The following is a 72,089-nucleotide window of genomic DNA, read 5'->3' as shown; positions in this document are numbered from 1 at the left end:
AAGGATCACATAATTCCTAACACAGTTTTGACACAGATTCCCAATTCGGGCATTCAGAACATATAGCACGTTGCTGTAAGCAAGCAGATTCTCATTCAAAGATGCAAGTTACTATGTAGGAACAAGTTTGTATAGGTATTTCAAAGAGGCCCAGAACTGAGCTAAACTTGGTATGTGTCCAACTCCTAGAAATAACTTCATGCCCCATCTCCCTTACTTCCAGCTAGTAAGGATCACATAATTCCTAACAAAGTTTTGACACAGATTGCCAATTCGGGCATTCAGAACATATAGCACGTTGCTGTAAGCAAGCACATTCTCATTCAAAGTTGCAAGTTACTATGTAGGAACAAGTTTGTATAGGTATTTCAAAGATGCCCAGAACTGAGCTAAACTTGGTATGTGTCCAACTCCTAGAAATAACTTCATGCCCCATATCCCTTACTTCCAGCTAGTAAGGATCACATAATTCCTAACAAAGTTTTGACACAGATTCCCAATTCGGGCATTCAGAACATATAGCACGTTGCTGTAAGCAAGCAGATTCTCATTCAAAGTTGCAAGTTACTATGTAGGAACAAGTTTGTACAGGTATTTCAAAGATGCCCAGAACTGAGCTAAACTTGGTATGTGTCCAACTCCTAGAAATAACTTCATGCCCCATCTCCCTTACTTCCAGCTAGTAAGGATGACATAATTCCTAACAAAGTTTTGACACAGATTCCCAATTCGGGCATTCAGAACATATAGCACGTTGCTGTAAGCAAGCAGATTCTCATTCAAAGATGCAAGTTACTATGTAGGAACAAGTTTGTACAGGTTTTTCAAAGATGCCCAGAACTGAGCTAAACTTGGTATGTGTCCAACTCCTAGAAATAACTTCATGCCCCATCTCCCTTACTTCCAGCTAGTAAGGATCACATAATTCCTAACAAAGTTTTGACACAGATTCCCAATTCGGGCATTCAGAACATATAGCACGTTGCTGTAAGCAAGCACATTCTCATTCAAAGTTGCAAGTTACTATGCAGGAACAAGTTTGTATAGGTATTTCAAAGATGCCCAGAACTGAGCTAAACTTGGTATGTGTCCAACTCCTAGAAATAACTTCATGCCCCATCTCCCTTACTTCCAGCTAGTAAGGATCACATAATTCCTAACAAAGTTTTGACACAGATTCCCAATTCGGGCATTCAGAACATATAGCACGTTGCTGCAAGCAAGCACATTCTCATTCAAAGTTGCAAGTTACTAGGTAGGAACAAGTTTGTATAGGTATTTCAAAGATGCCCAGAACTGAGCTAAACTTGGTATGTGTCCAACTCCTATGAATAACTTCATGCCCCATCTCCCTTACTTCCAGCTAGTAAGGATCACATAATTCCTAACAAAGTTTTGACACAGATTCCCAATTCGGGCATTCAGAACATATAGCACGTTGCTGTAAGCAAGCACATTCTCATTCAAAGATGCAAGTTACTATGTAGGAACAAGTTTGTATAGGTATTTCAAAGATGCCCAGAACTGAGCTAACTTGGTATGTGTCCAACTCCTAGAAATAACTTCATGCCCCATCTCCCTTACTTCCAGCTAGTAAGGATCACATAATTCCTAACAAAGTTTTGACACAGATTCCCAATTCGGGCATTCAGAACATATAGCACGTTGCTGTAAGCAAGCACATTCTCATTCAAAGATGCAAGTTACTATGTAGGAACAAGTTTGTATAGGTATTTCAAAGATGCCCAGAACTGAGCTAAACTTGGTATGTGTCCAACTCCTAGAAATAACTTCATGCCCCATCTCCCTTACTTCCAGCTAGTAAGGATCACATAATTCCTAACAAAGTTTTGACACAGATTCCCAAATCGGGCATTCAGAACATATAGCACGTTGCTGTAAGCAAGCACATTCTCATTCAAAGTTGCAAGTTACTATGTAGGAACAAGTTTGTATAGGTATTTCAAAGATGCCCAGAACTGAGCTAAACTTGGTATGTGTCCAACTCCTAGAAATAACTTCATGCCCCATCTCCCTTACTTCCAGCTAGTAAGGATCACATAATTCCTAACAAAGTTTTGACACAGATTCCCAAATCGGGCATTCAGAACATATAGCACGTTGCTGTAAGCAAGCAGATTCTCATTAAAGATGCAAGTTACTATGTAGGAACAAGTTTGTATAGGTATTTCAAAGATGCCCAGAACTGAGCTAAACTTGGTATGTGTCCAACTCCTAGAAATAACTTCATGCCCCATCTCCCTTACTTCCAGCTAGTAAGGATCACATAATTCCTAACAAAGTTTTGACACAGATTGCCAATTCGGGCATTCAGAACATATAGCACGTTGCTGTAAGCAAGCACATTCTCATTCAAAGTTGCAAGTTACTATGTAGGAACAAGTTTGTATAGGTATTTCAAAGATGCCCAGAACTGAGCTAAACTTGGTATGTGTCCAACTCCTAGAAATAACTTCATGCCCCATCTCCCTTACTTCCAGCTAGTAAGGATCACATAATTCCTAACAAAGTTTTGACACAGATTCCCAATTCGGGCATTCAGAACATATAGCACGTTGCTGCAAGCAAGCACATTCTCATTCAAAGTTGCAAGTTACTATGTAGGAACAAGTTTGTATAGGTATTTCAAAGATGCCCAGAACTGAGCTAAACTTGGTATGTGTCCAACTCCTAGAAATAACTTCATGCCCCATCTCCCTTACTTCCAGCTAGTAAGGATCACATAATTCCTAACAAAGTTTTGACACAGATTGCCAATTCGGGCATTCAGAACATATAGCACGTTGCTGTAAGCAAGCACATTCTCATTCAAAGTTGCAAGTTACTATGTAGGAACAAGTTTGTATAGGTATTTCAAAGATGCCCAGAACTGAGCTAAACTTGGTATGTGTCCAACTCCTAGAAATAACTTCATGCCCCATCTCCCTTACTTCCAGCTAGTAAGGATCACATAATTCCTAACAAAGTTTTGACACAGATTCCCAATTCGGGCATTCAGGACATATAGCACGTTGATGTAAGCAAGCACATTCTCATTCAAAGATGCAAGTTACTAGGTAGGAACAAGTTTGTATAGGTATTTCAAAGATGCCCAGAACTGAGCTAAACTTGGAATGTGTCCAACTCCTAGAAATAACTTCATGCCCCATCTCCCTTACTTCCAGCTTGTAAGGATCACATAATTCCTAACAAAGTTTTGACACAGATTCCCTATTCGGGCATTCAGAACATATAGCACGTTGCTGTAAGCAAGCACATTCTCATTCAAAGATGCAAGTTACTAGGTAGGAACATGTTTGTATAGGTATTTCAAAGATGCCCAGAACTGAGCTAAACTTGGTATGTGTCCAACTCCTAGAAATAACTTCATGCCCCATCTCCCTTACTTCCAGCTAGTAAGGATCACATAATTCCTAACAAAGTTTTGACACAGATTCCCTATTCGGGCATTCAGAACATATAGCACGTTGCTGCAAGCAAGCACATTCTCATTCAAAGTTGCAAGTTACTATGTAGGAACAAGTTTGTATAGGTAATTCAAAGATGCCCAGAACTGAGCTAAACTTGGTATGTGTCCAACTCCTATGAATAACTTCATGCCCCATCTCCCTTACTTCCAGCTAGTAAGGATCACATAATTCCTAACAAAGTTTTGACACAGATTCCCAATTCGGGCATTCAGAACATATAGCACGTTGCTGTAAGCAAGCACATTCTCATTCAAAGATGCAAGTTACTATGTAGGAACAAGTTTGTATAGGTATTTCAAAGATGCCCAGAACTGAGCTAAACTTGGTATGTGTCCAACTCCTAGAAATAACTTCATGCCCCATCTCCCTTACTTTCAGCTATTAAGGATCACATAATTCCTAACAAAGTTTTGACACAGATTGCCAATTCGGGCATTCAGAACATATAGCACGTTGCTGTAAGCAAGCACATTCTCATTCAAAGATGCAAGTTACTATGTAGGAACAAGTTTGTATAGGTATTTCAAAGATGTCCAGAACTGAGCTAAACTTGGTATGTGTCCAACGCCTAGAAATAACTTCATGCCCCATCTCCCTTACTTCCAGCTATTAAGGATCACATAATTCCTAACAAAGTTTTGACACAGATTCCCAATTCGGGCATTCAGAACATATAGCACGTTGCTGTAAGCAAGCAGATTCTCATTCAAAGTTGCAAGTTACTATGTAGGAACAAGTTTGTATAGGTATTTCAAAGATGCACAGAACTGAGCTAAACTTGGTATGTGTCCAACTCCTAGAAATAACTTTATGCCCCATCTCCCTTACTTCCAGCTAGTAAGGATCACATAATTCCTAACAAAGTTTTGACATAGATTCCCAATTCGGGCATTCAGAACATATAGCACGTTGCTGTAAGCAAGCACATTCTCATTCAAAGATGCAAGTTACTATGTAGGAACAAGTTTGTATAGGTATTTCAAAGATGCCCAGAACTGAGCTAAACTTGGTATGTGTCCAACTCCTAGAAATAACTTCATGCCCCATCTCCCTTACTTCCAGCTAGTAAGGATCACATAATTCCTAACAAAGTTTTGACACAGATTCCCAATTCGGGCATTCAGAACATATAGCACGTTGCTGTAAGCAAGCAGATTCTCATTCAAAGTTGCAAGTTACTATGTAGGAACAAGTTTGTATAGGTATTTCAAAGATGCCCAGAACTGAGCTAAACTTGGTATGTGTCCAACTCCTAGAAATAACTTCATGCCCCATCTCCCTTACTTCCAGCTAGTAAGGATGACATAATGCCTAACAAAGTTTTGACACAGATTCCCAATTCGGGCATTCAGAACATATAGCACGTTGCTGTAAGCAAGCACATTTTCATTCAAAGTTGCATGTTACTATGTAGGAACAAGTTTGTATAGGTATTTCAAAGATGCCCAGAACTGAGCTAAACTAGGTATGTGTCCAACTCCTAGAAATAACTTCATGCCCCATCTCCCTTACTTCCAGCTAGTAAGGATCACATAATTCCTAACAAAGTTTTGACACAGATTCCCAATTCGGGCATTCAGAACATATAGCACGTTGCTGTAAGCAAGCACATTCTCATTCAAAGATGCAAGTTACTATGTAGGAACAAGTTTGTATAGGTATTTCAAAGATGCCCAGAACTGAGCTAAACTTGGTATGTGTCCAACTCCTAGAAATAACTTCATGCCCCATCTGCCTTACTTCCAGCTAGTAAGGATCACATAATTCCTAACAAAGTTTTGACACAGATTCCCAATTCGGGCATTCAGAACATATAGCACGTTGCTGTAAGCAAGCAGATTCTCATTCAAAGATGCAAGTTACTATGTAGGAACAAGTTTGTATAGGTATTTCAAAGATGCCCAGAACTGAGCTAAACTTGGTATGTGTCCAACTCCTAGAAATAACTTCATGCCCCATCTCCCTTACTTCCAGCTAGTAAGGATCACATAATTCCTAACAAAGTTTTGACACAGATTGCCAATTCGGGCATTCAGAACATATAGCACGTTGCTGTAAGCAAGCACATTCTCATTCAAAGATGCAAGTTACTATGTAGGAACAAGTTTGTATATGTATTTCAAAGATGCCCAGAACTGAGCTAAACTTGGTATGTCTCCAACTCCAAGAAATAACTTCATGCCCCATCTCCCTTACTTCCAGCTAGTACGGATCACATAATTCCTAACAAAGTTTTGACACAGATTCCCAATTCGGGCATTCAGAACATATAGCACGTTGCTGTAAGCAAGCACATTCTCATTCAAAGTTGCAAGTTACTATGTAGGAACAAGTTTGTATAGGTATTTCAAAGATGCCCAGAACTGAGCTAAACTTGGTATGTGTCCAACTCCTATTAATAACTTCATGCCCCATCTCCCTTACTTCCAGCTAGTAAGGATCACATAATTCCTAACAAAGTTTTGACACGGATTCCCAATTCGGGCATTCAGAACATATAGCACGTTGCTGTAAGCAAGCACATTCTCATTCAAAGTTGCAAGTTACTATGTAGGAACAAGTTTGTATAGGTATTTCAAAGATGCCCAGAACTGAGCTAAACTTGGTATGTGTCCAACTCCTATAAATAACTTCATGCCCCATCTGCCTTACTTCCTGCTAGTACGGATCACATATTTCCTAACAAAGTTTTGACACAGATTCCCAATTCGGGCATTCAGAACATATAGCACGTTGCTGTAAGCAAGCACATTCTCATTCAAAGATGCAAGTTACTATGTAGGAACAAGTTTGTATAGGTATTTCAAAGATGCCCAGAACTGAGCTAAACTTGGTATGTGTCCAACTCCTAGAAATAACTTCATGCCCCATCTCCCTTACTTCCACCTAGTAAGGATCACATAATTCATAACAATGTTTTGACACAGATTGTCAATTCGGGCATTCAGAACTTATAGCACGTTGCTGTAAGCAAGCACATTCTCATTCAAAGTTGCAAGTTACTATGTAGGAACAAGTTTGTATAGGTATTTCAAAGATACCCAGAACTGAGCTAAACTTGGTATGTGTCCAACTCCTAGAAATAACTTTATGCCCCATCTCCCTTACTTCCAGCTAGTAAGGATCACATAATTCCTAACAAAGATTTGACACAGATTCCCAATTCGGGCATTCAGAACATATAGCCCGTTGCTGTAAGCAAGCACATTCTTATTCAAAGTTGCAAGTTACTATGTAGGAACAAGTTTGTATAGGTATTTCAAAGATGCCCAGATCTGAGCTAAACTTGGTATGTGTCCAACTCCTAGAAATAACTTCATGCCCCATCTCCCTTACTTCCAGCTAGTAAGGATCACATAATTCCTAACAAAATTTTGACACAGATTCCCAATTCGGGCATTCAGAACATATAGCACGTTGCTGTAAGCAAGCAGATTCTCATTCAAAGATGCAAGTTACTAGGTAGGAACAAGTTTGTATAGGTATTTCAAAGATGCCCAGAACTGAGCTAAACTTGGTATGTGTCCAACTCCTAGAAATAACTTCATGCCCCATCTCCCTTACTTCCAGCTTGTAAGGATCACATAATTCCTAACAAAGTTTTGACTCAGATTCCCTATTCGGGCATTCAGAACATATAGCACGTTGCTGTAAGCAAGCACATTCTCATTCAAAGATGCAAGTTACTAGGTAGGAACAAGTTTGTATAGGTATTTCAAAGATGCCCAGAACTGAGCTAAACTTGGTATGTGTCCAACTCCTAGAAATAACTTCATGCCCCATCTCCCTTACTTCCAGCTAGTAAGGATCACATAATTCCTAACAAAGTTTTGACACAGATTCCCTATTCGGGCATTCAGAACATACAGCAAGTTGCTGCAAGCAAGCACATTCTCATTCAAAGTTGCAAGTTACTATGTAGGAACAAGTTTGTATAGGTATTTCAAAGATGCCCAGAACTGAGCTAAACTTGGTATGTGTCCAACTCCTATGAATAACTTCATGCCCCATCTCCCTAACTTCCAGCTAGTAAGGATCACATAATTCCTAACAAAGTTTTGACACAGATTGCCAATTCGGGCATTCAGAACATATAGCACGTTGCTGTAAGCAAGCACATTCTCATTCAAAGATGCAAGTTACTATGTAGGAACAAGTTTGTATAGGTATTTCAAAGATGCCCAGAACTGAGCTAAACTTGGTATGTGTCCAACTCCTAGAAATAACTTCATGCCCCATCTCCCTTACTTCCAGCTAGTAAGGATCACATAATTCCTAACAAAGTTTTGACACAGATTCCCAATTCGGGCATTCAGAACATATAGCACGTTGCTGTAAGCAAGCAGATTCTCATTCAAAGTTGCAAGTTACTATGTAGGAACAAGTTTGTATAGGTATTTCAAAGATGCACAGAACTGAGCTAAACTTGGTATGTGTCCAACTCCTAGAAATAACTTCATGCCCCATCTCCCTTACTTCCAGCTAGTAAGGATCACATAATTCCTAACAAAGTTTTGACACAGATTCCCAATTCGGGCATTCAGAACATGTAGCACGTTGCTGTAAGCAAGCACATTCTCATTCAAAGATGCAAGTTACTATGTAGGAACAAGTTTGTATAGGTATTTCAAAGATGCCCAGAACTGAGCTAAACTTGGTATGTGTCCAACTCCTAGAAATAACTTCATGCCCCATCTCCCTTACTTCCAGCTAGTAAGGATCACATAATTCCTAACAAAGTTTTGACAAAGATTCCCAATTCGGGCATTCAGAACATATAGCACGTTGCTGTAAGCAAGCAGATTCTCATTCAAAGATGCAAGTTACTATGTAGGAACAAGTTTGTATAGGTATTTCAAAGATGCCCAGAACTGAGCTAAACTTGGTATGTGTCCAACTCCTAGAAATAACTTCATGCCCCATCTCCCTTACTTCCAGCTTGTAAGGATCACATAATTCCTAACAAAGTTTTGACACAGATTCCCAATTCGGGCATTCAGAACATATAGCACGTTGCTGTAAGCAAGCACATTCTCATTCAAAGATGCAAGTTACTATGTAGGAACAAGTTTGTATAGGTATTTCAAAGATGCCCAGAACTGAGCTAAACTTGGTATGTGTCCAACTCCTAGAAATAACTTCATGCCCCATCTGCCTTACTTCCAGCTAGTAAGGATAACATAATTCCTAACAAAGTTTTGACACAGATTCCCTATTCGGGCATTCAGAACATACAGGACGTTGCTGCAAGCAAGCACATTCTCATTCAAAGTTGCAAGTTACTATGTAGGAACAAGTTTGTATAGGTATTTCAAAGATGCCCAGAACTGAGCTAAACTTGGTATGTGTCCAACTCCTATGAATAACTTCATGCCCCATCTCCCTTACTTCCAGCTAGTAAGGATCACATAATTCCTAACAAAGTTTTGACACAGATTGCCAATTCGGGCATTCAGAACATATAGCACGTTGCTGTAAGCAAGCACATTCTCATTCAAAGATGCAAGTTACTATGTAGGCACAAGTTTGTATAGGTATTTCAAAGATGCCCAGAACTGAGCTAAACTTGGTATGTGTCCAACTCCTAGAAATAACTTCATGCCCCATCTCCCTTACTTCCAGCTAGTAAGGATCACATAATTCCTAACAAAGTTTTGACACAGATTCCCAATTCGGGCATTCAGAACATATAGCACGTTGCTGTAAGAAAGCAGATTCTCATTCAAAGTTGCAAGTTACTATGTAGGAACAAGTTTGTATAGGTATTTCAAAGATGCACAGAACTGAGCTAAACTTGGTATGTGTCCAACTCCTAGAAATAACTTCATGCCCCATCTCCCTTACTTCCAGCTAGTAAGGATCACATAATTCCTAACAAAGTTTTGACACAGATTCCCAATTCGGGCATTCAGAACATATAGCACGTTGCTGTAAGCAAGCACATTCTCATTCAAAGATGCAAGTTACTATGTAGGAACAAGTTTGTATAGGTATTTCAAAGATGCCCAGAACTGAGCTAAACTTGGTATGTGTCCAACTCCTAGAAATAACTTCAAGCCCCATCTCCCTTACTTCCAGCTAGTAAGGATCACATAATTCCTAACAAAGTTTTGACACAGATTCCCAATTCGGGCATTCAGAACATATAGCACGTTGCTGTAAGCAAGCAGATTCTCATTCAAAGTTGCAAGTTACTATGTAGGAACAAGTTTGTATAGGTATTTCAAAGATGCCCAGAACTGAGCTAAACTTGGTATGTGTCCAACTCCTAGAAATAACTTCATGCCCCATCTCCCTTACTTCCACCTAGTAAGGATCACATAATTCATAACAATGTTTTGACACAGATTGCCAATTCGGGCATTCAGAACTTATAGCACGTTGCTGTAAGCAAGCACATTCTCATTCAAAGTTGCAAGTTACTATGTAGGAACAAGTTTGTATAGGTATTTCAAAGATGCCCAGAACTGAGCTAAACTTGGAATGTGTCCAACTCCTAGAAATAACTTTATGCCCCATCTCCCTTACTTCCAGCTAGTAAGGATCACATAATTCCTAACAAAGATTTGACACAGATTCCCAATTCGGGCATTCAGAACATATAGCCCGTTGCTGTAAGCAAGCACATTCTCATTCAAAGTTGCAAGTTACTATGTAGGAACAAGTTTGTATAGGTATTTCAAAGATGCCCAGATCTGAGCTAAACTTGGTATGTGTCCAACTCCTAGAAATAACTTCATGCCCCATCTCCCTTACTTCCAGCTAGTAAGGATCACATAATTCCTAACAAAATTTTGACACAGATTCCCAATTCGGGCATTCAGAACATATAGCACGTTGCTGTAAGCAAGCAGATTCTCATTCAAAGATGCAAGTTACTAGGTAGGAACAAGTTTGTATAGGTATTTCAAAGATGCCCAGAACTGAGCTAAACTTGGTATGTGTCCAACTCCTAGAAATAACTTCATGCCCCATCTCCCTTACTTCCAGCTTGTAAGGATCACATAATTCCTAACAAAGTTTTGACACAGATTCCCTATTCGGGCATTCAGAACATATAGCACGTTGCTGTAAGCAAGCACATTCTCATTCAAAGATGCAAGTTACTAGGTAGGAACAAGTTTGTATAGGTATTTCAAAGATGCCCAGAACTGAGCTAAACTTGGTATGTGTCCAACTCCTAGAAATAACTTCATGCTCCATCTCCCTTACTTCCAGCTAGTAAGGATCACATAATTCCTAACAAAGTTTTGACACAGATTCCCTATTCGGGCATTCAGAACATACAGCACGTTGCTGCAAGCAAGCACATTCTCATTCAAAGTTGCAAGATACTATGTAGGAACAAGTTTGTATAGGTATTTCAAAGATGCCCAGAACTGAGCTAAACTTGGTATGTGTCCAACTCCTATGAATAACTTCATGCCCCATCTCCCTTACTTCCAGCTAGTAAGGATCACATAATTCCTAACAAAGTTTTGACACAGATTGCCAATTCGGGCATTCAGAACATATAGCACGTTGCTGTAAGCAAGCACATTCTCATTCAAAGATGCAAGTTACTATGTAGGAACAAGTTTGTATAGGTATTTCAAAGATGCCCAGAACTGAGCTAAACTTGGTATGTGTCCAACTCCTAGAAATAACTTCATGCCCCATCTCCCTTACTTCCAGCTAGTAAGGATCACATAATTCCTAACAAAGTTTTGACACAGATTCCCAATTCGGGCATTCAGAACATATAGCACGTTGCTGTAAGCAAGCAGATTCTCATTCAAAGTTGCAAGTTACTATGTAGGAACAAGTTTGTATAGGTATTTCAAAGATGCACAGAACTGAGCTAAACTTGGTATGTGTCCAACTCCTAGAAATAACTTCATGCCCCATCTCCCTTACTTCCAGCTAGTAAGGATCACATAATTCCTAACAAAGTTTTGACACAGATTCCCAATTCGGGCATTCAGAACATATAGCACGTTGCTGTAAGCAAGCAGATTCTCATTCAAAGATGCAAGTTACTATGCAGGAACAAGTTTGTATAGGTATTTCAAAGATGCCCAGAACTGAGCTAAACTTGGTATGTGTCCAACTCCTAGAAATAACTTCATGCCCCATCTCCCTTACTTCCAGCTAGTAAGGATCACATAATTCCTAACAAAGTTTTGACAAAGATTCCCAATTCGGGCATTCAGAACATATAGCACGTTGCTGTAAGCAAGCAGATTCTCATTCAAAGATGCAAGTTACTATGTAGGAACAAGTTTGTATAGGTATTTCAAAGATGCCCAGAACTGAGCTAAACTTGGTATGTGTCCAACTCCTAGAAATAACTTCATGCCCCATCTGCCTTACTTTCAGCTAGTAAGGATCACATAATTCCTAACAAAGTTTTGACACAGATTCCCAATTCGGGCATTCAGAACATATAGCACGTTGCTGTAAGCAAGCAGATTCTCATTCAAAGATTCAAGTTACTAGGTAGGAACAAGTTTGTATGGGTATTTCAAAGATGCCCAGAACTGAGCTAAACTTGGTATGTGTCCAACTCCTAGAAATAACTTCATGCCTCATCTCCCTTACTTCCAGCTAGTAAGGATCACATAATTCCTAACAAAGTTTTGACACAGATTGCCAATTCGGGCATTCAGAACATATAGCACGTTGCTGTAAGCAAGCACATTCTCATTCAAAGATGCAAGTTACTATGTAGGAACAAGTTTGTATAGGTATTGCAAAGATGCCCAGAACTGAGCTAAACTTCGTATGTCTCCAACTCCAAGAAATAACTTCATGCCCCATCTCCCTTACTTTCAGCTAGTACGGATCACATAATTCCTAACAAAGTTTTGACATAGATTCCCAATTCGGGCATTCAGAACATATAGCACGTTGCTGTAAGCAAGCACATTCTCATTCAAAGTTGCAAGTTACTAGGTAGGAACAAGTTTGTATAGGTATTTCAAAGATGCCCAGAACTGAGCTAAACTTGGTATGTGTCCAACTCCTAGAAATAACTTCATCCCCCATCTCCCTTACTTCCAGCTAGTAAGGATCACATAATTCCTAACAAAGTTTTGACACAGATTCCCAATTCGGGCATTCAGAACATATAGCACGTTGCTGTAAGCAAGCAGATTCTCATTCAAAGATGCAAGTTACTATGTAGGAACAAGTTTGTATAGGTATTTCAAAGATGCCCAGAACTGAGCTAAACTTGGTATGTGTCCAACTCCTAGAAATAACTTCATGCCCCATCTCCCTTACTTCCAGCTTGTAAGGATCACATAATTCCTAACAAAGTTTTGACACAGATTCCCTATTCGGGCATTCAGAACATATAGCACGTTGCTGTAAGCAAGCACATTCTCATTCAAAGATGCAAGTTACTAGGTAGGAACAAGTTTGTATAGGTATTTCAAAGATGCCCAGAACTGAGCTAAACTTGGTATGTGTCCAACTCCTAGAAATAACTTCATGCCCCATCTCCCTTACTTCCAGCTAGTAAGGATCACATAATTCCTAACAAAGTTTTGACACAGATTCCCTATTCGGGCATTCAGAACATACAGCACGTTGCTGCAAGCAAGCACATTCTCATTCAAAGTTGCAAGTTACTATGTAGGAACAAGTTTGTATAGGTATTTCAAAGATGCCCAGAACTGAGCTAAACTTGGTATGTGTCCAACTCCTATGAATAACTTCATGCCCCATCTCCCTTACTTCCAGCTAGTAAGGATCACATAATTCCTAACAAAGTTTTGACACAGATTCCCAATTCGGGCATTCAGAACATATAGCACGTTGCTGTAAGCAAGCAGATTCTCATTCAAAGTTGCAAGTTACTATGTAGGAACAAGTTTGTATAGGTATTTCAAAGATGCACAGAACTGAGCTAAACTTGGTATGTGTCCAACTCCTAGAAATAACTTCATGCCCCATCTCCCTTACTTCCAGCTAGTAAGGATCACATAATTCCTAACAAAGTTTTGACACAGATTCCCAATTCGGGCATTCAGAACATATAGCACGTTGCTGTAAGCAAGCAGATTCTCATTCAAAGATGCAAGTTACTATGTAGGAACAAGTTTGTATAGGTATTTCAAAGATGCCCAGAACTGAGCTAAACTTGGTATGTGTCCAACTCCTAGAAATAACTTCATGCCCCATCTCCCTTACTTCCAGCTAGTAAGGATCACATAATTCCTAACAAAGTTTTGACAAAGATTCCCAATTCGGGCATTCAGAACATATAGCACGTTGCTGTAAGCAAGCAGATTCTCATTCAAAGATGCAAGTTACTATGTAGGAACAAGTTTGTATAGGTATTTCAAAGATGCCCAGAACTGAGCTAAACTTGGTATGTGTCCAACTCCTAGAAATAACTTCATGCCCCATCTGCCTTACTTTCAGCTAGTAAGGATCACATAATTCCTAACAAAGTTTTGACACAGATTCCCAATTCGGGCATTCAGAACATATAGCACGTTGCTGTAAGCAAGCAGATTCTCATTCAAAGATTCAAGTTACTAGGTAGGAACAAGTTTGTATGGGTATTTCAAAGATGCCCAGAACTGAGCTAAACTTGGTATGTGTCCAACTCCTAGAAATAACTTCATGCCTCATCTCCCTTTCTTCCAGCTAGTAAGGATCACATAATTCCTAACAAAGTTTTGACACAGATTGCCAATTTGGGCATTCAGAACATATAGCACGTTGCTGTAAGCAAGCACATTCTCATTCAAAGATGCAAGTTACTATGTAGGAACAAGTTTGTATAGGTATTGCAAAGATGCCCAGAACTGAGCTAAACTTCGTATGTCTCCAACTCCAAGAAATAACTTCATGCCCCATCTCCCTTACTTTCAGCTAGTACGGATCACATAATTCCTAACAAAGTTTTGACATAGATTCCCAATTCGGGCATTCAGAACATATAGCACGTTGCTGTAAGCAAGCACATTCTCATTCAAAGTTGCAAGTTACTAGGTAGGAACAAGTTTGTATAGGTATTTCAAAGATGCCCAGAACTGAGCTAAACTTGGTATGTGTCCAACTCCTAGAAATAACTTCATCCCCCATCTCCCTTACTTCCAGCCACTAAGGATCACATAATTCCTAACAAAGTTTTGACACAGATTCCCAATTCGGGCATTCAGAACATATAGCACGTTGCTGTAAGCAAGCAGATTCTCATTCAAAGATGCAAGTTACTATGTAGGAACAAGTTTGTATAGGTATTTCAAAGATGCCCAGAACTGAGCTAAACTTGGTATGTGTCCAACTCCTAGAAATAACTTCATGCCCCATCTCCCTTACTTCCAGCTTGTAAGGATCACATAATTCCTAACAAAGTTTTGACACAGTTTCCCTATTCGGGCATTCAGAACATATAGCACGTTGCTGTAAGCAAGCACATTCTCATTCAAAGATGCAAGTTACTATGTAGGAACAAGTTTGTATAGGTATTTTAAAGATGCCCAGAACTGAGCTAAACTTGGTATGTGTCCAACTTCTAGAAATAACTTCATGCCCCATCTCCCTTACTTCCAGCTAGTAAGGATCACATAATTCCTAACAAAGTTTTGACACAGATTCCCTATTCGGGCATTCAGAACATACAGCACGTTGCTGCAAGCAAGCACATTCTCATTCAAAGTTGCAAGTTACTATGTAGGAACAAGTTTGTATAGGTATTTCAAAGATGCCCAGAACTGAGCTAAACTTGGTATGTGTCCAATTCCTATGAATAACTTCATGCCCCATCTCCCTTACTTCCAGCTAGTAAGGATCACATAATTCCTAACAAAGTTTTGACACAGATTGCCAATTCGGGCATTCAGAACATATAGCACGTTGCTGTAAGCAAGCACATTCTCATTCAAAGATGCAAGTTACTATGTAGGCACAAGTTTGTATAGGTATTTCAAAGATGCCCAGAACAGAGCTAAACTTGGTATGTGTCCAACTCCTAGAAATAACTTCATGCCCCATCTCCCTTACTTCCAGCTAGTAAGGATAACATAATTCCTAACAAAGTTTTGACACAGATTCCCAATTCGGGCATTCAGAACATATAGCACGTTGCTGTAAGCAAGCACATTCTCATTCAAAGTTGCAAGTTACTATGTAGGAACAAGTTTGTATAGGTATTTCAAAGATGCACAGAACTGAGCTAAACTTGGTATGTGTCCAACTCCTAGAAATAACTTCATGCCCCATCTCCCTTACTTCCAGCTAGTAAGGATCACATAATTCCTAACAAAGTTTTGACACAGATTCCCAATTCGGGCATTCAGAACATATAGCACGTTGCTGTAAGCAAGCAGATTCTCATTCAAAGTTGCAAGTTACTATGTAGGAACAAGTTTGTATAGGTATTTCAAAGATGCCCAGAACTGAGCTAAACTTGGTATGTGTCCAACTCCTAGAAATAACTTCATGCCCCATCTCCCTTACTTCCAGCTTGTAAGGATCACATAATTCCTAACAAAGTTTTGACACAGATTCCCAATTCGGGCATTCAGAACATATAGCACGTTGCAGTAAGCAAGCACATTTTCATTCAAAGTTGCAAGTTACTATGTAGGAACAAGTTTGTATAGGTATTTCAAAGATGCCCAGAACTGAGCTAAACTAGGTATGTGTCCAACTCCTAGAAATAACTTCATGCCCCATCTCCCTTACTTCCAGCTAGTAAGGATCACATAATTCCTAACAAAGTTTTGACACAGATTCCCAATTCGGGCATTCAGAACATATAGCACGTTGCTGTAAGCAAGCAGATTCTCATTCAAAGATGCAAGTTACTATGTAGGAACAAGTTTGTATAGGTATTTCAAAGATGCCCAGAACTGAGCTAAACTTGGTATGTGTTCAACTCCTAGAAATAACTTCATGCCCCATCTCCCTTACTTCCAGCTAGTAAGGATCACATAATTCCTAACAAAGTTTTGACACAGATTGCCAATTCGGGCATTCAGAACATATAGCACGTTGCTGTAAGCAAGCACATTCTCATTCAAAGATGCAAGTTACTATGTAGGAACAAGTTTGTATAGGTATTTCAAAGATGCCCAGAACTGAGCTAAACTTAGTATGTCTCCAACTCCAAGAAATAACTTCATGCCCCATCTCCCTTACTTCCAGCTAGTACGGATCACATAATTCCTAACAAAGTTTTGACACAGATTCCCAATTCGGGCATTCAGAACATATAGCACGTTGCAGTAAGCAAGCACATTCTCATTCAAAGTTGCAAGTTACTATGTAGGAACAAGTTTGTATAGGTATTTCAAAGATGCCCAGAACTGAGCTAAACTTGGTATGTGTCCAACTCCTAGAAATAACTTCATGCCCCATCTCCCTTACTTCCAGCTAGTAAGGATCACATAATTCCTAACAAAGTTTTGACACAGATTCCCAATTCGGGCATTCAGAACATATAGCACGTTGCTGTAAGCAAGCACATTCTCATTCAAAGTTGCAAGTTACTATGTAGGAACAAGTTTGTATAGGTATTTCAAAGATGCCCAGAACTGGGCTAAACTTGGTATGTGTCCAACTCCTATAAGTACCTTCATGCCCCATCTCCCTTACTTCCAGCTAGTAAGGATCACATAATTCCTAACAAAGTTTTGACACAGATTCCCAATTCGGGCATTCAGAACATATAGCACGTTGCTGTAAGCAAGCACATTCTCATTCAAAGATGCAAGTTACTAGGTAGGAACAAGTTTGTATAGGTATTTCAAAGATGCCCAGAACTGAACTAAACTTGGTATGTGTCCAACTCCTAGAAATAACTTCATGCCCCATCTCCCTTACTTCCAGCTAGTAAGGATCACATAATTCCTAACAAAGTTTTGACACAGATTCCCTATTCGGGCATTCAGAACATATAGCACGTTGCTTTAAGCAAGCACATTCTCATTCAAAGATGCAAGTTACTAGGTAGGAACAAGTTTGTATAGGTATTTCAAAGATGCTCAGAACTGAGCTAAACTTGGTATGTGTCCAACTCCTAGAAATAACTTCATGCCCCATCTCCCTTACTTCCAGCTAGTAAGGATCACATAATTCCTAACAAAGTTTTGACACAGATTCCCTATTCGGGCATTCAGAACATACAGCACGTTGCTGCAAGCAAGCACATTCTCATTCAAAGTTGCAAGTTACTATGTAGGAACAAGTTTGTATAGGTATTTCAAAGATGCCCAGAACTGAGCTAAACTTGGTATGTGTCCAACTCCTAGAAATATCTTCATGCCCCATCTCCCTTACTTCCAGCTAGTAAGGATCACATAATTCCTAACAAAGTTTTGACACAGATTGCCAATTCGGGCATTCAGAACATATAGCACGTTGCTGTAAGCAAGCACATTCTCCTTCAAAGTTGCAAGTTACTATGTAGGAACAAGTTTGTATAGGTATTTCAAAGATGCCCAGAACTGAGCTAAACTTGGTATGTGTCCAACTCCTAGAAATAACTTCATGCCCCATCTCCCTTACTTCCAGCTAGTAAGGATCACATAATTCCTAACAAAGTTTTGACACAGATTCCCAATTCGGGCATTCAGAACATATAGCACGTTGCTGTAAGCAAGCAGATTCTCATTCAAAGTTGCAAGTTACTATGTAGGAACAAGTTTGTATAGGTATTTCAAAGATGCACAGAACTGAGCTAAACTTGGTATGTGTCCAACTCCTAGAAATAACTTCATGCCCCATCTCCCTTACTTCCAGCTAGTAAGGATCACATAATTCCTAACAAAGTTTTGACACAGATTCCCAATTCGGGCATTCAGAACATATAGCACGTTGCTGTAAGCAAGCAGATTCTCATTCAAAGATGCAAGTTACTATGTAGGAACAAGTTTGTATAGGTATTTCAAAGATGCCCAGAACTGAGCTAAACTTGGTATGTGTCCAACTCCTAGAAATAACTTCATGCCCCATCTCCCTTACTTCCAGCTAGTAAGGATCACATAATTCCTAACAAAGTTTTGACACAGATTCCCAATTCGGGCATTCAGAACATATAGCACGTTGCTGTAAGCAAGCAGATTCTCATTCAAAGATGCAAGTTACTATGTAGGAACAAGTTTGTATAGGTATTTCAAAGATGCCCAGAACTGAGCTAAACTTGGTATGTGTCCAACTCCTAGAAATAACTTCATGCCCCATCTCCCTTACTTCCAGCTAGTAAGGATCACATAATTCCTAACAAAGATTTGACACAGATTCCCAATTCGGGCATTCAGAACATATAGCACGTTGCTGTAAGCAAGCACATTTTCATTCAAAGTTGCAAGTTACTATGTAGGAACAAGTTTGTCTAGGTATTTCAAAGATGCCCAGAACTGAGCTAAACTAGGTATGTGTCCAACTCCTAGAAATAACTTCATGCCCCATCTCCCTTACTTCCAGCTAGTAAGGATCACATAATTCCTAACAAAGTTTTGACACAGATTCCCAATTCGGGCATTCAGAACATATAGCACGTTGCTGTAAGCAAGCACATTCTCATTCAAAGATGCAAGTTACTATGTAGGAACAAGTTTGTATAGGTATTTCAAAGATGCCCAGAACTGAGCTAAACTTGGTATGTGTCCAACTCCTAGAAATAACTTCATGCCCCATCTCCCTTACTTCCAGCTAGTAAGGATCACATAATTCCTAACAAAGTTTTGACACAGATTCCCAATTCGGGCATTCAGAACATATAGCACGTTGCTGTAAGCAAGCAGATTCTCATTCAAAGTTGCAAGTTACTATGTAGGAACAAGTTTGTATAGGTATTTCAAAGATGCCCAGAACTGAGCTAAACTTGGTATGTGTCCAACTCCTAGAAATAACTTCATGCCCCATCTCCCTTACTTCCAGCTTGTAAGGATCACATAATTCCTAACAAAGTTTTGACACAGATTCCCAATTCGGGCATTCAGAACATATAGCACGTTGCTGTAAGCAAGCACATTTTCATTCAAAGTTGCAAGTTACTATGTAGGAACAAGTTTGTATAGGTATTTCAAAGATGCCCAGAACTGAGCTAACTAGGTATGTGTCCAACTCCTAGAAATAACTTCATGCCCCATCTCCCTTACTTCCAGCTAGGAAGGATCACATAATTCCTAACAAAGTTTTGACACAGATTCCCAATTCGGGCATTCAGAACATATAGCACGTTGCTGTAAGCAAGCAGATTCTCATTCAAAGATGCAAGTTACTATGTAGGAACAAGTTTGTATAGGTATTTCAAAGATGCCCAGAACTGAGCTAAACTTGGTATGTGTTCAACTCCTAGAAATAACTTCATGCCCCATCTCCCTTACTTCCAGCTAGTAAGGATCACATAATTCCTAACAAAGTTTTGACACAGATTGCCAATTCGTGCATTCAGAACATATAGCACGTTGCTGTAAGCAAGCACATTCTCATTCAAAGTTGCAAGTTACTATGTAGGAACAAGTTTGTATAGGTATTTCAAAGATGCCCAGAACTGAGCTAAACTTCGTATGTCTCCAACTCCAAGAAATAACTTCATGCCCCATCTCCCTTACTTCCAGCTAGTACGGATCACATAATTCCTAACAAAGTTTTGACACAGATTCCCAATTCGGGCATTCAGAACATATAGCACGTTGCAGTAAGCAAGCACATTCTCATTCAAAGTTGCAAGTTACTATGTAGGAACAAGTTTGTATAGGTATTTCAAAGATGCCCAGAACTGAGCTAAACTTGGTATGTGTCCAACTCCTAGAAATAACTTCATGCCCCATCTCCCTTACTTCCAGCTAGTAAGGATCACATAATTCCTAACAAAGTTTTGACACAGATTCCCAATTCGGGCATTCAGAACATATAGCACGTTGCTGTAAGCAAGCACATTCTCATTCAAAGTTGCAAGTTACTATGTAGGAACAAGTTTGTATAGGTATTTCAAAGATGCCCAGAACTGGGCTAAACTTGGTATGTGTCCAACTCCTATAAATACCTTCATGCCCCATCTCCCTTACTTCCAGCTAGTAAGGATCACATAATTCCTAACAAAGTTTTGACACAGATTCCCAATTCGGGCATTCAGAACATATAGCACGTTGCTGTAAGCAAGCACATTCTCATTCAAAGATGCAAGTTACTAGGTAGGAACAAGTTTGTATAGGTATTTCAAAGATGCCCAGAACTGAGCTAAACTTGGTATGTGTCCAACTCCTAGAAATAACTTCATGCCCCATCTCCCTTACTTCCAGCTTGTAAGGATCACATAATTCCTAACAAAGTTTTGACACAGATTCCCTATTCGGGCATTCAGAACATATAGCACGTTGCTTTAAGCAAGCACATTCTCATTCAAAGATGCAAGTTACTAGGTAGGAACAAGTTTGTATAGGTATTTCAAAGATGCTCAGAACTGAGCTAAACTTGGTATGTGTCCAACTCCTAGAAATAACTTCATGCCCCATCTCCCTTACTTCCAGCTAGTAAGGATCACATAATTCCTAACAAAGTTTTGACACAGATTCCCTATTCGGGCATTCAGAACATACAGCACGTTGCTGCAAGCAAGCACATTCTCATTCAAAGTTGCAAGTTACTATGTAGGAACAAGTTTGTATAGGTATTTCAAAGATGCCCAGAACTGAGCTAAACTTGGTATGTGTCCAACTCCTATGAATAACTTCATGCCCCATCTCCCTTACTTCCAGCTAGTAAGGATCACATAATTCCTAACAAAGTTTTGACACAGATTGCCAATTCGGGCATTCAGAACATATAGCACGTTGCTGTAAGCAAGCACATTCTCATTCAAAGTTGCAAGTTACTATGTAGGAACAAGTTTGTATAGGTATTTCAAAGATGCCCAGAACTGAGCTAAACTTGGTATGTGTCCAACTCCTAGAAATAACTTCATGCCCCATCTCCCTTACTTCCAGCTAGTAAGGATCACATAATTCCTAACAAAGTTTTGACACAGATTCCCAATTCGGGCATTCAGAACATATAGCACGTTGCTGTAAGCAAGCAGATTCTCATTCAAAGTTGCAAGTTACTATGTAGGAACAAGTTTGTATAGGTATTTCAAAGATGCACAGAACTGAGCTAAACATGGTATGTGTCCAACTCCTAGAAATAACTTCATGCCCCATCTCCCTTACTTCCAGCTAGTAATGATCACATAATTCCTAACAAAGTTTTGACACAGATTCCCAATTCGGGCATTCAGAACTTATAGCACGTTGCTGTAAGCAAGCACATTCTCATTCAAAGATGCAAGTTACTAGGTAGGAACAAGTTTGTATAGGTATTTCAAAGATGCCCAGAACTGAGCTAAACTTGGTATGTGTCCAACTCCTAGAAATAACTTCATGCCCCATCTCCCTTACTTCCAGCTAGTAAGGATCACATAATTCCTAACAAAGTTTTGACACAGATTCCCTATTCGGGCATTCAGAATATATAGCACGTTGCTTTAAGCAAGCACATTCTCATTCAAAGATGCAAGTTACTAGGTAGGAACAAGTTTGTATAGGTATTTCAAAGATGCTCAGAACTGAGCTAAACTTGGTATGTGTCCAACTCCTAGAAATAACTTCATGCCCCATCTCCCTTACTTCCAGCTAGTAAGGATCACATAATTCCTAACAAAGTTTTGACACAGATTCCCTATTCGGGCATTCAGAACATACAGCACGTTGCTGCAAGCAAGCACATTCTCATTCAAAGTTGCAAGTTACTATGTAGGAACAAGTTTGTATAGGTATTTCAAAGATGCCCAGAACTGAGCTAAACTTGGTATGTGTCCAACTCCTAGAAATAACTTCATGCCCCATCTCCCTTACTTCCAGCTAGTAAGGATCACATAATTCCTAACAAAGTTTTGACACAGATTGCCAATTCGGGCATTCAGAACATATAGCACGTTGCTGTAAGCAAGCACATTCTCATTCAAAGTTGCAAGTTACTATGTAGGAACAAGTTTGTATAGGTATTTCAAAGATGCCCAGAACTGAGCTAAACTTGGTATGTGTCCAACTCCTAGAAATAACTTCATGCCCCATCTCCCTTACTTCCAGCTAGTAAGGATCACATAATTCCTAACAAAGTTTTGACACAGATTCCCAATTCGGGCATTCAGAACATATAGCACGTTGCTGTAAGCAAGCAGATTCTCATTCAAAGTTGCAAGTTACTATGTAGGAACAAGTTTGTATAGGTATTTCAAAGATGCACAGAACTGAGCTAAACTTGGTATGTGTCCAACTCCTAGAAATAACTTCATGCCCCATCTCCCTTACTTCCAGCTAGTAAGGATCACATAATTCCTAACAAAGTTTTGACACAGATTCCCAATTCGGGCATTCAGAACATATAGCACGTTGCTGTAAGCAAGCACATTCTCATTCAAAGATGCAAGTTACTATGTAGGAACAAGTTTGTATAGGTATTTCAAAGATGCCCAGAACTGAGCTAAACTTGGTATGTGTCCAACTCCTAGAAATAACTTCATGCCCCATCTCCCTTACTTCCAGCTAGTAAGGATCACATAATTCCTAACAAAGTTTTGACACAGATTCCCAATTCGGGCATTCAGAACATATAGCACGTTGCTGTAAGCAAGCAGATTCTCATTCAAAGATGCAAGTTACTATGTAGGAACAAGTTTGTATAGGTATTTCAAAGATGCCCAGAACTGAGCTAAACTTGGTATGTGTCCAACTCCTAGAAATAACTTCATGCCCCATCTCCCTTACTTCCAGCTAGTAAGGATCACATAATTCCTAACAAAGATTTGACACAGATTCCCAATTCGGGAATTCAGAACATATAGCACGTTGCTGTAAGCAAGCACATTTTCATTCAAAGTTGCAAGTTACTATGTAGGAACAAGTTTGTCTAGGTATTTCAAAGATGCCCAGAACTGAGCTAAACTAGGTATGTGTCCAACTCCTAGAAATAACTTCATGCCCCATCTCCCTTACTTCCAGCTAGTAAGGATCACATAATTCCTAACAAAGTTTTGACACAGATTCCCAATTCGGGCATTCAGAACATATAGCACGTTGCTGTAAGCAAGCACATTCTCATTCAAAGTTGCAAGTTACTATGTAGGAACAAGTTTGTATAGGTATTTCAAAGATGCCCAGAACTGAGCTAAACTTGGTATGTGTCCAACTCCTAGAAATAACTTCATGCCCCATCTCCCTTACTTCCAGCTTGTAAGGATCACATAATTCCTAACAAAGTTTTGACACAGATTGCCAATTCGGGCATTCAGAACATATAGCACGTTGCTGTAAGCAAGCACATTCTCATTCAAAGTTGCAAGTTACTATGTAGGAACAAGTTTGTATAGGTATTTCAAAGATGCCCAGAACTGAGCTAAACTTCGTATGTCTCCAACTCCAAGAAATAACTTCATGCCCCATCTCCCTTACTTCCAGCTAGTACGGATCACATAATTCCTAACAAAGTTTTGACACAGATTCCCAATTCGGGCATTCAGAACATATAGCACGTTGCAGTAAGCAAGCACATTCTCATTCAAAGTTGCAAGTTACTATGTAGGAACAAGTTTGTATAGGTATTTCAAAGATGCCCAGAACTGAGCTAAACTTGGTATGTGTCCAACTCCTAGAAATAACTTCATGCCCCATCTCCCTTACTTCCAGCTAGTAAGGATCACATAATTCCTAACAAAGTTTTGACACAGATTCCCAATTCGGGCATTCAGAACATATAGCACGTTGCTGTAAGCAAGCACATTCTCATTCAAAGTTGCAAGTTACTATGTAGGAACAAGTTTGTATAGGTATTTCAAAGATGCCCAGAACTGGGCTAAACTTGGTATGTGTCCAACTCCTATAAATACCTTCATGCCCCATCTCCCTTACTTCCAGCTAGTAAGGATCACATAATTCCTAACAAAGTTTTGACACAGATTCCCAATTCGGGCATTCAGAACATATAGCACGTTGCTGTAAGCAAGCACATTCTCATTCAAAGATGCAAGTTACTAGGTAGGAACAAGTTTGTATAGGTATTTCAAAGATGCCCAGAACTGAGCTAAAGTTGGTATGTGTCCAACTCCTAGAAATAACTTCATGCCCCATCTCCCTTACTTCCAGCTTGTAAGGATCACATAATTCCTAACAAAGTTTTGACACAGATTCCCTATTCGGGCATTCAGAACATATAGCACGTTGCTTTAAGCAAGCACATTCTCATTCAAAGATGCAAGTTACTAGGTAGGAACAAGTTTGTATAGGTATTTCAAAGATGCTCAGAACTGAGCTAAACTTGGTATGTGTCCAACTCCTAGAAATAACTTCATGCCCCATCTCCCTTACTTCCAGCTAGTAAGGATCACATAATTCCTAACAAAGTTTTGACACAGATTCCCTATTCGGGCATTCAGAACATACAGCACGTTGCTGCAAGCAAGCACATTCTCATTCAAAGTTGCAAGTTACTATGTAGGAACAAGTTTGTATAGGTATTTCAAAGATGCCCAGAACTGAGCTAAACTTGGTATGTGTCCAACTCCTATGAATAACTTCATGCCCCATCTCCCTTACTTCCAGCTAGTAAGGATCACATAATTCCTAACAAAGTTTTGACACAGATTGCCAATTCGGGCATTCAGAACATATAGCACGTTGGTGTAAGCAAGCACATTCTCATTCAAAGTTGCAAGTTACTATGTAGGAACAAGTTTGTATAGGTATTTCAAAGATGCCCAGAACTGAGCTAAACTTGGTATGTGTCCAACTCCTAGAAATAACTTCACGCCCCATCTCCCTTACTTCCAGCTAGTAAGGATCACATAATTCCTAACAAAGTTTTGACACAGATTCCCAATTCGGGCATTCAGAACATATAGCACGTTGCTGTAAGCAAGCAGATTCTCATTCAAAGTTGCAAGTTACTATGTAGGAACAAGTTTGTATAGGTATTTCAAAGATGCACAGAACTGAGCTAAACTTGGTATGTGTCCAACTCCTAGAAATAACTTCATGCCCCATCTCCCTTACTTCCAGCTAGTAATGATCACATAATTCCTAACAAAGTTTTGACACAGATTCCCAATTCGGGCATTCAGAACATATAGCACGTTGCTGTAAGCAAGCACATTCTCATTCAAAGATGCAAGTTACTATGTAGGAACAAGTTTGTATAGGTATTTCAAAGATGCCCAGAACTGAGCTAAACTTGGTATGTGTCCAACTCCTAGAAATAACTTCATGCCCCATCTCCCTTACTTCCAGCTAGTAAGGATCACATAATTCCTAACAAAGTTTTGACACAGATTCCCAATTCGGGCATTCAGAACATATAGCACGTTGCTGTAAGCAAGCAGATTCTCATTCAAAGATGCAAGTTACTATGTAGGAACAAGTTTGTATAGGTATTTCAAAGATGCCCAGAACTGAGCTAAACTTGGTATGTGTCCAACTCCTAGAAATAACTTCATGCCCCATCTCCCTTACTTCCAGCTAGTAAGGATCACATAATTCCTAACAAAGATTTGACACAGATTCCCAATTCGGGCATTCAGAACATATAGCACGTTGCTGTAAGCAAGCACATTTTCATTCAAAGTTGCAAGTTACTATGTAGGAACAAGTTTGTCTAGGTATTTCAAAGATGCCCAGAACTGAGCTAAACTAGGTATGTGTCCAACTCCTAGAAATAACTTCATGCCCCATCTCCCCTACTTCCAGCTAGTAAGGATCACATAATTCCTAACAAAGTTTTGACACAGTTTCCCAATTCGGGCATTCAGAACATATAGCACGTTGCTGTAAGCAAGCAGATTCTCATTCAAAGATGCAAGTTACTATGTAGGAACAAGTTTGTATAGGTATTTCAAAGATGCCCAGAACTGAGCTAAACTTGGTATGTGTCCAACTCCTAGAAATAACTTCATGCCCCATCTGCCTTACTTCCAGCTAGTAAGGATCACATAATTCCTAACAAAGTTTTGACACAGATTCCCAATTCGGGCATTCAGAACATATAGCACGTTGCTGTAAGCAAGCAGATTCTCATTCAAAGATGCAAGTTACTATGTAGGAACAAGTTTGTATAGGTATTTCAAAGATGCCCAGAACTGAGCTAAACTTCGTATGTCTCCAACTCCAAGAAATAACTTCATGCCCCATCTCCCTTACTTCCAGCTAGTACGGATCACATAATTCCTAACAAAGTTTTGACACAGATTCCCAATTCGGGCATTCAGAACATATAGCACGTTGCTGTAAGCAAGCACATTCTCATTCAAAGTTGCAAGTTACTATGTAGGAACAAGTTTGTATAGGTATTTCAAAGATGCCCAGAACTGAGCTAAATTTGGTATGTGTCCAACTCCTAGAAATAACTTCATGCCCCATCTCCCTTACTTCCAGCTAGTAAGGATCACATAATTCCTAACAAAGTTTTGACACAGATTCCCAATTCGGGCATTCAGAACATATAGCACGTTGCTGTAAGCAAGCACATTCTCATTCAAAGTTGCAAGATACTATGTAGGAACAAGTTTGTATAGGTATTTCAAAGATGCCCAGAACTGAGCTAAACTTGTGATGTGTCCAACTCCTAGAAATAACTTCATGCCCCATCTGCCTTACTTCCTGCTAGTACGGATCACATAATTCCTAACAAAGTTTTGACACAGATTCCCAATTCGGGCATTCAGAACATATAGCACGTTGCTGTAAGCAAGCACATTCTCATTCAAAGTTGCAAGTTACTATGTAGGAACAAGTTTGTATAGGTATTTCAAAGATGCCCAGAACTGAGCTAAACTTGGTATGTGTCCAACTCCTAGAAATAACTTCATGCCCCATCTCCCTTACTTCCAGCTAGTAAGGATCACATAATTCCTAACAAAGTTTTGACACAGATTCCCAATTCGGGCATTCAGAACATATAGCACGTTGCTGTAAGCAAGCACATTCTCATTCAAAGTTGCAAGTTACTATGTAGGAACAAGTTTGTATAGGTATTTCAAAGATGCCCAGAACTGGGCTAAACTTGGTATGTGTCCAACTCCTATAAATACCTTCATGCCCCATCTCCCTTACTTCCAGCTAGTAAGGATCACATAATTCCTAACAAAGTTTTGACACAGATTCCCAATTCGGGCATTCAGAACATATAGCACGTTGCTGTAAGCAAGGACATTCTCATTCAAAGATGCAAGTTACTAGGTAGGAACAAGTTTGTATAGGTATTTCAAAGATGCCCAGAACTGAGCTAAAGTTGGTATGTGTCCAACTCCTAGAAATAACTTCATGCCCCATCTCCCTTACTTCCAGCTTGTAAGGATCACATAATTCCTAACAAAGTTTTGACACAGATTCCCTATTCGGGCATTCAGAACATATAGCACGTTGCTTTAAGCAAGCACATTCTCATTCAAAGATGCAAGTTACTAGGTAGGAACAAGTTTGTATAGGTATTTCAAAGATGCTCAGAACTGAGCTAAACTTGGTATGTGTCCAACTCCTAGAAATAACTTCATGCCCCATCTCCCTTACTTCCAGCTAGTAAGGATCACATAATTCCTAACAAAGTTTTGACACAGATTCCCTATTCGGGCATTCAGAACATACAGCACGTTGCTGCAAGCAAGCACATTCTCATTCAAAGTTGCAAGTTACTATGTAGGAACAAGTTTGTATAGGTATTTCAAAGATGCCCAGAACTGAGCTAAACTTGGTATGTGTCCAACTCCTATGAATAACTTCATGCCCCATCTCCCTTACTTCCAGCTAGTAAGGATCACATAATTCCTAACAAAGTTTTGACACAGATTGCCAATTCGGGCATTCAGAACATATAGCACGTTGGTGTAAGCAAGCACATTCTCATTCAAAGTTGCAAGTTACTATGTAGGAACAAGTTTGTATAGGTATTTCAAAGATGCCCAGAACTGAGCTAAACTTGGTATGTGTCCAACTCCTAGAAATAACTTCACGCCCCATCTCCCTTACTTCCAGCTAGTAAGGATCACATAATTCCTAACAAAGTTTTGACACAGATTCCCAATTCGGGCATTCAGAACATATAGCACGTTGCTGTAAGCAAGCAGATTCTCATTCAAAGTTGCAAGTTACTATGTAGGAACAAGTTTGTATAGGTATTTCAAAGATGCACAGAACTGAGCTAAACTTGGTATGTGTCCAACTCCTAGAAATAACTTCATGCCCCATCTCCCTTACTTCCAGCTAGTAATGATCACATAATTCCTAACAAAGTTTTGACACAGATTCCCAATTCGGGCATTCAGAACATATAGCACGTTGCTGTAAGCAAGCACATTCTCATTCAAAGATGCAAGTTACTATGTAGGAACAAGTTTGTATAGGTATTTCAAAGATGCCCAGAACTGAGCTAAACTTGGTATGTGTCCAACTCCTAGAAATAACTTCATGCCCCATCTCCCTTACTTCCAGCTAGTAAGGATCACATAATTCCTAACAAAGTTTTGACACAGATTCCCAATTCGGGCATTCAGAACATATAGCACGTTGCTGTAAGCAAGCAGATTCTCATTCAAAGATGCAAGTTACTATGTAGGAACAAGTTTGTATAGGTATTTCAAAGATGCCCAGAACTGAGCTAAACTTGGTATGTGTCCAACTCCTAGAAATAACTTCATGCCCCATCTCCCTTACTTCCAGCTAGTAAGGATCACATAATTCCTAACAAAGATTTGACACAGATTCCCAATTCGGGCATTCAGAACATATAGCACGTTGCTGTAAGCAAGCACATTTTCATTCAAAGTTGCAAGTTACTATGTAGGAACAAGTTTGTCTAGGTATTTCAAAGATGCCCAGAACTGAGCTAAACTAGGTATGTGTCCAACTCCTAGAAATAACTTCATGCCCCATCTCCCTTACTTCCAGCTAGTAAGGATCACATAATTCCTAACAAAGTTTTGACACAGTTTCCCAATTCGGGCATTCAGAACATATAGCACGTTGCTGTAAGCAAGCAGATTCTCATTCAAAGATGCAAGTTACTATGTAGGAACAAGTTTGTATAGGTATTTCAAAGATGCCCAGAACTGAGCTAAACTTGGTATGTCTCCAACTCCAAGAAATAACTTCATGCCCCATCTCCCTTACTTCCAGCTAGTACGGATCACATAATTCCTAACAAAGTTTTGACACAGATTCCCAATTCGGGCATTCAGAACATATAGCACGTTGCTGTAAGCAAGCACATTCTCATTCAAAGTTGCAAGTTACTATGTAGGAACAAGTTTGTATAGGTATTTCAAAGATGCCCAGAACTGAGCTAAATTTGGTATGTGTCCAACTCCTAGAAATAACTTCATGCCCCATCTCCCTTACTTCCAGCTAGTAAGGATCACATAATTCCTAACAAAGTTTTGACACAGATTCCCAATTCGGGCATTCAGAACATATAGCACGTTGCTGTAAGCAAGCACATTCTCATTCAAAGTTGCAAGATACTATGTAGGAACAAGTTTGTATAGGTATTTCAAAGATGCCCAGAACTGAGCTAAACTTGTTATGTGTCCAACTCCTAGAAATAACTTCATGCCCCATCTGCCTTACTTCCTGCTAGTACGGATCACATAATTCCTAACAAAGTTTTGACACAGATTCCCAATTCGGGCATTCAGAACATATAGCACGTTGCTGTAAGCAAGCACATTCTCATTCAAAGTTGCAAGTTACTATGTAGGAACAAGTTTGTATAGGTATTTCAAAGATGCCCAGAACTGAGCTAAACTTGGTATGTGTCCAACTCCTAGAAATAACTTCATGCCCCATCTCCCTTACTTCCAGCTAGTAAGGATCACATAATTCCTAACAAAGTTTTGACACAGATTCCCAATTCGGGCATTCAGAACATATAGCACGTTGCTGTAAGCAAGCACATTCTCATTCAAAGTTGCAAGTTACTATGTAGGAACAAGTTTGTATAGGTATTTCAAAGATGCCCAGAACTGAGCTAAACTTGGTATGTGTCCAACTCCTAGAAATAACTTCATGCCCCATCTCCCTTACTTCCAGCTAGTAAGGATCACATAATTCCTAACAAAGTTTTGACACAGATTCCCAATTCGGGCATTCAGAACATATAGCACGTTGCTGTAAGCAAGCACATTCTCATTCAAAGTTGCAAGTTACTATGTAGGAACAAGTTTGTATAGGTATTTCAAAGATGCCCAGAACTGAGCTAAACTTGGTATGTGTCCAACTCCTAGAAATAACTTCATGCCCCATCTCCCTTACTTCCAGCTAGTAAGGATCACATAATTCCTAACAAAGTTTTGACACAGATTCCCAATTCGGGCATTCAGAACATATAGCACGTTGCTGTAAGCAAGCAGATTCTCATTCAAAGATTCAAGTTACTATGTAGGAACAAGTTTGTATAGGTATTTCAAAGATGCCCAGAACTGAGCTAAACTTGGTATGTGTCCAACTCCAAGAAATAACTTCATGCCCCATCTCCCTTACTTCCAGCTAGTAAGGATCACATAATTCCTAACAAAGTTTTGACACAGATTCCCAATTCGGGCATTCAGAACATATAGCACGTTGCTGTAAGCAAGCACATTCTCATTCAAAGTTGCAAGTTACTATGTAGGAACAAGTTTGTATAGGTATTTCAAAGATGCCCAGAACTGAGCTAAACTTGGTATGTGTCCAACTCCTAGAAATAACTTCATGCCCCATCTCCCTTACTTCCAGCTAGTAAGGATCACATAATTCCTAACAAAGTTTTGACACAGATTCCCAATTCGGGCATTCAGAACATATAGCACGTTGCTGTAAGCAAGCACATTCTCATTCAAAGTTGCAAGTTACTATGTAGGAACAAGTTTGTATAGGTATTTCAAAGATGCCCAGAACTGAGCTAAACTTGGTATGTGTCCAACTCCTAGAAATAACTTCATGCCCCATCTCCCTTACTTCCAGCTAGTAAGGATCACATAATTCCTAACAAAGTTTTGACACAGATTCCCTATTCGGGCATTCAGAACATATAGCACGTTGCTGTAAGCAAGCACATTCTCATTCAAAGATGCAAGTTACTATGTAGGAACAAGTTCGTATAGGTATTTCAAAGATGCCCAGAACTGAGCTAAACTTGGTATGTGTCCAACTCCTAGAAATAACTTCATGCCCCATCTGCCTTACTTCCAGCTAGTAAGGATCACATAATTCCTAACAAAGTTTTGACACAGATTCCCAAATCGGGCATTCAGAACATATAGCACGTTGCTGCAAGCAAGCACATTCTCATTCAAAGTTGCAAGTTACTATGTAGGAACAAGTTTGTATAGGTATTTCAAAGATGCCCAGAACTGAGCTAAACTTGGTATGTGTCCAACTCCTAGAAATAACTTCATGCCCCATCTCCCTTACTTCCAGCTAGTAAGGATCACATAATTCCTAACAAAGTTTTGACACAGATTCCCAAATCGGGCATTCAGAACATATAGCACGTTGCTGTAAGCAAGCAGATTCTCATTCAAAGATGCAAGTTACTATGTAGGAACAAGTTTGTATAGGTATTTCAAAGATGCCCAGAACTGAGCTACACTTTGTATGTGTCCAACTCCTAGAAATAACTTCATGTCCCATCTCCCTTACTTCCAGCTAGTAAGGATCACATAATTCCTAACAAAGTTCTGACACAGATTCCCAAATCGGGCATTCAGAACATATAGCACGTTGCTGCAAGCAAGCACATTCTCATTCAAAGTTGCAAGTTACTACGCAGGAACAAGTTTGTATAGGTATTTCAAAGATGCCCAGAACTGAGCTAAACTTGGTATGTCTCCAACTCCAAGAAATAACTTCATGCCCCATCTCCCTTACTTCCAGCTAGTAAGGATCACATAATTCCTAACAAAGTTTAGACACAGATTCCCAATTCGGGCATTCAGAACATATAGCACGTTGCTGTAAGCAAGCACATTCTCATTCAAAGTTGCAAGTTACTATGTAGGAACAAGTTTGTATAGGTATTTCAAAGATGCCCAGAACTGAGCTAAACTTGGTATGTGTCCAACTCCTAGAAATAACTTCATGCCCCATCTCCCTTACTTCCAGCTAGTAAGGATCACATAATTCCTAACAAAGTTTTGACACAGATTCCCAATTCGGGCATTCAGAACATATAGCACGTTGCTGTAAGCAAGCACATTCTCATTCAAAGTTGCAAGTTACTATGTAGGAACAAGTTTGTATAGGTATTTCAAAGATGCCCAGAACTGAGCTAAACTTGGTATGTGTCCAACTCCTAGAAATAACTTCATGCCCCATCTCCCTTACTTCCAGCTAGTAAGGATCACATAATTCCTAACAAAGTTTTGACACAGATTCCCAATTCGGGCATTCAGAACATATAGCACGTTGCTGTAAGCAAGCAGATTCTCATTCAAAGATGCAAGTTACTATGTAGGAACAAGTTTGTATAGGTATTTCAAAGATGCCCAGAACTGAGCTAAACTTGGTATGTGTCCAACTCCTAGAAATAACTTCATGCCCCATCTCCCTTACTTCCAGCTAGTAAGGATCACATAATTCCTAACAAAGTTTTGACACAGATTGCCAATTCGGGCATTCAGAACATATAGCACGTTGCTGTAAGCAAGCACATTCTCATTCAAAGTTGCAAGTTACTATGTAGGAACAAGTTTGTATAGGTATTTCAAAGATGCCCAGAACTGAGCTAAACTTGGTATGTGTCCAACTCCTAGAAATAACTTCATGCCCCATCTCCCTTACTTCCAGCTAGTAAGGATCACATAATTCCTAACAAAGTTTTGACACAGATTCCCAATTCGGGCATTCAGAACATATAGCACGTTGCTGTAAGCAAGCAGATTCTCATTCAAAGATGCAAGTTACTATGTAGGAACAAGTTTGTATAGGTATTTCAAAGATGCCCAGAACTGAGCTAAACTTGGTATGTGTCCAACTCCTAGAAATAACTTCATGCCCCATCTCCCTTACTTCCAGCTAGTAAGGATCACATAATTCCTAACAAAGTTTTGACACAGATTCCCAATTCGGGCATTCAGAACATATAGCACGTTGCTGTAAGCAAGCACATTCTCATTCAAAGTTGCAAGTTACTATGTAGGAACAAGTTTGTATAGGTATTTCAAAGATGCCCAGAACTGAGCTAAACTTGGTATGTGTCCAACTCCTAGAAATAACTTCATGCCCCATCTCCCTTACTTCCAGCTAGTAAGGATCACATAATTCCTAACAAAGTTTTGACACAGATTCCCAATTCGGGCATTCAGAACATATAGCACGTTGCTGTAAGCAAGCACATTCTCATTAAAGATGCAAGTTACTCTGTAGGAACAAGTTTGTATAGGTATTTCAAAGATGCCCAGAACTGAGCTAAACTTTGTATGTGTCCAACTCCTAGAAATAACTTCATGCCCCATCTCCCTTACTTCCAGCTAGTAAGGATCACATAATTCCTAACAAAGTTTTGACACAGATTCCCAATTCGGGCATTCAGAACATATAGCACGTTGCTGTAAGCAAGCACATTCTCATTCAAAGATGCAAGTTACTATGTAGGAACAAGTTTGTATAGGTATTTCAAAGATGCCCAGAACTGAGCTAAACTTGGTATGTGTCCAACTCCTAGAAATAACTTCATGCCCCATCTCCCTTACTTCCAGCTAGTAAGGATCACATAATTCCTAACAAAGTTTTGACACAGATTCCCAATTCGGGCATTCAGAAAATATAGCACGTTGCTGTAAGCAAGCAGATTCTCATTCAAAGTTGCAAGTTACTATGTAGGAACAAGTTTGTATAGGTATTTCAAAGATGCCCAGAACTGAGCTAAACTTGGTATGTGTCCAACTCCTAGAAATAACTTCATGCCCCATCTCCCTTACTTCCAGCTAGTAAGGATCACATAATTCCTAACAAAGTTTTGACACAGATTCCCAATTCGGGCATTCAGAACATATAGCACGTTGCTGTAAGCAAGCAGATGCTCATTCAAAGATGCAAGTTACTAGGTAGGAACAAGTTTATATAGGTATTTCAAAGATGCCCAGAACTGAGCTAAACTTGGTATGTGTCCAACTCCTAGAAATAACTTCATGCCCCATCTCCCTTACTTCCAGCTAGTAAGGATCACATAATTCCTAACAAAGTTTTGACACAGATTCCCAATTCGGGCAATCAGAACATATAGCACGTTGCTGTAAGCAAGCACATTCTCATTCAAAGATGCAAGTTACTATGTAGGAACAAGTTTGTATATGTATTTCAAAGATGCCCAGAACTGAGCTAAACTTGGTATGTGTCCAACTCCTAGAAATAACTTCATGCCCCATCTCCCTTACTTCCAGCTAGTAAGGATCACATAATTCCTAACAAAGTTTTGACACAGATTCCCAATTCGGGCATTCAGAACATATAGCACGTTGCTGTAAGCAAGCACATTCTCATTCAAAGATGCAAGTTACTATGTAGGAACAAGTTTGTATAGGTATTTCAAAGATGCCCAGAACTGAGCTAAACTTGGTATGTGTCCAACTCCTAGAAATAACTTCATGCCCCATCTCCCTTACTTCCAGCTAGTAAGGATCACATAATTCCTAACAAAGTTTTGACACAGATTCCCAATTCGGGCATTCAGAACATATAGCACGTTGCTGTAAGCAAGCACATTCTCATTCAAAGATGCAAGTTACTATGTAGGAACAAGTTTGTATAGGTATTTCAAAGATGCCCAGAACTGAGCTAAACTTGGTATGTGTCCAACTCCTAGAAATAACTTCATGCCCCATCTCCCTTACTTCCAGCTAGTAAGGATCACATAATTCCTAACAAAGTTTTGACACAGATTCCCAATTCGGGCATTCAGAACATATAGCACGTTGCTGTAAGCAAGCAGATTCTCATTCAAAGTTGCAAGTTACTATGTAGGAACAAGTTTGTATAGGTATTTCAAAGATGCCCAGAACTGAGCTAAACTTGGTATGTGTCCAACTCCTAGAAATAACTTCATGCCCCATCTCCCTTACTTCCAGCTAGTAAGGATCACATAATTCCTAACAAAGTTTTGACACAGATTCCCAATTCGGGCATTCAGAACATATAGCACGTTGCTGTAAGCAAGCAGATGCTCATTCAAAGATGCAAGTTACTAGGTAGGAACAAGTTTATATAGGTATTTCAAAGATGCCCAGAACTGAGCTAAACTTGGTATGTGTCCAACTCCTAGAAATAACTTCATGCCCCATCTCCCTTACTTCCAGCTAGTAAGGATCACATAATTCCTAACAAAGTTTTGACACAGATTCCCAATTCGGGCATTCAGAACATATAGCACGTTGCTGTAAGCAAGCACATTCTCATTCAAAGATGCAAGTTACTAGGTAGGAACAAGTTTGTATAGGTATTTCAAAGATGCCCAGAACTGAGCTAAACTTGGTATGTGTCCAACTCCTAGAAATAACTTCATGCTCCATCTCCCTTACTTCCAGCTAGTAAGGATCAAATAATTCCTAACAAAGTTTTGACACAGATTCCCTATTCGGGCATTCAGAACATATAGCACGTTGCTGCAAGCAAGCACATTCTCATTCAAAGATGCAAGTTACTAGATAGGAACAAGTTTGTATAGGTATTTCAAAGATGCCCAGAACTGAGCTAAACTTGGTATGTCTCCAACTCCAAGAAATAACTTCATGCCCCATCTCCCTTACTTCCAGCTAGTAAGGATCACATAATTCCTAACAAAGTTTTGACACAGATTCCCAATTCGGGCATTCAGAACATATAGCACGTTGCTGTAAGCAAGCACATTCTCATTCAAAGATGCAAGTTACTATGTAGGAACAAGTTTGTATAGGTATTTCAAAGATGCCCAGAACTGAGCTAAACTTGGTATGTGTCCAAGTCCTAGAAATAACTTCATGCCCCATCTCCCTTACTTCCAGCTAGTAAGGATCACATAATTCCTAACAAAGTTTTGACACAGATTCCCAATTCGGGCATTCAGAACATATAGCACGTTGCTGTAAGCAAGCACATTCTCATTCAAAGATGCAAGTTACTATGTAGGAACAAGTTTGTATAGGTATTTCAAAGAGGCCCAGAAGTGAGCTAAACTTGGTATGTGTCCAACTCCTAGAAATAACTTCATGCCCCATCTCCCTTACTTCCAGCTAGTAAGGATCACATAATTCCTAACAAAGTTTTGACACAGATTCCCAATTCGGGCATTCAGAACATATAGCACGTTGCTGTAAGCAAGCAGATTCTCATTCAAAGTTGCAAAATACTATGTAGGAACAAGTTTGTATAGGTATTTCAAAGATGCCCAGAACTGAGCTAAACTTGGTATGTGTCCAACTCCTAGAAATAACTTCATGCTCCATCTCTCTTACTTCCAGCTAGTAATGATCACATAAATCCTAACAAAGTTTTGACACAGATTCTCAATTCGGGCATTCAGAACATATAGCACGTTGCTGTAAGCAAGCAGATTCTCATTCAAAAATGCAAGTTACTATGTAGGAACAAGTTTGTATAGGTATTTCAAAGATGCCCAGAACTGAGCTAAACTTGGTATGTGTCCAACTCCTAGAAATAACTTCATGCCCCATCTCCCTTACTTCCAGCTAGTAAGGATCACATAATTCCTAACAAAGTTTTGACACAGATTGCCAATTCGGGCATTCAGAACATATAGCGCGTTGCTGTAAGCAAGCACATTCTCATTCAAAGATGCAAGTTACAATGTAGGAACAAGTTTGTCTAGGTATTTCAAAGATGCCCAGAACTGAGCTAAACTTGGTATGTGTCCAACTCCTAGAAATAACTTCATGCCCCATCTGCCTTACTTCCAGCTAGTAAGGATCACATAATTCCTAACAAAGTTTTGACACAGATTCCCAATTCGGGCATTCAGAACATATAGCACGTTGCTGTAAGCAAGCAGATTCTCATTCAAAGTTGCAAGTTACTATGTAGGAACAAGTTTGTATAGGTATTTCAAAGATGCCCAGAACTGAGCTAAACTTTGTATGTGTCCAACTCCTAGAAATAACTTCATGCCCCATCTCCCTTACTTCCAGCTAGTAAGGATCACATAATTCCTAACAAAGTTTTGACACAGATTCCCTATTCGGGCATTCAGAACATATAGCACGTTGCTTTAAGCAAGCACATTCTCATTCAAAGATGCAAGTTACTAGGTAGGAACAAGTTTGTATAGGTATTTCAAAGATGCTCAGAACTGAGCTAAACTTGGTATGTGTCCAACTCCTAGAAATAACTTCATGCCCCATCTCCCTTACTTCCAGCTAGTAAGGATCACATAATTCCTAACAAAGTTTTGACACAGATTCCCTATTCGGGCATTCAGAACATACAGCACGTTGCTGTAAGCAAGCACATTCTCATTCAAAGTTGCAAGTTACTATGTAGGAACAAGTTTGTATAGGTATTTCAAAGATGCCCAGAACTGAGCTAAACTTGGTATGTGTCCAACTCCTAGAAATAACTTCATGCCCCATCTCCCTTACTTCCAGCTAGTAAGGATCACATAATTCCTAACAAAGTTTTGACACAGATTGCCAATTCGGGCATTCAGAACATATAGCACGTTGCTGTAAGCAAGCACATTCTCATTCAAAGTTGCAAGTTACTATGTAGGAACAAGTTTGTATAGGTATTTCAAAGATGCCCAGAACTGAGCTAAACTTGGTATGTGTCCAACTCCTAGAAATAACTTCATGCCCCATCTCCCTTACTTCCAGCTAGTAAGGATCACATAATTCCTAACAAAGTTTTGACACAGATTCCCAATTCGGGCATTCAGAACATATAGCACGTTGCTGTAAGCAAGCAGATTCTCATTCAAAGTTGCAAGTTACTATGTAGGAACAAGTTTGTATAGGTATTTCAAAGATGCACAGAACTGAGCTAAACTTGGTATGTGTCCAACTCCTAGAAATAACTTCATGCCCCATCTCCCTTACTTCCAGCTAGTAAGGATCACATAATTCCTAACAAAGTTTTGACACAGATTCCCAATTCGGGCATTCAGAACATATAGCACGTTGCTGTAAGCAAGCACATTCTCATTCAAAGATGCAAGTTACTATGTAGGAACAAGTTTGTATAGGTATTTCAAAGATGCCCAGAACTGAGCTAAACTTGGTATGTGTCCAACTCCTAGAAATAACTTCATGCCCCATCTCCCTTACTTCCAGCTAGTAAGGATCACATAATTCCTAACAAAGTTTTGACACAGATTCCCAATTCGGGCATTCAGAACATATAGCACGTTGCTGTAAGCAAGCAGATTCTCATTCAAAGATGCAAGTTACTATGTAGGAACAAGTTTGTATAGGTATTTCAAAGATGCCCAGAACTGAGCTAAACTTGGTATGTGTCCAACTCCTAGAAATAACTTCATGCCCCATCTCCCTTACTTCCAGCTAGTAAGGATCACATAATTCCTAACAAAGATTTGACACAGATTCCCAATTTGGGCATTCAGAACATATAGCACGTTGCTGTAAGCAAGCACATTTTCATTCAAAGTTGCAAGTTACTATGTAGGAACAAGTTTGTCTAGGTATTTCAAAGATGCCCAGAACTGAGCTAAACTAGGGATGTGTCCAACTTCTAGAAATAACTTCATGCCCCATCTCCCTTACTTCCAGCTAGTAAGGATCACATAATTCCTAACAAAGTTTTGACACAGATTCCCAATTCGGGCATTCAGAACATATAGCACGTTGCTGTAAGCAAGCACATTCTCATTCAAAGATGCAAGTTACTATGTAGGAACAAGTTTGTATAGGTATTTCAAAGATGCCCAGAACTGAGCTAAACTTGGTATGTGTCCAACTCCTAGAAATAACTTCATGCCCCATCTCCCTTACTTCCAGCTAGTAAGGATCACATAATTCCTAACAAAGTTTTGACACAGATTCCCAATTCGGGCATTCAGAACATATAGCACGTTGCTGTAAGCAAGCAGATTCTCATTCAAAGTTGCAAGTTACTATGTAGGAACAAGTTTGTATAGGTATTTCAAAGATGCCCAGAACTGAGCTAAACTTGGTATGTGTCCAACTCCTAGAAATAACTTCATGCCCCATCTCCCTTACTTCCAGCTTGTAAGGATCACATAATTCCTAACAAAGTTTTGACACAGATTCCCAATTCGGGCATTCAGAACATATAGCACGTTGCTGTAAGCAAGCACATTTTCATTCAAAGTTGCAAGTTACTATGTAGGAACAAGTTTGTATAGGTATTTCAAAGATGCCCAGAACTGAGCTAACTAGGTATGTGTCCAACTCCTAGAAATAACTTCATGCCCCATCTCCCTTACTTCCAGCTAGGAAGGATCACATAATTCCTAACAAAGTTTTGACACAGATTCCCAATTCGGGCATTCAGAACATATAGCACGTTGCTGTAAGCAAGCACATTCTCATTCAAAGATGCAAGTTACTATGTAGGAACAAGTTTGTATAGGTATTTCAAAGATGCCCAGAACTGAGCTAAACTTGGTATGTGTTCAACTCCTAGAAATAACTTCATGCCCCATCTCCCTTACTTCCAGCTAGTAAGGATCACATAATTCCTAACAAAGTTTTGACACAGATTGCCAATTCGTGCATTCAGAACATATAGCACGTTGCTGTAAGCAAGCACATTCTCATTCAAAGTTGCAAGTTACTATGTAGGAACAAGTTTGTATAGGTATTTCAAAGATGCCCAGAACTGAGCTAAACTTCGTATGTCTCCAACTCCAAGAAATAACTTCATGCCCCATCTCCCTTACTTCCAGCTAGTACGGATCACATAATTCCTAACAAAGTTTTGACACAGATTCCCAATTCGGGCATTCAGAACATATAGCACGTTGCAGTAAGCAAGCACATTCTCATTCAAAGTTGCAAGTTACTATGTAGGAACAAGTTTGTATAGGTATTTCAAAGATGCCCAGAACTGAGCTAAACTTGGTATGTGTCCAACTCCTAGAAATAACTTCATGCCCCATCTCCCTTACTTCCAGCTAGTAAGGATCACATAATTCCTAACAAAGTTTTGACACAGATTCCCAATTCGGGCATTCAGAACATATAGCACGTTGCTGTAAGCAAGCACATTCTCATTCAAAGTTGCAAGTTACTATGTAGGAACAAGTTTGTATAGGTATTTCAAAGATGCCCAGAACTGGGCTAAACTTGGTATGTGTCCAACTCCTATAAATACCTTCATGCCCCATCTCCCTTACTTCCAGCTAGTAAGGATCACATAATTCCTAACAAAGTTTTGACACAGATTCCCAATTCGGGCATTCAGAACATATAGCACGTTGCTGTAAGCAAGCACATTCTCATTCAAAGATGCAAGTTACTAGGTAGGAACAAGTTTGTATAGGTATTTCAAAGATGCCCAGAACTGAGCTAAACTTGGTATGTGTCCAACTCCTAGAAATAACTTCATGCCCCATCTCCCTTACTTCCAGCTTGTAAGGATCACATAATTCCTAACAAAGTTTTGACACAGATTCCCTATTCGGGCATTCAGAACATATAGCACGTTGCTTTAAGCAAGCACATTCTCATTCAAAGATGCAAGTTACTAGGTAGGAACAAGTTTGTATAGGTATTTCAAAGATGCTCAGAACTGAGCTAAACTTGGTATGTGTCCAACTCCTAGAAATAACTTCATGCCCCATCTCCCTTACTTCCAGCTAGTAAGGATCACATAATTCCTAACAAAGTTTTGACACAGATTCCCTATTCGGGCATTCAGAACATACAGCACGTTGCTGCAAGCAAGCACATTCTCATTCAAAGTTGCAAGTTACTATGTAGGAACAAGTTTGTATAGGTATTTCAAAGATGCCCAGAACTGAGCTAAACTTGGTATGTGTCCAACTCCTATGAATAACTTCATGCCCCATCTCCCTTACTTCCAGCTAGTAAGGATCACATAATTCCTAACAAAGTTTTGACACAGATTGCCAATTCGGGCATTCAGAACATATAGCACGTTGCTGTAAGCAAGCACATTCTCATTCAAAGTTGCAAGTTACTATGTAGGAACAAGTTTGTATAGGTATTTCAAAGATGCCCAGAACTGAGCTAAACTTGGTATGTGTCCAACTCCTAGAAATAACTTCATGCCCCATCTCCCTTACTTCCAGCTAGTAAGGATCACATAATTCCTAACAAAGTTTTGACACAGATTCCCAATTCGGGCATTCAGAACATATAGCACGTTGCTGTAAGCAAGCAGATTCTCATTCAAAGTTGCAAGTTACTATGTAGGAACAAGTTTGTATAGGTATTTCAAAGATGCACAGAACTGAGCTAAACTTGGTATGTGTCCAACTCCTAGAAATAACTTCATGCCCCATCTCCCTTACTTCCAGCTAGTAATGATCACATAATTCCTAACAAAGTTTTGACACAGATTCCCAATTCGGGCATTCAGAACTTATAGCACGTTGCTCTAAGCAAGCACATTCTCATTCAAAGATGCAAGTTACTAGGTAGGAACAAGTTTGTATAGGTATTTCAAAGATGCCCAGAACTGAGCTAAACTTGGTATGTGTCCAACTCCTAGAAATAACTTCATGCCCCATCTCCCTTACTTCCAGCTAGTAAGGATCACATAATTCCTAACAAAGTTTTGACACAGATTCCCTATTCGGGCATTCAGAATATATAGCACGTTGCTTTAAGCAAGCACATTCTCATTCAAAGATGCAAGTTACTAGGTAGGAACAAGTTTGTATAGGTATTTCAAAGATTCTCAGAACTGAGCTAAACTTGGTATGTGTCCAACTCCTAGAAATAACTTCATGCCCCATCTCCCTTACTTCCAGCTAGTAAGGATCACATAATTCCTAACAAAGTTTTGACACAGATTCCCTATTCGGGCATTCAGAACATACAGCACGTTGCTGCAAGCAAGCACATTCTCATTCAAAGTTGCAAGTTACTATGTAGGAACAAGTTTGTATAGGTATTTCAAAGATGCCCAGAACTGAGCTAAACTTGGTATGTGTCCAACTCCTAGAAATAACTTCATGCCCCATCTCCCTTACTTCCAGCTAGTAAGGATCACATAATTCCTAACAAAGTTTTGACACAGATTGCCAATTCGGGCATTCAGAACATATAGCACGTTGCTGTAAGCAAGCACATTCTCATTCAAAGTTGCAAGTTACTATGTAGGAACAAGTTTGTATAGGTATTTCAAAGATGCCCAGAACTGCGCTAAACTTGGTATGTGTCCAACTCCTAGAAATAACTTCATGCCCCATCTCCCTTACTTCCAGCTAGTAAGGATCACATAATTCCTAACAAAGTTTTGACACAGATTCCCAATTCGGGCATTCAGAACATATAGCACGTTGCTGTAAGCAAGCAGATTCTCATTCAAAGTTGCAAGTTACTATGTAGGAACAAGTTTGTATAGGTATTTCAAAGATGCACAGAACTGAGCTAAACTTGGTATGTGTCCAACTCCTAGAAATAACTTCATGCCCCATCTCCCTTACTTCCAGCTAGTAAGGATCACATAATTCCTAACAAAGTTTTGACACAGATTCCCAATTCGGGCATTCAGAACATATAGCACGTTGCTGTAAGCAAGCACATTCTCATTCAAAGATGCAAGTTACTATGTAGGAACAAGTTTGTATAGGTATTTCAAAGATGCCCAGAACTGAGCTAAACTTGGTATGTGTCCAACTCCTAGAAATAACTTCATGCCCCATCTCCCTTACTTCCAGCTAGTAAGGATCACATAATTCCTAACAAAGTTTTGACACAGATTCCCAATTCGGGCATTCAGAACATATAGCACGTTGCTGTAAGCAAGCAGATTCTCATTCAAAGATGCAAGTTACTATGTAGGAACAAGTTTGTATAGGTATTTCAAAGATGCCCAGAACTGAGCTAAACTTGGTATGTGTCCAACTCCTAGAAATAACTTCATGCCCCATCTCCCTTACTTCCAGCTAGTAAGGATCACATAATTCCTAACAAAGATTTGACACAGATTCCCAATTCGGGAATTCAGAACATATAGCACGTTGCTGTAAGCAAGCACATTTTCATTCAAAGTTGCAAGTTACTATGTAGGAACAAGTTTGTCTAGGTATTTCAAAGATGCCCAGAACTGAGCTAAACTAGGTATGTGTCCAACTCCTAGAAATAACTTCATGCCCCATCTCCCTTACTTCCAGCTAGTAAGGATCACATAATTCCTAACAAAGTTTTGACACAGATTCCCAATTCGGGCATTCAGAACATATAGCACGTTGCTGTAAGCAAGCACATTCTCATTCAAAGTTGCAAGTTACTATGTAGGAACAAGTTTGTATAGGTATTTCAAAGATGCCCAGAACTGAGCTAAACTTGGTATGTGTCCAACTCCTAGAAATAACTTCATGCCCCATCTCCCTTACTTCCAGCTTGTAAGGATCACATAATTCCTAACAAAGTTTTGACACAGATTGCCAATTCGGGCATTCAGAACATATAGCACGTTGCTGTAAGCAAGCACATTCTCATTCAAAGTTGCAAGTTACTATGTAGGAACAAGTTTGTATAGGTATTTCAAAGATGCCCAGAACTGAGCTAAACTTCGTATGTCTCCAACTCCAAGAAATAACTTCATGCCCCATCTCCCTTACTTCCAGCTAGTACGGATCACATAATTCCTAACAAAGTTTTGACACAGATTCCCAATTCGGGCATTCAGAACATATAGCACGTTGCAGTAAGCAAGCACATTCTCATTCAAAGTTGCAAGTTACTATGTAGGAACAAGTTTGTATAGGTATTTCAAAGATGCCCAGAACTGAGCTAAACTTGGTATGTGTCCAACTCCTAGAAATAACTTCATGCCCCATCTCCCTTACTTCCAGCTAGTAAGGATCACATAATTCCTAACAAAGTTTTGACACAGATTCCCAATTCGGGCATTCAGAACATATAGCACGTTGCTGTAAGCAAGCACATTCTCATTCAAAGTTGCAAGTTACTATGTAGGAACAAGTTTGTATAGGTATTTCAAAGATGCCCAGAACTGGGCTAAACTTGGTATGTGTCCAACTCCTATAAATACCTTCATGCCCCATCTCCCTTACTTCCAGCTAGTAAGGATCACATAATTCCTAACAAAGTTTTGACACAGATTCCCAATTCGGGCATTCAGAACATATAGCACGTTGCTGTAAGCAAGCACATTCTCATTCAAAGATGCAAGTTACTAGGTAGGAACAAGTTTGTATAGGTATTTCAAAGATGCCCAGAACTGAGCTAAAGTTGGTATGTGTCCAACTCCTAGAAATAACTTCATGCCCCATCTCCCTTACTTCCAGCTTGTAAGGATCACATAATTCCTAACAAAGATTTGACACAGATTCCCTATTCGGGCATTCAGAACATATAGCACGTTGCTTTAAGCAAGCACATTCTCATTCAAAGATGCAAGTTACTAGGTAGGAACAAGTTTGTATAGGTATTTCAAAGATGCTCAGAACTGAGCTAAACTTGGTATGTGTCCAACTCCTAGAAATAACTTCATGCCCCATCTCCCTTACTTCCAGCTAGTAAGGATCACATAATTCCTAACAAAGTTTTGACACAGATTCCCTATTCGGGCATTCAGAACATACAGCACGTTGCTGCAAGCAAGCACATTCTCATTCAAAGTTGCAAGTTACTATGTAGGAACAAGTTTGTATAGGTATTTCAAAGATGCCCAGAACTGAGCTAAACTTGGTATGTGTCCAACTCCTATGAATAACTTCATGCCCCATCTCCCTTACTTCCAGCTAGTAAGGATCACATAATTCCTAACAAAGTTTTGACACAGATTGCCAATTCGGGCATTCAGAACATATAGCACGTTGGTGTAAGCAAGCACATTCTCATTCAAAGTTGCAAGTTACTATGTAGGAACAAGTTTGTATAGGTATTTCAAAGATGCCCAGAACTGAGCTAAACTTGGTATGTGTCCAACTCCTAGAAATAACTTCACGCCCCATCTCCCTTACTTCCAGCTAGTAAGGATCACATAATTCCTAACAAAGTTTTGACACAGATTCCCAATTCGGGCATTCAGAACATATAGCACGTTGCTGTAAGCAAGCAGATTCTCATTCAAAGTTGCAAGTTACTATGTAGGAACAAGTTTGTATAGGTATTTCAAAGATGCACAGAACTGAGCTAAACTTGGTATGTGTCCAACTCCTAGAAATAACTTCATGCCCCATCTCCCTTACTTCCAGCTAGTAATGATCACATAATTCCTAACAAAGTTTTGACACAGATTCCCAATTCGGGCATTCAGAACATATAGCACGTTGCTGTAAGCAAGCACATTCTCATTCAAAGATGCAAGTTACTATGTAGGAACAAGTTTGTATAGGTATTTCAAAGATGCCCAGAACTGAGCTAAACTTGGTATGTGTCCAACTCCTAGAAATAACTTCATGCCCCATCTCCCTTACTTCCAGCTAGTAAGGATCACATAATTCCTAACAAAGTTTTGACACAGATTCCCAATTCGGGCATTCAGAACATATAGCACGTTGCTGTAAGCAAGCAGATTCTCATTCAAAGATGCAAGTTACTATGTAGGAACAAGTTTGTATAGGTATTTCAAAGATGCCCAGAACTGAGCTAAACTTGGTATGTGTCCAACTCCTAGAAATAACTTCATGCCCCATCTCCCTTACTTCCAGCTAGTAAGGATCACATAATTCCTAACAAAGATTTGACACAGATTCCCAATTCGGGCATTCAGAACATATAGCACGTTGCTGTAAGCAAGCACATTTTCATTCAAAGTTGCAAGTTACTATGTAGGAACAAGTTTGTCTAGGTATTTCAAAGATGCCCAGAACTGAGCTAAACTAGGTATGTGTCCAACTCCTAGAAATAACTTCATGCCCCATCTCCCTTACTTCCAGCTAGTAAGGATCACATAATTCCTAACAAAGTTTTGACACAGTTTCCCAATTCGGGCATTCAGAACATATAGCACGTTGCTGTAAGCAAGCAGATTCTCATTCAAAGATGCAAGTTACTATGTAGGAACAAGTTTGTATAGGTATTTCAAAGATGCCCAGAACTGAGCTAAACTTGGTATGTGTCCAACTCCTAGAAATAACTTCATGCCCCATCTGCCTTACTTCCAGCTAGTAAGGATCACATAATTCCTAACAAAGTTTTGACACAGATTCCCAATTCGGGCATTCAGAACATATAGCACGTTGCTGTAAGCAAGCAGATTCTCATTCAAAGATGCAAGTTACTATGTAGGAACAAGTTTGTATAGGTATTTCAAAGATGCCCAGAACTGAGCTAAACTTCGTATGTCTCCAACTCCAAGAAATAACTTCATGCCCCATCTCCCTTACTTCCAGCTAGTAAGGATCACATAATTCCTAACAAAGTTTTGACACAGATTCCCAATTCGGGCATTCAGAACATATAGCACGTTGCTGTAAGCAAGCACATTCTCATTCAAAGTTGCAAGTTACTATGTAGGAACAAGTTTGTATAGGTATTTCAAAGATGCCCAGAACTGAGCTAAATTTGGTATGTGTCCAACTCCTAGAAATAACTTCATGCCCCATCTCCCTTACTTCCAGCTAGTAAGGATCACATAATTCCTAACAAAGTTTTGACACAGATTCCCAATTCGGGCATTCAGAACATATAGCACGTTGCTGTAAGCAAGCACATTCTCATTCAAAGTTGCAAGATACTATGTAGGAACAAGTTTGTATAGGTATTTCAAAGATGCCCAGAACTGAGCTAAACTTGTTATGTGTCCAACTCCTAGAAATAACTTCATGCCCCATCTGCCTTACTTCCTGCTAGTACGGATCACATAATTCCTAACAAAGTTTTGACACAGATTCCCAATTCGGGCATTCAGAACATATAGCACGTTGCTGTAAGCAAGCACATTCTCATTCAAAGTTGCAAGTTACTATGTAGGAACAAGTTTGTATAGGTATTTCAAAGATGCCCAGAACTGAGCTAAACTTGGTATGTGTCCAACTCCTAGAAATAACTTCATGCCCCATCTCCCTTACTTCCAGCTAGTAAGGATCACATAATTCCTAACAAAGTTTTGACACAGATTCCCAATTCGGGCATTCAGAACATATAGCACGTTGCTGTAAGCAAGCACATTCTCATTCAAAGTTGCAAGTTACTATGTAGGAACAAGTTTGTATAGGTATTTCAAAGATGCCCAGAACTGAGCTAAACTTGGTATGTGTCCAACTCCTAGAAATAACTTCATGCCCCATCTCCCTTACTTCCAGCTAGTAAGGATCACATAATTCCTAACAAAGTTTTGACACAGATTCCCAATTCGGGCATTCAGAACATATAGCACGTTGCTGTAAGCAAGCACATTCTCATTCAAAGTTGCAAGTTACTATGTAGGAACAAGTTTGTATAGGTATTTCAAAGATGCCCAGAACTGAGCTAAACTTGGTATGTGTCCAACTCCTAGAAATAACTTCATGCCCCATCTCCCTTACTTCCAGCTAGTAAGGATCACATAATTCCTAACAAAGTTTTGACACAGATTCCCAATTCGGGCATTCAGAACATATAGCACGTTGCTGTAAGCAAGCAGATTCTCATTCAAAGATTCAAGTTACTATGTAGGAACAAGTTTGTATAGGTATTTCAAAGATGCCCAGAACTGAGCTAAACTTGGTATGTGTCCAACTCCAAGAAATAACTTCATGCCCCATCTCCCTTACTTCCAGCTAGTAAGGATCACATAATTCCTAACAAAGTTTTGACACAGATTCCCAATTCGGGCATTCAGAACATATAGCACGTTGCTGTAAGCAAGCACATTCTCATTCAAAGTTGCAAGTTACTATGTAGGAACAAGTTTGTATAGGTATTTCAAAGATGCCCAGAACTGAGCTAAACTTGGTATGTGTCCAACTCCTAGAAATAACTTCATGCCCCATCTCCCTTACTTCCAGCTAGTAAGGATCACATAATTCCTAACAAAGTTTTGACACAGATTCCCAATTCGGGCATTCAGAACATATAGCACGTTGCTGTAAGCAAGCACATTCTCATTCAAAGTTGCAAGTTACTATGTAGGAACAAGTTTGTATAGGTATTTCAAAGATGCCCAGAACTGAGCTAAACTTGGTATGTGTCCAACTCCTAGAAATAACTTCATGCCCCATCTCCCTTACTTCCAGCTAGTAAGGATCACATAATTCCTAACAAAGTTTTGACACAGATTCCCTATTCGGGCATTCAGAACATATAGCACGTTGCTGTAAGCAAGCACATTCTCATTCAAAGATGCAAGTTACTATGTAGGAACAAGTTCGTATAGGTATTTCAAAGATGCCCAGAACTGAGCTAAACTTGGTATGTGTCCAACTCCTAGAAATAACTTCATGCCCCATCTGCCTTACTTCCAGCTAGTAAGGATCACATAATTCCTAACAAAGTTTTGACACAGATTCCCAAATCAGGCATTCAGAACATATAGCACGTTGCTGCAAGCAAGCACATTCTCATTCAAAGTTGCAAGTTACTATGTAGGAACAAGTTTGTATAGGTATTTCAAAGATGCCCAGAACTGAGCTAAACTTGGTATGTGTCCAACTCCTAGAAATAACTTCATGCCCCATCTCCCTTACTTCCAGCTAGTAAGGATCACATAATTCCTAACAAAGTTTTGACACAGATTCCCAAATCGGGCATTCAGAACATATAGCACGTTGCTGTAAGCAAGCAGATTCTCATTCAAAGATGCAAGTTACTATGTAGGAACAAGTTTGTATAGGTATTTCAAAGATGCCCAGAACTGAGCTACACTTTGTATGTGTCCAACTCCTAGAAATAACTTCATGTCCCATCTCCCTTACTTCCAGCTAGTAAGGATCACATAATTCCTAACAAAGTTTTGACACAGATTGCCAATTCGGGCATTCAGAACATATAGCACGTTGCTGTAAGCAAGCACATTCTCATTCAAAGATGCAAGTTACTATGTAGGAACAAGTTTGTATAGGTATTTCAAAGATGCCCAGAACTGAGCTAAACTTGGTATGTGTCCAACTCCTAGAAATAACTTCATGCTCCACCTCCCTTACTTCCAGCTAGTAAGGATCACATAATTCCTAACAAAGTTCTGACACAGATTCCCAAATCGGGCATTCAGAACATATAGCACGTTGCTGCAAGCAAGCACATTCTCATTCAAAGTTGCAAGTTACTACGTAGGAACAAGTTTGTATAGGTATTTCAAAGATGCCCAGAACTGAGCTAAACTTGGTATGTCTCCAACTCCAAGAAATAACTTCATGCCCCATCTCCCTTACTTCCAGCTAGTAAGGATCACATAATTCCTAACAAAGTTTAGACACAGATTCCCAATTCGGGCATTCAGAACATATAGCACGTTGCTGTAAGCAAGCACATTCTCATTCAAAGTTGCAAGTTACTATGTAGGAACAAGTTTGTATAGGTATTTCAAAGATGCCCAGAACTGAGCTAAACTTGGTATGTGTCCAACTCCTAGAAATAACTTCATGCCCCATCTCCCTTACTTCCAGCTAGTAAGGATCACATAATTCCTAACAAAGTTTTGACACAGATTCCCAATTCGGGCATTCAGAACATATAGCACGTTGCTGTAAGCAAGCACATTCTCATTCAAAGTTGCAAGTTACTATGTAGGAACAAGTTTGTATAGGTATTTCAAAGATGCCCAGAACTGAGCTAAACTTGGTATGTGTCCAACTCCTAGAAATAACTTCATGCCCCATCTCCCTTACTTCCAGCTAGTAAGGATCACATAATTCCTAACAAAGTTTTGACACAGATTCCCAATTCGGGCATTCAGAACATATAGCACGTTGCTGTAAGCAAGAAGATTCTCATTCAAAGATGCAAGTTACTATGTAGGAACAAGTTTGTATAGGTATTTCAAAGATGCCCAGAACTGAGCTAAACTTGGTATGTGTCCAACTCCTAGAAATAACTTCATGCCCCATCTCCCTTACTTCCAGCTAGTAAGGATCACATAATTCCTAACAAAGTTTTGACACAGATTGCCAATTCGGGCATTCAGAACATATAGCACGTTGCTGTAAGCAAGCACATTCTCATTCAAAGTTGCAAGTTACTATGTAGGAACAAGTTTGTATAGGTATTTCAAAGATGCCCAGAACTGAGCTAAACTTGGTATGTGTCCAACTCCTAGAAATAACTTCATGCCCCATCTCCCTTACTTCCAGCTAGTAAGGATCACATAATTCCTAACAAAGTTTTGACACAGATTCCCAATTCGGGCATTCAGAACATATAGCACGTTGCTGTAAGCAAGCAGATTCTCATTCAAAGATGCAACTTACTATGTAGGAACAAGTTTGTATAGGTATTTCAAAGATGCCCAGAACTGAGCTAAACTTGGTATGTGTCCAACTCCTAGAAATAACTTCATGCCCCATCTCCCTTACTTCCAGCTAGTAAGGATCACATAATTCCTAACAAAGTTTTGACACAGATTCCCAATTCGGGCATTCAGAACATATAGCACGTTGCTGTAAGCAAGCACATTCTCATTCAAAGTTGCAAGTTACTATGTAGGAACAAGTTTGTATAGGTATTTCAAAGATGCCCAGAACTGAGCTAAACTTGGTATGTGTCCAACTCCTAGAAATAACTTCATGCCCCATCTCCCTTACTTCCAGCTAGTAAGGATCACATAATTCCTAACAAAGTTTAGACACAGATTCCCAATTCGGGCATTCAGAACATATAGCACGTTGCTGTAAGCAAGCACATTCTCATTAAAGATGCAAGTTACTCTGTAGGAACAAGTTTGTATAGGTATTTCAAAGATGCCCAGAACTGAGCTAAACTTTGTATGTGTCCAACTCCTAGAAATAACTTCATGCCCCATCTCCCTTACTTCCAGCTAGTAAGGATCACATAATTCCTAACAAAGTTTTGACACAGATTCCCAATTCGGGCATTCAGAACATATAGCACGTTGCTGTAAGCAAGCACATTCTCATTCAAAGATGCAAGTTACTATGTAGGAACAAGTTTGTATAGGTATTTCAAAGATGCCCAGAACTGAGCTAAACTTGGTATGTGTCCAACTCCTAGAAATAACTTCATGCCCCATCTCCCTTACTTCCAGCTAGTAAGGATCACATAATTCCTAACAAAGTTTTGACACAGATTCCCAATTCGGGCATTCAGAAAATATAGCACGTTGCTGTAAGCAAGCAGATTCTCATTCAAAGTTGCAAGTTACTATGTAGGAACAAGTTTGTATAGGTATTTCAAAGATGCCCAGAACTGAGCTAAACTTGGTATGTGTCCAACTCCTAGAAATAACTTCATGCCCCATCTCCCTTACTTCCAGCTAGTAAGGATCACATAATTCCTAACAAAGTTTTGACACAGATTCCCAATTCGGGCATTCAGAACATATAGCACGTTGCTGTAAGCAAGCAGATGCTCATTCAAAGATGCAAGTTACTAGGTAGGAACAAGTTTATATAGGTATTTCAAAGATGCCCAGAACTGAGCTAAACTTGGTATGTGTCCAACTCCTAGAAATAACTTCATGCCCCATCTCCCTTACTTCCAGCTAGTAAGGATCACATAATTCCTAACAAAGTTTTGACACAGATTCCCAATTCGGGCAATCAGAACATATAGCACGTTGCTGTAAGCAAGCACATTCTCATTCAAAGATGCAAGTTACTATGTAGGAACAAGTTTGTATATGTATTTCAAAGATGCCCAGAACTGAGCTAAACTTGGTATGTGTCCAACTCCTAGAAATAACTTCATGCCCCATCTCCCTTACTTCCAGCTAGTAAGGATCACATAATTCCTAACAAAGTTTTGACACAGATTCCCAATTCGGGCATTCAGAACATATAGCACGTTGCTGTAAGCAAGCACATTCTCATTCAAAGATGCAAGTTACTATGTAGGAACAAGTTTGTATAGGTATTTCAAAGATGCCCAGAACTGAGCTAAACTTGGTATGTGTCCAACTCCTAGAAATAACTTCATGCCCCATCTCCCTTACTTCCAGCTAGTAAGGATCACATAATTCCTAACAAAGTTTTGACACAGATTCCCAATTCGGGCATTCAGAACATATAGCACGTTGCTGTAAGCAAGCTCATTCTCATTCAAAGATGCAAGTTACTATGTAGGAACAAGTTTGTATAGGTATTTCAAAGATGCCCAGAACTGAGCTAAACTTGGTATGTGTCCAACTCCTAGAAATAACTTCATGCCCCATCTCCCTTACTTCCAGCTAGTAAGGATCACATAATTCCTAACAAAGTTTTGACACAGATTCCCAATTCGGGCATTCAGAACATATAGCACGTTGCTGTAAGCAAGCAGATGCTCATTCAAAGATGCAAGTTACTAGGTAGGAACAAGTTTATATAGGTATTTCAAAGATGCCCAGAACTGAGCTAAACTTGGTATGTGTCCAACTCCTAGAAATAACTTCATGCCCCATCTCCCTTACTTCCAGCTAGTAAGGATCACATAATTCCTAACAAAGTTTTGACACAGATTCCCAATTCGGGCATTCAGAACATATAGCACGTTGCTGTAAGCAAGCACATTCTCATTCAAAGATGCAAGTTACTAGGTAGGAACAAGTTTGTATAGGTATTTCAAAGATGCCCAGAACTGAGCTAAACTTGGTATGTGTCCAACTCCTAGAAATAACTTCATGCTCCATCTCCCTTACTTCCAGCTAGTAAGGATCAAATAATTCCTAACAAAGTTTTGACACAGATTCCCTATTCGGGCATTCAGAACATATAGCACGTTGCTGCAAGCAAGCACATTCTCATTCAAAGATGCAAGTTACTAGATAGGAACAAGTTTGTATAGGTATTTCAAAGATGCCCAGAACTGAGCTAAACTTGGTATGTCTCCAACTCCAAGAAATAACTTCATGCCCCATCTCCCTTACTTCCAGCTAGTAAGGATCACATAATTCCTAACAAAGTTTTGACACAGATTCCCAATTCGGGCATTCAGAACATATAGCACGTTGCTGTAAGCAAGCACATTCTCATTCAAAGATGCAAGTTACTATGTAGGAACAAGTTTGTATAGGTATTTCAAAGATGCCCAGAACTGAGCTAAACTTGGTATGTGTCCAAGTCCTAGAAATAACTTCATGCCCCATCTCCCTTACTTCCAGCTAGTAAGGATCACATAATTCCTAACAAAGTTTTGACACAGATTCCCAATTCGGGCATTCAGAACATATAGCACGTTGCTGTAAGCAAGCACATTCTCATTCAAAGATGCAAGTTACTATGTAGGAACAAGTTTGTATAGGTATTTCAAAGAGGCCCAGAAGTGAGCTAAACTTGGTATGTGTCCAACTCCTAGAAATAACTTCATGCCCCATCTCCCTTACTTCCAGCTAGTAAGGATCACATAATTCCTAACAAAGTTTTGACACAGATTCCCAATTCGGGCATTCAGAACATATAGCACGTTGCTGTAAGCAAGCACATTCTCATTCAAAGATGCAAGTTACTATGTAGGAACAAGTTTGTATAGGTATTTCAAAGATGCCCAGAACTGAGCTAAACTTGGTATGTGTCCAACTCCTAGAAATAACTTCATGCCCCATCTCCCTTACTTCCAGCTAGTAAGGATCACATAATTCCTAACAAAGTTTTGACACAGATTGCCAATTCGGGCATTCAGAACATATAGCGCGTTGCTGTAAGCAAGCACATTCTCATTCAAAGATGCAAGTTACAATGTAGGAACAAGTTTGTCTAGGTATTTCAAAGATGCCCAGAACTGAGCTAAACTTGGTATGTGTCCAACTCCTAGAAATAACTTCATGCCCCATCTGCCTTACTTCCAGCTAGTAAGGATCACATAATTCCTAACAAAGTTTTGACACAGATTCCCAATTCGGGCATTCAGAACATATAGCACGTTGCTGTAAGCAAGCAGATTCTCATTCAAAGTTGCAAGTTACTATGTAGGAACAAGTTTGTATAGGTATTTCAAAGATGCCCAGAACTGAGCTAAACTTGGTATGTGTCCAACTCCTAGAAATAACTTCATGCCCCATCTCCCTTACTTCCAGCTAGTAAGGATCACATAATTCCGAACAAAGTTTTGACACAGATTCCCAATTCGGGCATTCAGAACATATAGCACGTTGCTGTAAGCAAGCAGATTCTCATTAAAGATGCAAGTTACTCTGTAGGAACAAGTTTGTATAGGTATTTCAAAGATGCCCAGAACTGAGCTAAACTTTGTATGTGTCCAACTCCTAGAAATAACTTCATGCCCCATCTCCCTTACTTCCAGCTAGTAAGGATCACATAATTCCTAACAAAGTTTTGACACAGATTGCCAATTCGGGCATTCAGAACATATAGCACGTTGCTGTAAGCAAGCACATTCTCATTCAAAGATGCAAGTTACTATGTAGGAACAAGTTTGTATAGGTATTTCAAAGATGCCCAGAACTGAGCTAAACTTGGTATGTGTCCAACTCCTAGAAATAACTTCATGCCCCATCTCCCTTACTTCCAGCTAGTAAGGATCACATAATTCCTAACAAAGTTTTGACACAGATTCCCAATTCGGGCATTCAGAACATATAGCACGTTGCTGTAAGCAAGCAGATTCTCATTCAAAGTTGCAAGTTACTATGTAGGAACAAGTTTGTATAGGTATTTCAAAGATGCCCAGAACTGAGCTAAACTTGGTATGTGACCAACTCCTAGAAATAACTTCATGCCCCATCTCCCTTACTTCCAGCTAGTAAGGATCACATAATTCCGAACAAAGTTTTGACACAGATTCCCAATTCGGGCATTCAGAACATATAGCACGTTGCTGTAAGCAAGCACATTTTCATTCAAAGTTGCAAGTTACTATGTAGGCACAAGTTTGTATAGGTATTTCAAAGATGCCCAGAACTGAGCTAAACATGGTATGTGTCCAACTCCTAGAAATAACTTCATGCTCCATCTCCCTTACTTCCAGCTAGTAAGGATGACATAATTCCTAACAAAGTTTTGACACAGATTCCCAATTCGGGCATTCAGAACATATAGCACGTTGCTGTAAGCAAGCACATTCTCATTCAAAGATGCAAGTTACTAGGTAGGAACAAGTTTGTATAGGTATTTCAAAGATGCCCAGAACTGAGCTAAACTTGGTATGTCTCCAACTCCAAGAAATAACTTCATGCCCCATCTCCCTTACTTCCAGCTAGTAAGGATCACATAATTCCTAACAAAGTTTTGACACAGATTCCCAATTCGGGCATTCAGAACATATAGCACGTTGCTGTAAGCAAGCACATTCTCATTCAAAGATGCAAGTTACTAGGTAGGAACAAGTTTGTATAGGTATTTCAAAGATGCCCAGAACTGAGCTAAACTTGGTATGTGTCCAACTCCTAGAAATAACTTCATGCTGCATCTCCCTTACTTCCAGCTAGTAAGGATCACATAGTTCCTAACAAAGTTTTGACACAGATTCCCTATTCGGGCATTCAGAACATATAGCACGTTGTTGCAAGCAAGCACATTCTCATTCAAAGATGCAAGTTACTAGATAGGAACAAGTTTGTATAGGTATTTCAAAGATGCCCAGAACTGAGCTAAACATGGTATGTCTCCAACTCCAAGAAATAACTTCATGCCCCATCTCCCTTACTTCCAGCTAGTAAGGATCACATAATTCCTAACAAAGTTTTGACACAGATTGCCAATTCGGGCATTCAGATCATATAGCACGTTGCTGTAAGCAAGCACATTCTCATTCAAAGATGCAAGTTACTATGTAGGAACAAGTTTGTATAGGTATTTCAAAGATGCCCAGAACTGAGCTAAACTTGGTATGTGTCCAACTCCTAGAAATAACTTCATGCCCCATCTCCCTTACTTCCAGCTAGTAAGGATCACATAATTCCTAACAAAGTTTTGACACAGATTCCCAATTCGGGCATTCAGAACATATAGCACGTTGCTGTAAGCAAGCACATTCTCATTCAAAGATGCAAGTTACTATGTAGGAACAAGTTTGTATAGGTATTTCAAAGAGGCCCAGAACTGAGCTAAACTTGGTATGTGTCCAACTCCTAGAAATAACTTCATGCCCCATCTCCCTTACTTCCAGCTAGTAAGGATCACATAATTCCTAACAAAGTTTTGACACAGATTCCCAATTCGGGCATTCAGAACATATAGCACGTTGCTGTAAGCAAGCAGATTCTCATTCAAAGTTGCAAGATATTATGTAGGAACAAGTTTGTATAGGTATTTCAAAGATGCCCAGAACTGAGCTAAACTTGGTATGTGTCCAACTCCTAGAAATAACTTCATGCTCCATCTCCCTTACTTCCAGCTAGTAAGGATCACATAATTCCTAACAAAGTTTTGACACAGATTCTCAATTCGGGCATTCAGAACATATAGCACGTTGCTGTAAGCAAGCAGATTCTCATTCAAAAATGCAAGTTACTATGTAGGAACAAGTTTGTATAGGTATTTCAAAGATGCCCAGAACTGAGCTAAACTTGGTATGTGTCCAACTCCTAGAAATAACTTCATGCCCCATCTCCCTTACTTCCAGCTAGTAAGGATCACATAATTCCTAACAAAATTTTGACACAGATTGCCAATTCGGGCATTCAGAACATATAGCACGTTGCTGTAAGCAAGCACATTCTCATTCAAAGATGCAAGTTACAATGTAGGAACAAGTTTGTATAGGTATTTCAAAGATGCCCAGAACTGAGCTAAACTTGGTATGTGTCCAACTCCTAGAAATAACTTCATGCCCCATCTCCCTTACTTCCAGCTAGTAAGGATCACATAATTCCTAACAAAGTTTTGACACAGATTGCCAATTCGGGCATTCAGAACATATAGCACGTTGCTGTAAGCAAGCACATTCTCATTCAAAGATGCAAGTTACTATGTAGGAACAAGTTTGTATAGGTATTTCAAAGATGCCCAGAACTGAGCTAAACTTGGTATGTGTCCAACTCCTAGAAATAACTTCATGCCCCATCTCCCTTACTTCCAGCTAGTAAGGATCACATAATTCCTAACAAAGTTTTGACACAGATTCCCAATTCGGGCATTCAGAACATATAGCACGTAGCTGTAAGCAAGCAGATTCTCATTCAAAGTTGCAAAATACTATGTAGGAACAAGTTTGTATAGGTATTTCAAAGATGCCCAGAACTGAGCTAAACTTGGTATGTGTCCAACTCCTAGAAATAACTTCATGCTCCATCTCTCTTACTTCCAGCTAGTAAGGATCACATAAATCCTAACAAAGTTTTGACACAGATTCTCAATTCGGGCATTCAGAACATATAGCACGTTGCTGTAAGCAAGCAGATTCTCATTCAAAAATGCAAGTTACTATGTAGGAACAAGTTTGTATAGGTATTTCAAAGATGCCCAGAACTGAGCTAAACTTGGTATGTGTCCAACTCCTAGAAATAACTTCATGCCCCATCTCCCTTACTTCCAGCTAGTAAGGATCACATAATTCCTAACAAAGTTTTGACACAGATTGCCAATTCGGGCATTCAGAACATATAGCGCGTTGCTGTAAGCAAGCACATTCTCATTCAAAGATGCAAGTTACAATGTAGGAACAAGTTTGTCTAGGTATTTCAAAGATGCCCAGAACTGAGCTAAACTTGGTATGTGTCCAACTCCTAGAAATAACTTCATGCCCCATCTGCCTTACTTCCAGCTAGTAAGGATCACATAATTCCTAACAAAGTTTTGACACAGATTCCCAATTCGGGCATTCAGAACATATAGCACGTTGCTGTAAGCAAGCAGATTCTCATTCAAAGTTGCAAGTTACTATGTAGGAACAAGTTTGTATAGGTATTTCAAAGATGCCCAGAACTGAGCTAAACTTGGTATGTGTCCAACTCCTAGAAATAACTTCATGCCCCATCTCCCTTACTTCCAGCTAGTAAGGATCACATAATTCCGAACAAAGTTTTGACACAGATTCCCAATTCGGGCATTCAGAACATATAGCACGTTGCTGTAAGCAAGCAGATTCTCATTAAAGATGCAAGTTACTCTGTAGGAACAAGTTTGTATAGGTATTTCAAAGATGCCCAGAACTGAGCTAAACTTTGTATGTGTCCAACTCCTAGAAATAACTTCATGCCCCATCTCCCTTACTTCCAGCTAGTAAGGATCACATAATTCCTAACAAAGTTTTGACACAGATTGCCAATTCGGGCATTCAGAACATATAGCACGTTGCTGTAAGCAAGCACATTCTCATTCAAAGATGCAAGTTACTATGTAGGAACAAGTTTGTATAGGTATTTCAAAGATGCCCAGAACTGAGCTAAACTTGGTATGTGTCCAACTCCTAGAAATAACTTCATGCCCCATCTCCCTTACTTCCAGCTAGTAAGGATCACATAATTCCTAACAAAGTTTTGACACAGATTCCCAATTCGGGCATTCAGAACATATAGCACGTTGCTGTAAGCAAGCAGATTCTCATTCAAAGATGCAAGTTACTATGTAGGAACAAGTTTGTATAGGTATTTCAAAGATGCCCAGAACTGAGCTAAACTTGGTATGTGACCAACTCCTAGAAATAACTTCATGCCCCATCTCCCTTACTTCCAGCTAGTAAGGATCACATAATTCCGAACAAAGTTTTGACACAGATTCCCAATTCGGGCATTCAGAACATATAGCACGTTGCTGTAAGCAAGCACATTTTCATTCAAAGTTGCAAGTTACTATGTAGGCACAAGTTTGTATAGGTATTTCAAAGATGCCCAGAACTGAGCTAAACATGGTATGTGTCCAACTCCTAGAAATAACTTCATGCTCCATCTCCCTTACTTCCAGCTAGTAAGGATGACATAATTCCTAACAAAGTTTTGACACAGATTCCCAATTCGGGCATTCAGAACATATAGCACGTTGCTGTAAGCAAGCAGATTCTCATTCAAAGATGCAAGTTACTATGTAGGAACAAGTTTGTATAGGTATTTCAAAGATGCCCAGAACTGAGCTAAACTTGGTATGTGTCCAACTCCTAGAAATAACTTCATGCCCCATCTCCCTTACTTCCAGCTAGTAAGGATCACATAATTCCTAACAAAGTTTTGACACAGATTCCCAATTCGGGCATTCAGAACATATAGCACGTTGCTGTAAGCAAGCACATTTTCATTCAAAGTTGCAAGTTACTATGTAGGAACAAGTTTGTATAGGTATTTCAAAGATGCCCAGAACTGAGCTAAACTTGGTATGTGTCCAACTCCTAGAAATAACTTCATGCCCCATCTCCCTTACTTCCAGCTAGTAAGGATCACATAATTCCTAACAAAGTTTTGACACAGATTCCCAATTCGGGCGTTCAGAACATAGAGCACGTTGCTGTAAGCAAACAGATTCTCATTCAAAGATGCAAGTTACTAGGTAGGAACAAGTTTATATAGGTATTTCAAAGATGCCCAGAACTGAGCTAAACTTGGTATGTGTCCAACTCCTAGAAATAACTTCATGCCCCATCTCCCTTACTTCCAGCTAGTAAGGATCACATAATTCCTAACAAAGTTTTGACACAGATTCCCAATTCGGGCATTCAGAACATATAGCACGTTGCTGTAAGCAAGCACATTCTCATTCAAAGATGCAAGTTACTAGGTAGGAACAAGTTTGTATAGGTATTTCAAAGATGCCCAGAACTGAGCTAAACTTGTTATGTGTCCAACTCCTAGAAATAACTTCATGCTCCATCTCCCTTACTTCCAGCTAGTAAGGATCACATAATTCCTAACAAAGTTTTGACACAGATTCCCTATTCGGGCATTCAGAACATATAGCACGTTGTTGCAAGCAAGCACATTCTCATTCAAAGATGCAAGTTACTAGATAGGAACAAGTTTGTATAGGTATTTCAAAGATGCCCAGAACTGAGCTAAACTTGGTATGTCTCCAACTCCAAGAAATAACTTCATGCCCCATCTCCCTTACTTCCAGCTAGTAAGGATCACATAATTCCTAACAAAGTTTTGACACAGATTGCCAATTCGGGCATTCAGAACATATAGCACGTTGCTTTAAGCAAGCACATTCTCATTCAAAGATGCAAGTTACTATGTAGGAACAAGTTTGTATAGGTATTTCAAAGATGCCCAGAACTGAGCTAAACTTGGTATGTGTCCAACTCCTAGAAATAACTTCATGCCCCATCTCCCTTACTTCCAGCTAGTAAGGATCACATAATTCCTAACAAAGTTTTGACACAGATTGCCAATTCGGGCATTCAGAACATATAGCACGTTGCTGTAAGCAAGCACATTCTCATTCAAAGATGCAAGTTACTATGTAGGAACAAGTTTGTATAGGTATTTCAAAGAGGCCCAGAACTGAGCTAAACTTGGTATGTGTCCAACTCCTAGAAATAACTTCATGCCCCATCTCCCTTACTTCCAGCTAGTAAGGATCACATAATTCCTAACAAAGTTTTGACACAGATTCCCAATTCGGGCATTCAGAACATATAGCACGTTGCTGTAAGCAAGCAGATTCTCATTCAAAGTTGCAAGATATTATGTAGGAACAAGTTTGTATAGGTATTTCAAAGATGCCCAGAACTGAGCTAAACTTGGTATGTGTCCAACTCCTAGAAATAACTTCATGCTCCATCTCCCTTACTTCCAGCTAGTAAGGATCACATAATTCCTAACAAAGTTTTGACACAGATTCTCAATTCGGGCATTCAGAACATATAGCACGTTGCTGTAAGCAAGCAGATTCTCATTCAAAAATGCAAGTTACTATGTAGGAACAAGTTTGTATAGGTATTTCAAAGATGCCCAGAACTGAGCTAAACTTGGTATGTGTCCAACTCCTAGAAATAACTTCATGCCCCATCTCCCTTACTTCCAGCTAGTAAGGATCACATAATTCCTAACAAAATTTTGACACAGATTGCCAATTCGGGCATTCAGAACATATAGCACGTTGCTGTAAGCAAGCAGATTCTCATTCAAAGATGCAAGTTACAATGTAGGAACAAGTTTGTATAGGTATTTCAAAGATGCCCAGAACTGAGCTAAACTTGGTATGTGTCCAACTCCTAGAAATAACTTCATGCCCCATCTCCCTTACTTCCAGCTAGTAAGGATCACATAATTCCTAACAAAGTTTTGACACAGATTGCCAATTCGGGCATTCAGAACATATAGCACGTTGCTGTAAGCAAGCACATTCTCATTCAAAGATGCAAGTTACTATGTAGGAACAAGTTTGTATAGGTATTTCAAAGATGCCCAGAACTGAGCTAAACTTGGTATGTGTCCAACTCCTAGAAATAACTTCATGCCCCATCTCCCTTACTTCCAGCTAGTAAGGATCACATAATTCCTAACAAAGTTTTGACACAGATTGCCAATTCGGGCATTCAGAACATATAGCACGTTGCTGTAAGCAAGCACATTCTCATTCAAAGATGCAAGTTACTAGATAGGAACAAGTTTGTATAGGTATTTCAAAGATGCCCAGAACTGAGCTAAACTTGGTATGTGTCCAACTCCTAGAAATAACTTCATGCTCCATCTCCCTTACTTCCAGCTAGTAAGGATCACATAATTCCTAAAAAGTTTTGACACAGATTCCCAATTCGGGCATTCAGAACATATAGCACGTTGCTGTAAGCAAGCACATTCTCATTCAAAGTTGCAAGTTACTATGTAGGAACAAGTTTGTATAGGTATTTCAAAGATGCCCAGAACTGAGCTAAACTTGGTATGTGTCCAACTCCTAGAAATAACTTCATGCCCCATCTCCCTTACTTCCAGCTAGTAAGGATCACATAATTCCTAACAAAGTTTTGACACAGATTCCCAATTCGGGCATTCAGAACATATAGCTCGTTGCTGTAAGCAAGCACATTCTCATTAAAGATGCAAGTTACTATGTAGGAACAAGTTTGTATAGGTATTTCAAAGATGCCCAGAACTGAGCTAAACTTGGTATGTGTCCAACTCCTAGAAATAACTTCATGCCCCATCTCCCTTACTTCCAGCTAGTAAGGATCACATAATTCCTAACAAAGTTTTGACACAGATTGCCAATTCGGGCATTCAGAACATATAGCACGTTGCTGTAAGCAAGCACATTCTCATTCAAAGATGCAAGTTACTATGTAGGAACAAGTTTGTATAGGTATTTCAAAGATGCCCAGAACTGAGCTAATCTTGGTATGTGTCCAACTCCTAGAAATAACTTCATGCCCCATCTCCCTTACTTCCAGCTAGTAAGGATCACATATTTCCTAAGAAAGTTTTGACACAGATTCCCAATTCGGGCATTCAGAACATATAGCACGTTGCTGTAAGCAAGCAGATTCTCATTCAAAGTTGCAAGTTACTATGTAGGAACAAGTTTGTATAGGTATTTCAAAGATGCCCAGAACTGAGCTAAACTTGGTATGTGTCCAACTCCTAGAAATAACTTCATGCCCCATCTCCCTTACTTCCAGCTAGTAAGGATCACATAATTCCTAACAAAGTTTTGACACAGATTCCCAATTCGGGCATTCAGAACATATAGCACGTTGCTGTAAGCAAGCAGATTCTCATTCAAAGTTGCAAGTTACTATGTAGGAACAAGTTTGTATAGGTATTTCAAAGATGCCCAGAACTGAGCTAAACTTTGTATGTGTCCAACTCCTAGAAATAACTTCATGCTCCATCTCCCTTACTTCCAGCTAGTAAGGATGACATAATTCCTAACAAAGTTTTGACACAGATTCCCAATTCGGGCATTCAGAACATATAGCACGTTGCTGTAAGCAAGCAGATTCTCATTCAAAGATGCAAGTTACTATGTAGGAACAAGTTTGTATAGGTATTTCAAAGATGCCCAGAACTGAGCTAAACTTGGTATGTGTCCAACTCCTAGAAATAACTTCATGCCCCATCTCCCTTACTTCCAGCTAGTAAGGATCACATAATTCCTAACAAAGTTTTGACACAGATTGCCAATTCGGGCATTCAGAACATATAGCACGTTGCTGTAAGCAAGCAGATTCTCATTCAAAGATGCAAGTTACTAGGTAGGAACAAGATTGTATAGGTATTTCAAAGATGCCCAGAACTGAGCTAAACTTGGTATGTGTCCAACTCCTAGAAATAACTTCATGCCCCATCTCCCTTACTTCCAGCTAGTAAGGATCACATAATTCCTAACAAAGTTTTGACACAGATTCCCAATTCGGGCATTCAGAACATATAGCACGTTGCTGTAAGCAAGCACCTTCTCATTCAAAGATGCAAGTTACTAGGTAGGAACAAGTTTGTATAGGTATTTCAAAGATGCCCAGAACTGAGCTAAACTTGGTATGTGTCCAACTCCTAGAAATAACTTCATGCTCCATCTCCCTTACTTCCAGCTAGTAAGGATCACATAATTCCTAACAAAGTTTTGACACAGATTCCCTATTCGGGCATTCAGAACATATAGCACGTTGTTGCAAGCAAGCACATTCTCATTCAAAGTTGCAAGTTACTATGTAGGAACAAGTTTGTATAGGTATTTCAAAGATGCCCAGAACTGAGCTAAACTTGGTATGTCTCCAACTCCAAGAAATAACTTCATGCCCCATCTCCCTTACTTCCAGCTAGTAAGGATCACATAATTCCTAACAAAGTTTTGACACAGATTCCCAATTCGGGCATTCAGAACATATAGCACGTTGCTGTAAGCAAGCACATTCTCATTCAAAGATGCAAGTTATTATGTAGGAACAAGTTTGTATAGGTATTTCAAAGATGCCCAGAACTGAGCTAAACTTGGTATGTGTCCAACTCCTAGAAATAACTTCATGCTCCATCTCCCTTACTTCCAGCTAGTAAGGATGACATAATTCCTAACAAAGTTTTGACACAGATTCCCAATTCGGGCATTCAGAACATATAGCACGTTGCTGTAAGCAAGCAGATTCTCATTCAAAGATGCAAGTTACTATGTAGGAACAAGTTTGTATAGGTATTTCAAAGATGCCCAGAACTGAGCTAAACTTGGTATGTGTCCAACTCCTAGAAATAACTTCATGCCCCATCTCCCTTACTTCCAGCTAGTAAGGATCACATAATTCCTAACAAAGTTTTGACACAGATTGCCAATTCGGGCATTCAGAACATATAGCACGTTGCTGTAAGCAAGCAGATTCTCATTCAAAGATGCAAGTTACTAGGTAGGAACAAGATTGTATAGGTATTTCAAAGATGCCCAGAACTGAGCTAAACTTGGTATGTGTCCAACTCCTAGAAATAACTTCATGCCCCATCTCCCTTACTTCCAGCTAGTAAGGATCACATAATTCCTAACAAAGTTTTGACACAGATTCCCAATTCGGGCATTCAGAACATATAGCACGTTGCTGTAAGCAAGCACCTTCTCATTCAAAGATGCAAGTTACTAGGTAGGAACAAGTTTGTATAGGTATTTCAAAGATGCCCAGAACTGAGCTAAACTTGGTATGTGTCCAACTCCTAGAAATAACTTCATGCTCCATCTCCCTTACTTCCAGCTAGTAAGGATCACATAATTCCTAACAAAGTTTTGACACAGATTCCCTATTCGGGCATTCAGAACATATAGCACGTTGTTGCAAGCAAGCACATTCTCATTCAAAGTTGCAAGTTACTATGTAGGAACAAGTTTGTATAGGTATTTCAAAGATGCCCAGAACTGAGCTAAACTTGGTATGTCTCCAACTCCAAGAAATAACTTCATGCCCCATCTCCCTTACTTCCAGCTAGTAAGGATCACATAATTCCTAACAAAGTTTTGACACAGATTCCCAATTCGGGCATTCAGAACATATAGCACGTTGCTGTAAGCAAGCACATTCTCATTCAAAGATGCAAGTTATTATGTAGGAACAAGTTTGTATAGGTATTTCAAAGATGCCCAGAACTGAGCTAAACTTGGTATGTGTCCAACTCCTAGAAATAACTTCATGCCCCATCTCCCTTACTTCCAGCTAGTAAGGATCACATGATTCCTAACAAAGTTTTGACACAGATTCCCAATTCGGGCATTCAGAACATATAGCACGTTGCTGTAAGCAAGCACATTCTCATTCAAAGATGCAAGTTACTATGTAGGAACAAGTTTGTATAGTTATTTCAAAGAGGCCCAGAACTGAGCTAAACTTGGTATGTGTCCAACTCCTAGAAATAACTTCATGCCCCATCTCCCTTACTTCCAGCTAGTAAGGATCACATAATTCCTAACAAAGTTTTGACACAGATTCCCAATTCGGGCATTCAGAACATATAGCACGTTGCTGTAAGCAAGCAGATTCTCATTCAAAGATGCAAGTTACTATGTAGGAACAAGTTTGTATAGGTATTTCAAAGATGCCCAGAACTGAGCTAAACTTGGTATGTGTCCAACTCCTAGAAATAACTTCATTCCCCATCTCCCTTACTTCCAGCTAGTAAGGATCACATAATTCCTAACAAAGTTTTGACACAGATTCCCAATTCGGGCATTCAGAACATATAGCACGTTGCTGTAAGCAAGCAGATTCTCATTCAAAGATGCAAGTTACTAGGTAGGAACAAGTTTGTATAGGTATTTCAAAGATGCCCAGAACTGAGCTAAACTTAGTATGTGTCCAACTCCTAGAAATAACTTCATGCCCCATCTCCCTTACTTCCAGCTAGTAAGGATCACATAATTCCTAACAAAGTTTTGACACAGATTCCCAATTCGGGCATTCAGAACATATAGCACGTTGCTGTAAGCAAGCACATTTTCATTCAAAGTTGCAAGTTACTATGTAGGAACAAGTTTGTATAGGTATTTCAAAGATGCCCAGAACTGAGCTAAACTTGGTATGTGTCCAACTCCTAGAAATAACTTCATGCCCCATCTCCCTTACTTCCAGCTAGTAAGGATCACATAATTCCTAACAAAGTTTTGACACAGATTCCCAATTCGGGCATTCAGAACATATAGCACGTTGCTTTAAGCAATCACATTTTCATTCAAAGTTGCAAGTTACTATGTAGGAACAAGTTTGTATAGGTATTTCAAAGATGCCCAGAACTGAGCTAAACTTGGTATGTGTCCAACTCCTAGAAATAACTTCATGCCCCATCTCCCTTACTTCCAGCTAGTAAGGATCACATAATTCCTAACAAAGTTTTGACACAGATTGCCAATTCGGGCATTCAGAACATATAGCACGTTGCTGTAAGCAAGCACATTCTCATTCAAAGATGCAAGTTACTATGTAGGAACAAGTTTGTATAGGTATTTCAAAGATGCCCAGAACTGAGCTAAACTTGGTATGTGTCCAACTCCTAGAAATAACTTCATGCCCCATCTCCCTTACTTCCAGCTAGTAAGGATCACATAATTCCTAACAATGTTTTGACACAGATTCCCAATTCGGGCATTCAGAACATATAGCACGTTGCTGTAAGCAAGCACATTCTCATTCAAAGATGCAAGTTACTATGTAGGAACAAGTTTGTATAGGTATTTCAAAGATGCCCAGAACTGAGCTAAACTTGGTATGTGTCCAACTCCTAGAAATAACTTCATGCCCCATCTCCCTTACTTCCAGCTAGTATGGATCACATAATTCCTAACAAAGTTTTGACACAGATTCCCAATTCGGGCATTCAGAACATATAGCACGTTGCTGTAAGCAAGCAGATTCTCATTCAAATTTGCAAGATACTATGTAGGAACAAGTTTGTATAGGTATTTCAAAGATGCCCAGAACTGAGCTAAACTTGGTATGTGTCCAACTCCTAGAAATAACTTCATGCCCCATCTCCCTTACTTCCAGCTAGTAAGGATCACATAATTCCTAACAAAGTTTTGACACAGATTCCCAATTCGGGCATTCAGAACATATAGCACGTTGCTGTAAGCAAGCACATTTTCATTCAAAGTTGCAAGTTACTATGTAGGAACAAGTTTGTATAGGTATTTCAAAGATGCCCAGAACTGAGCTAAACTTGGTATGTGTCCAACTCCTAGAAATAACTTCATGCCCCATCTCCCTTACTTCCAGCTAGTAAGGATCACATAATTCCTAACAAAGTTTTGACACAGATTGCCAATTCGGGCATTCAGAACATATAGCACGTTGCTGTAAGCAAGCACATTCTCATTCAAAGATGCAAGTTACTAGATAGGAACAAGTTTGTATAGGTATTTCAAAGATGCCCAGAACTGAGCTAAACTTGGTATGTGTCCAACTCCTAGAAATAACTTCATGCTCCATCTCCCTTACTTCCAGCTAGTAAGGATCACATAATTCCTAACAAGTTTTGACACAGATTCCCAATTCGGGCATTCAGAACATATAGCACGTTGCTGTAAGCAAGCACATTCTCATTCACAGTTGCAAGTTACTATGTAGGAACAAGTTTGTATAGGTATTTCAAAGATGCCCAGAACTGAGCTAAACTTGGTATGTGTCCAACTCCTAGAAATAACTTCATGCCCCATCTCCCTTACTTCCAGCTAGTAAGGATCACATAATTCCTAACAAAGTTTTGACACAGATTGCCAATTCGGGCATTCAGAACATATAGCACGTTGCTGTAAGCAAGCACATTCTCATTAAAGATGCAAGTTACTAGGTAGGAACAAGATTGTATAGGTATTTCAAAGATGCCCAGAACTGAGCTAAACTTGGTATGTGTCCAACTCCTAGAAATAACTTCATGCCCCATCTCCCTTACTTCCAGCTAGTAAGGATCACATAATTCCTAACAAAGTTTTGACACAGATTCCCAATTCGGGCATTCAGAACATATAGCACGTTGCTGTAAGCAAGCACCTTCTCATTCAAAGATGCAAGTTACTAGGTAGGAACAAGTTTGTATAGGTATTTCAAAGATGCCCAGAACTGAGCTAAACTTGGTATGTGTCCAACTCCTAGAAATAACTTCATGCTCCATCTCCCTGACTTCCAGCTAGTAAGGATCACATAATTCCTAACAAAGTTTTGACACAGATTCCCTATTCGGGCATTCAGAACATATAGCACGTTGTTGCAAGCAAGCACATTCTCATTCAAAGTTGCAAGTTACTATGTAGGAACAAGTTTGTATAGGTATTTCAAAGATGCCCAGAACTGAGCTAAACTTGGTATGTCTCCAACTCCAAGAAATAACTTCATGCCCCATCTCCCTTACTTCCAGCTAGTAAGGATCACATAATTCCTAACAAAGTTTTGACACAGATTCCCAATTCGGGCATTCAGAACATATAGCACGTTGCTGTAAGCAAGCACATTCTCATTCAAAGATGCAAGTTATTATGTAGGAACAAGTTTGTATAGGTATTTCAAAGATGCCCAGAACTGAGCTAAACTTGGTATGTGTCCAACTCCTAGAAATAACTTCATGCCCCATCTCCCTTACTTCCAGCTAGTAAGGATCACATGATTCCTAACAAAGTTTTGACACAGATTCCCAATTCGGGCATTCAGAACATATAGCACGTTGCTGTAAGCAAGCACATTCTCATTCAAAGATGCAAGTTACTATGTAGGAACAAGTTTGTATAGTTATTTCAAAGAGGCCCAGAACTGAGCTAAACTTGGTATGTGTCCAACTCCTAGAAATAACTTCATGCCCCATCTCCCTTACTTCCAGCTAGTAAGGATCACATAATTCCTAACAAAGTTTTGACACAGATTCCCAATTCGGGCATTCAGAACATATAGCACGTTGCTGTAAGCAAGCAGATTCTCATTCAAAGATGCAAGTTACTATGTAGGAACAAGTTTGTATAGGTATTTCAAAGATGCCCAGAACTGAGCTAAACTTGGTATGTGTCCAACTCCTAGAAATAACTTCATGCCCCATCTCCCTTACTTCCAGCTAGTAAGGATCACATAATTCCTAACAAAGTTTTGACACAGATTCCCAATTCGGGCATTCAGAACATATAGCACGTTGCTGTAAGCAAGCAGATTCTCATCCAAAGATGCAAGTTACTAGGTAGGAACAAGTTTGTATAGGTATTTCAAAGATGCCCAGAACTGAGCTAAACTTAGTATGTGTCCAACTCCTAGAAATAACTTCATGCCCCATCTCCCTTACTTCCAGCTAGTAAGGATCACATAATTCCTAACAAAGTTTTGACACAGATTCCCAATTCGGGCATTCAGAACATATAGCACGTTGCTGTAAGCAAGCACATTCTCATTCAAAGTTGCAAGTTACTATGTAGGAACAAGTTTGTATAGGTATTTCAAAGATGCCCAGAACTGAGCTAAACTTGGTATGTGTCCAACTCCTAGAAATAACTTCATGCCCCATCTCCCTTACTTCCAGCTAGTAAGGATCACATAATTCCTAACAAAGTTTTGACACAGATTCCCAATTCGGGCATTCAGAACATATAGCTCGTTGCTGTAAGCAAGCACATTCTCATTAAAGATGCAAGTTACTATGTAGGAACAAGTTTGTATAGGTATTTCAAAGATGCCCAGAACTGAGCTAAACTTGGTATGTGTCCAACTCCTAGAAATAACTTCATGCCCCATCTCCCTTACTTCCAGCTAGTAAGGATCACATAATTCCTAACAAAGTTTTGACACAGATTGCCAATTCGGGCATTCAGAACATATAGCACGTTGCTGTAAGCAAGCACATTCTCATTCAAAGATGCAAGTTACTATGTAGGAACAAGTTTGTATAGGTATTTCAAAGATGCCCAGAACTGAGCTAATCTTGGTATGTGTCCAACTCCTAGAAATAACTTCATGCCCCATCTCCCTTACTTCCAGCTAGTAAGGATCACATATTTCCTAAGAAAGTTTTGACACAGATTCCCAATTCGGGCATTCAGAACATATAGCACGTTGCTGTAAGCAAGCAGATTCTCATTCAAAGTTGCAAGTTACTATGTAGGAACAAGTTTGTATAGGTATTTCAAAGATGCCCAGAACTGAGCTAAACTTGGTATGTGTCCAACTCCTAGAAATAACTTCATGCCCCATCTCCCTTACTTCCAGCTAGTAAGGATCACATAATTCCTAACAAAGTTTTGACACAGATTCCCAATTCGGGCATTCAGAACATATAGCACGTTGCTGTAAGCAAGCAGATTCTCATTCAAAGTTGCAAGTTACTATGTAGGAACAAGTTTGTATAGGTATTTCAAAGATGCCCAGAACTGAGCTAAACTTTGTATGTGTCCAACTCCTAGAAATAACTTCATGCTCCATCTCCCTTACTTCCAGCTAGTAAGGATGACATAATTCCTAACAAAGTTTTGACACAGATTCCCAATTCGGGCATTCAGAACATATAGCACGTTGCTGTAAGCAAGCAGATTCTCATTCAAAGATGCAAGTTACTATGTAGGAACAAGTTTGTATAGGTATTTCAAAGATGCCCAGAACTGAGCTAAACTTGGTATGTGTCCAACTCCTAGAAATAACTTCATGCCCCATCTCCCTTACTTCCAGCTAGTAAGGATCACATAATTCCTAACAAAGTTTTGACACAGATTGCCAATTCGGGCATTCAGAACATATAGCACGTTGCTGTAAGCAAGCAGATTCTCATTCAAAGATGCAAGTTACTAGGTAGGAACAAGATTGTATAGGTATTTCAAAGATGCCCAGAACTGAGCTAAACTTGGTATGTGTCCAACTCCTAGAAATAACTTCATGCCCCATCTCCCTTACTTCCAGCTAGTAAGGATCACATAATTCCTAACAAAGTTTTGACACAGATTCCCAATTCGGGCATTCAGAACATATAGCACGTTGCTGTAAGCAAGCACCTTCTCATTCAAAGATGCAAGTTACTAGGTAGGAACAAGTTTGTATAGGTATTTCAAAGATGCCCAGAACTGAGCTAAACTTGGTATGTGTCCAACTCCTAGAAATAACTTCATGCTCCATCTCCCTTACTTCCAGCTAGTAAGGATCACATAATTCCTAACAAAGTTTTGACACAGATTCCCTATTCGGGCATTCAGAACATATAGCACGTTGTTGCAAGCAAGCACATTCTCATTCAAAGTTGCAAGTTACTATGTAGGAACAAGTTTGTATAGGTATTTCAAAGATGCCCAGAACTGAGCTAAACTTGGTATGTCTCCAACTCCAAGAAATAACTTCATGCCCCATCTCCCTTACTTCCAGCTAGTAAGGATCACATAATTCCTAACAAAGTTTTGACACAGATTCCCAATTCGGGCATTCAGAACATATAGCACGTTGCTGTAAGCAAGCACATTCTCATTCAAAGATGCAAGTTATTATGTAGGAACAAGTTTGTATAGGTATTTCAAAGATGCCCAGAACTGAGCTAAACTTGGTATGTGTCCAACTCCTAGAAATAACTTCATGCTCCATCTCCCTTACTTCCAGCTAGTAAGGATGACATAATTCCTAACAAAGTTTTGACACAGATTCCCAATTCGGGCATT

This window comes from Diceros bicornis, chromosome 16 (genome assembly GCF_020826845.1).
Source record: "Diceros bicornis minor isolate mBicDic1 chromosome 16, mDicBic1.mat.cur, whole genome shotgun sequence".
In the NCBI taxonomy this organism is placed as follows: Eukaryota; Metazoa; Chordata; class Mammalia; order Perissodactyla; family Rhinocerotidae; genus Diceros; species Diceros bicornis.
Note: the sequence above shows the minus strand (reverse complement) of the source record.